General features: G+C 38.6%; 1 long non-coding RNA gene across 12 annotated transcripts; it reads left to right on the plus strand.

Annotated features, from left to right (window-relative positions):
* Positions 1-22721: 22721 nt before the first annotated feature.
* On the plus strand, positions 22722-55390 carry LOC143672717 (uncharacterized). 12 transcript variants are annotated; one of them, XR_013169962.1, is made up of 7 exons: positions 22722-24268; positions 25447-25500; positions 33132-33237; positions 41506-41977; positions 42919-43023; positions 43842-43931; positions 52422-55390. It is a non-coding gene; the product is annotated as an uncharacterized LOC143672717 (long non-coding RNA). The 12 variants fall into 12 exon arrangements; XR_013169966.1 differs by lacking the exons at positions 22722-24268; positions 25447-25500 and adding exons at positions 30441-30995; positions 31384-31511; XR_013169961.1 differs by lacking the exons at positions 22722-24268; positions 25447-25500 and adding an exon at positions 30444-30995 and having other exon boundaries at positions 41506-41556; positions 41667-41977.
* Positions 55391-55598: the final 208 nt, after the last annotated feature.

Consider the following 55598-nt stretch of genomic DNA (forward strand, 5'->3'; position numbering starts at 1 on the left):
TCTATTCCTTGTTGATCTTCTGTCTGGTTGTTCTACCAGTGGAGGAGAGTGGTGTATTGAACGTCTCCTGCTATTATTGTTGAAGCGTCTTTCGCTCCCTTCAGTTTTGTCAGTGTCTGTCTCATGTACTTTGGAGGTCCTTGATTGGGAGCCTAGACATTTATGATTGTCATATCTTCTTGGTGAATTGACCCTTTATTTAGTATATAGAGTCCTTCTTTGTCTCTTTTCTGATGTCTTTACATTTAGAGTCTATTTTGTCTGATATTACAGTTTCTGTGGAACATCTTTTTTCATCCTTTCACCTTCAGTTTATTTGTGTCCTTGTGTCTAAGATGTGTCTCTTGTAAGCAGCATATAGCTGGATTATATTTCTTAACCCCTTCTCCCAACCTGTATCTTTTAATTGCTAATTTTAGTCCATTAACATTCAAATTATTACTGAAAAGGCATTTCTAGAATCCACCATATCCTTGAATTTTATTTGTCAGATCTGTGTATTTTTTTCCCTCTTTCTGTTTTGATCCGTTAGGTTACCCTTACTGGTACTCTCCATTTCTTTGCCCTCCTCCTCCCTCTCCTTTTTTTTTCCTCACGGGCAGAGCTCCCTTTCATGTTTCTTGCAGAGCCAGTCTCTTGTTGACAGATTCTCTCAGCCTTTGTTTGTCTGTGAAAATTTTAATCTGTCCCTCCGTTTTGAAGGATATTTTGTCTGGGTACAGTATTCTCGGTTGGACATCTTTTTCTTTCAGTACCTTGAATGTATCATACCGCTGCCTTCTCACCTCGTAGTGCCATTGGAGTAGTCTGAACTCAGTCTTATGTGGTTCTCCGTGGGTATAGTAGATTGTTTTTCTCTTGCTGCTTTCAAGATTTTCTTCTCTTCAACATTTGACAGACTGATTAGTATGTATCTTGGCCTGGGCCTATTTGGATTTATTCTTTTTGGAGTTGTTTGGGCTTCTTTTTTTTTTTTTTTTTTTTTTTTTTTCTAAAGGAAAGACAGAGAGAAGGAAGGAAGGATAGAAGGAAGGAAGGAAGGAAGAAAGGGAAACATCTTTAAACATTTTCTTGTTTTTATTGTATTCTGTTTCTCCGTTTTTGTTACATGGGCTGGGGCCGGGAATCGAACCGAGGTCCTCCGGCATAGCAGGCAAGCACTTTGCCCGCTGAGCCACCGCGGCCCGCCCCTTGTTTGGGCTTCTTTGATTTGTATATTTATGTCTTTTATAAAGGTTGGGAAGTTTTCCCTTATTATATCCTCCACTAATCTTCCTAGCCCTTTACTCTTTCTTGTCCTTCTGGGACACTGATGATTCTTAAATTTTTACACTTTGTTTTGTCCATCATTTCCCTGAGATATGATTGAAATTATTTCCATCCTTTTTGTCCTTTGCTCTTTTGTATGTTCATAATCGATTGTCCTGTCTGCGAGTTTGCTTATCTTTCTACTGCCTCTTCCAATCTGCTGTTGTGTCTCTGTAGTATATTTTTTATTTGATCTACAGGACCTTTAATCTCTGTGACACCTGCTGTTTTTCTGTTTATTCTTTCAGATTCCTCTCTGTACTGTTCTACTGTCTTCTTGATGTCCTTTATGTCATTAGCCATCCCAGTGATTTTATTTAGGAGAGGTACACGAACGTCTTTGATTAGTTATTCCAAAGTCTCTGTCTCCTTCAGTGTTTTAATAGGGTCATTAGACTGGGCTGTATCTATCTTCATCTTCATAGATTAGTGATCTTCTGTTGTCTTCACCGCATTTAAATATCTTGATAGGGTTAGTTTAGAAGTTGATTTCCTTTAGTAATGTAAAGCTGTGTATCTGCGGATGGGTATGGAGCAAGATGCAAGGCGTGAGGAGAGGCACACAGCGCAGTGAGGGGTAGCGGTGCAGGTATAGGCATGAGTCAGGGCCTCTATGCTGTTGGCTGTGAGCGTGGGGTGTGGATTGTGGAGTTGTAGAGGTGCGAGGTTCAGGCTGGGCAGGAGGTGCAAGTCAGGCAGGCCTTGAAGCACAGGAGCAGGGCGCAGCATGAGGGACACAGAGGTAGGGCGCAGCAGGAGGGACACAGGAGCAGGGCGCAGCGGGAGGGACTCAGAGGCAGGGCGCAGCGGGAGGGACACAGAGGCGGGGCCCAGTGAAAGGGACTCAGAGGCGGGGCGCAGCGGGGGGGGGGGGGGGGACACAGAGGCGGGGCGCAGCAGGAGGGACTCAGAGGCGGGGCACAGCTGGAGGGACTCAGGCTGGGCGCAGCGGGAGGGACACAGAGACGGGGCCCAGTGAAAGGGACTCAGAGGCGGGGCGCAGCGGGGGGTGGTGGGGGACACAGAGGCGGGGCTCAGCGGAAGGGACTCAGAGGGGGGGCGCAGCTGGGGGGGGACAAAGAGGCGGGGCACAGCTGGAGGGACACAGAGGCGGGGCACAGCGGGAGGGACTCAGAGGTGGGGCTCAGCGAAAGGGACTCAGAGGCGGGGGGTGGGGGACACAGATGCGGGGCGCAACTGGAGGGACTCAGGCAGGGTGCAGCGGGAGGGACACAGAGGCGGGGCATAGTGGGAGGCGGATGCCGGAGCTGAGCAGATGCCCTGGGGCAGGTACATGGGCGGGATGCAGGGGGGCACATGAAGTGCGTGGGTCATGGGTATCAGGGCATGGGGTACAGGGCACCAAAGTCGGAGCACAGGGATATTGGGGCTCCAGTGTGTCTTTGCACAGGGGTGTGGGGCCCAGGGAGTCTGGGATGCAGATGTGCGCGCGTATAGGGGTGAGGCAAGGTTGCGGAAGTTGTGGGACATATGTCAGGGGTGAGTGATAAGGGATGTGCCAGGCCGTGGCACGAGTTCTCAAGTGTAGAGGTCCTGTGGGGTAGGTGTGCCCACGTAGGATGGGGGCTGTATGACACAGCTGTCCATGATAGCACCTGCCAGTTGTAGGAGAAGGGCGCTTTTGCTGTGGGGTGGGGCAAGGGTGTACACATGTGCAGGGCACGGGGTGGGGTGCCTGGTAGGGAGATTGAGGGACTGGGTGATAGGGCCCTGGTGTGCACGTGTCCAGAGCTCAGGGGCAGTGGGGTGGGATTGTATCTGCATGGGCTGGGGGTAAATGTGGTGCGGATTCACAGGCCAGCTCTTTGGCGGAGCTGAGGGGCCTGGCGTGAATGGGTGCGTGCATGTGCGTGCGTCTGAGGGAGGTGGGTGCTGATGTGCACCAGCACAGAGCTCGGGGGGTGCCAGGTGGGGTTAAGCGACTGCATGGGCTGGGTGCAGGTGTGGCCGGATTGTAAAGGTCAGCGCCCGCAGCCCAGATGCACAGGTGACTGCCTGCAGGAGGCAGGGAGGGGTGGGAGGCGTCGAGGGGCTGCACGCTGGTATGCTGTCTTAGGAGGGGCCAGACGAGTCTTGTGCCCTTGCACGGGAGAGGTAGCTGGGCTGATACAGGGTTGCTCACATACGCGGGGCGGAGGTGTGTGGCGGGGATGCGCGGGGAAGGGTTTGGGGCAGGAGTGCGTGAAGCGGGGTGGGGAGGCAGGTGATGGGGTTCAGGTGCGTGAGGTGGGGGGGTGGGCATCACAGGTCGCGGGGTGGACGTGGCATGCAAGGAACACTGCTTGGCTTCCTTCCTCGTCCCCATCTCCCTGTCCTGCATTCCTGATGCCTCCGGGCCTCCATTTGGAAGTGGATGTGCTGGGCTGTTTGCACTTGCTAGACGGTCTCTAGTTCTGTGCATCTCAGTCCTTCTGCTTTTCAACCAGGGCCTCCCTGCGTGCTGTGGCAGACTCGCGTAGGTCACTTACACCCGGAGTCGCTCTCCCGGTCGTTTTTCTATCACTTCTCTAGCAGTTCTTCGGAGCAGGGGTGAACGCGACCTATATTTCTATTCCACCATCTTCCTGGGACTCTGTTCTGTTTTTTGGGGCACTTAATATATATACCTACTTTCTAAATTGAAGCTGCATTTCAAGATGTGTTCAGAGAAGACTTGCTTTCCTTCCTCATTCCTGATCCCTTCCTAAACCATAAAATAGTGTTATTTTAGTTTCCATATATCATTTTTTTACTCATGATTTTCCTGTTTATTTATGTATTCCATTAATCACTACTATACATATACATGTTAACCATATAAAATAGCTATAGCGCATCATTTTGTGTTGTACACCTTTCAGTTACATTCAGTGTTACTCTCTGATTCACCCCAGTAATTATAATTTCATATAGTGTTGAATAAAATGAAAGAATTGGACCATGTAATAGAACTTTCACCAGCAACTTTTACTTCACATGCATTTACATGTACTAATCTATTTGGGAAAAAGTTTAATATTCTTTCCTGCTTGTTGTTATAAAATTCTGCATTTAACATTGCCATATCTTCTCACAATCCTACATTATGCCCTATACTGAATTTTGCGATTGAATTGTGTGGGAAAGAATTGTTGTTATAGGTTTATTCCCCATCTGGTACTTCTGGTGTGAACATTAACTGAGTATTTTTCACTTGATTTTTGCACTAGCATTTTTTCAGTAGGAGAGCCTTCATGCTGATGAAGGAATTTGGAATCACTAAAGATTTTCCTCATTCATTACACTGAGATTTAATAAAGAATTTTCATGTTCATTTCATTAAATATTTTCTCCAGATGCCTCCTCCAGCATTAACTCTTTGTTGTTCTGCTATTATCTCTTCCTTCTGTTAAATATTTTCTTGTCTTATTTTCATTTTTAGGAGTTACTAGTACTGTACATTTTCACTGTACACGGAGGCTGAGGCTCAGCTGGACTGACCTCCAGGTCATTACCACTGTAGAGTCCCTCCTAGTCAGTCCACTTCCGTTTTTTAAGTTTAAATGACAAATAAAGGCATTATCACATTGATTACCATGACATAGAATTATGCTCCCATGTAGGTTCTCTCCTGTATAACAGTGACATGAAATGCCACTTATTTCTCCTTTGTATTAGGGTATGTAACTTAGATGAACTTTTGTAAAAACTTTGCCACCCAGAAATTTTGTAGTTTCCTCTCTGTTTTATTGTTTTGTAACATGGGTCACAAATTAATTGTAGTGATTTTCAGGTTATCTGTAAGTCATAATTAAAAATTCAACCTTCATGAACACATCCAGATATAAGTAGAATTTTTACCTATCTAGATACAACTGAGTTTTTGTTTATATGTGAAGTTAAAGAAAAATAAGTAGTTGTAAAGATTCATAAGGTATATCACCTACTGGCCGATCTAAAAAAAATCTCACAAACTAGAAAAAGTAAATCTAAGAAAACAGGGATGTAAGAAACAATGGTGAATAACATAACTAGTAAAAACTACAGATGATTAAAAATAGTGTCTGATAATGTGGGTGCAAAGTTTAATGTAATTCTTTTGAAAATTTATGTAACAGAACAGACATATGTGTTTTAAAAAAATCTAAAAAACAACAGAACAATACTTGCTGATTTCAACAAAACATTCTATACTGATAGCATCCTAACCTACTTTTACTTCCAGTAAATCACTTATCCCACTCACCCATATCTCTGGTTACAATTCCATGGCCTTCTAGCAGTTTCTTCAGCTATTCTTCCTATAATTTTTTTTAATTCATTAGACCCTCTCCTTTACTGGTCCCTACCTTCTCCCTGTCCATCAGCTCGTTCCTGTCTTTACCACCTTCTCTACCCAGTTAGATTTTATAATAACATCACTTCACTAACCTGCACTTGACTCATGCGGCTTTCTCTTTGTTGCCTTTTTATCCAGACCCCAGACCATGATGAACTCACATGTCTGCTTTCTCGGTAACCTGCTCCTGAGCATTTGCATATTGCTGAAGCAAATGCTGAGACTGGTCAGATTGGAGTCACAATAAATCCGTGTTCACCAACCTCAGCTAGACTGTCAGCGCGGCCCAACAGCCCTACCAGGCTTCCTTAGCAAATTCATTTTCCTTTTCTTACAGAGACAATTTCAAATCTTTTCCAGTCTCATTAAACCTCTAAGGTGTCTCCTTACTCTTATCAGGTGACTTTACACAGATAAAATGAGAACCATCAGATGGGAACTCCCTCCACTTCCTCCTTTTAAAGATAAGCATTTCCTGCATCTAGATCTAATTTGTCTTCCTCTCTACTTGTAGAAGAGATATCTTTCTTCTTGCCTAAGATCTCCATCTGTGCTCTGAATCCTCTCACTTTTTAACCTTCCCAGGGACTGTACCATTTCTCTCCTGTTCTCTCTTTCTCTTTCTCTCTCTCTCTCTCTCCTTCAAATGCAAACTTCTAAGCGGCATTGTCTGTCCTCGCTACTTCCACTTTGTCATTTTCCATTTATTTCTCAGCCCACTGCACCTTGACTTTTATCCTTTTAAATTAAAAATTACCCACTAATAGAACTTCGCAAGTTCTCCATCCTGTTTGAGAGGAGGAAAAACAGAAGGAGAAAAAAACAAAACAAAAAAAATTCAATGCATCTAGCAAAGACAAAAAAGAAAACACATAAAGTAAAACAAAATAAATCTCAGAAATAAGTCCAAATATGTCAGTAGTTGCAATGAATGCAGCAAGTTAAACTCAGTTTGAAAGAGACCATCTCTCTAATCTCTGTCACTGAAACCCAGGTGTGTAGTCTTTATCATGGTGCAAACAAGACAAAATGTAAAAGAAAGATTGGAAGTAATGAAGAGGGAAAGATATACCAGGAAAATAAAAATCATGAATAGCAATGGTGACATCAGGGTAGAATTCAAGGTATAATATAAACATCACACTGGACAGAAGGGGATTGCTCCCACAGATTAGTGGTGCCGTCTTACAAGATTTATGAACAGAGAATCACTAGGACACAACTATGTGCTTTATTTCATGACCTGGTATACAAATTTGAATATGTCGTGGAAACAAAAGTCAGGAAGGATAAAATTGATCCTTATTGTGTATGATGGTTTATGATATTCTGTTTCATTCTGTGTCCCGAGTCCTCCTAGTTCAGTGACTCACTAGAAGGACTCACAGGACTCAGTATTTGTAATCATAGCTGAGATTTATTATAGTAAAGGGGAGAATCAGCAAAGGACAGTGCTTTTGTGATGAAGCCCAGTGGAAACCAGGCATAGGCTTCCAGGAGTCCTCTTATGTGGTCATACAGGGTGTGCTTAATTCCTCCATCAGTGAGTTGTAAAAACGTTTGAAGTGCTGCCTTTGGGGAGCTCATTAGAGTCGGTGCAGGTTTTTATTGGGAACTGGTCATGTAGGTACCTTCTACCTAGCATGTACCAAAATTCCAGAATCTCTAAAGAAGCGCAGGTGTGCAGCATAAATCACATTGTTTTCATGATGAATTTAGGCACAATTCCACTCTTACCATTTGGAAAGATTTGTATCTGTGTTGGGAACTGTGTATGAGTCAAGTTCCTACATGCTAGCCAAGCGTAAAACTTAAAAACAGGATTTTCTAAGGATAGCAGTCTCAAGCCTGCTATGTTCACTCTTTTCTACACAGATTCAATTATACGTGTAATAATGACCAGCTAAACAGACCTCGCACTTTAGTGGGTAATGAAGAGTGTGAAAAACACATGGTATATCCAAATGATAAAAAAATCCCTCTGCTGACACCAAGTTTTCTTGAAGCTTCTGACTTTTTAATCTTTCCTCCTTCACTTGAAAATTTCTGAGTGAGTATTCAATATTTTGTCTTTACACTCTCACTTCCAGTGTTTAATATTTTTGAGAAATTTCTTAAAATATAGACAAGTACAAAGAATAATGAAAGACCCATATTTCTGCCGCCCAGTACTGGTAGCTATATTTGTTTCCAGATTTCCTTTTATTATTTTTTTCTGTTTTAAGAAATAAAATAGTACAAATGCTTAGTCTTCTTTAACCAGCCCTCTTCTTATTTCCTCATTTCTTCTCCTGATGGCATCCACTGTCATTGATGGGTTTCCTTCAAGTCCACTTTTTATTTTTGTGTGCAAGTGTGTCCACGACAAGTACATAGTTGACTTATATTCTGTGTCATGCTTTCTCTCTCTCTCTCTCTCTCTCTCTCTCCACACACACACACACACACACACACATATTTTTTTTCTGCATGGGCAGGCACTGGGAATCGAACCTGGGTCTCCTCCGGGGCAGGCGAGAACCCTGCCTGCTGAGTGACCATCGTACCTCCCTCACTCAAAATTTTTGAGGCCTATTTATACAAATAAAAATAAGATTTATAAAGCTCAGATGAAATGCTGCATGATATTCTGTCTTATGAATGCATCACATTTTATTTTTCCACTCACCTTTTGAGGTTGTTTCCAAAGTTAGCCCTTTCATGTAGTATTGCAGTGAATATCCCTGTACATGTTAACATATATATGGGACAAAAGTAATGTATCCATGTATGTGAATGAGTATCTCCATATGGAAAATCCCTGAGTCTTACAGGACGTACATTTTCAGTTTTACTGTATAATCATGTCACAAAGTGGCTATGTGGATTTAACTCCCACTACCGTACTCCGAAAATTTGCACTAAAATATTTAAAATTGTTACATATATATTTTAATTTTTTGTCTTTCTGTTGGAACAAAGTATCCATTTACATTTGCATTCCCTGATTAAAATTTACCTTCTCTGAGGTTCAATATGTTGAAGTGTTTATTGTCCATTTGTAGTCATCACTGAAATGCCTATAGTGTTGTCTGTTTTTTACTATTAAGGAGGTTTCTTTTCTCTTGTAACTTCATTGAACTTAAATTAGTACTACCAACAAATATTACTTGCATTTTCTTGGTATATACATTAATGCCAGCTGCAGAAATATGATACAAATAAAACTTTTCCCTGTATATATTTTTCTTCTTAGAAAACATTGCTGATACTTTATTATCATGCTGAATGAGAGGGTTTGACAGAATATTCTTATTTTATTTCTGTTGTTATGGTTTATTACTCAGTACTACTTTACATTTTTCTTATATAGAGTTAACCTTGTGTCCTGATTATGTACCTAGTTGAGTGTAGTCATTATTCTTTCATAAGTCATTGAGTGGTATTGACTAAGATTTTCCTTAAGTTCCTTGGATCACTATTAGGAAAATGTTGGTTATTTTTCTTCATTAGTATCTTACTTTTTAGGTTTTAAAAATTAAACACTGCTGGAGATGCAGGTTCGATTCCCAGAGTCTACATATGCACCCCCCCCCCCAATTAAACCCATTTTTGGCTCTTGAAAATAAGTCAGATCCAAAAGACTACTTCTATTATGAAAGTCTGGAAAATTATGCAGGTATTCATCAGGGAGAGGCAGGACCACGGCTTTATCCGTCTACTCCTCTGGGTTTATATAGAACATGGCATGGTAACTGTGGGAAGATTTTGGTGGCAGTTTAATGACTTTTACTGTAATTGTACTTTATTTTTTGTGCCTTGTGCTTTTGAAAATAGATGACAGTCTTATCAAATGTATTGGCATCCCATTAAAATAAGCTGTAATATATAAATATATATATAAGCTATTTTTTCTACTTGTGATTCATTTACAATTTGTTGGCAGTTATCATTTTTGTTGAATTTAGAGAACCAAATAAAATTATTAGCCATTTTCTAAAAGCATCTGGGTGGGGAACTTATAATAAAAATACATATTTAGTGGATCCCTTCATGTAACTACCACTATATTGAGTGTTAGGATGTAGTGCTTGATAATTAAAAGTTGTCGCAGATTAGTAGGAGATGGTAAAAAAGGCAGTTGCATTGTGAGATAAGTGTTATATAAAAAAATGAACTGAGTGCTGTAAAAGCACAGAGGAGGAAGCACAGGCCTGCCATTTCAATAAGCATTCTTTTTCTGATATTTAAATTTTCTGAGACGTCTAAAACTAATTTTGCTGAAGCCGTCCAGCATTGTACCATTTAGAATGAAAATGTGCCTTGGAACACTGAATCAGAGGAAAGAAGAGGACACCATGGTGCAATGCCATAATATAATAAAAAGAAGCATACCAGTTACCAATCCCTCCTTCTGTTAAAATCAGAATATTCACTGCTTGGCTCCTTTTGAAATAGGCATTAATCACTGTGAACAGTGAGATGCAGCTGTTCTTTAAGTTGTCCTCTGATAAAACACCAGGGTTGTCATATTCTAAAGAGTACTAAGATAATGTGTGTGTGTGGGTTTCTAGTAAGATCACTTGATGTGTAGAGCTTGAAAGATCTGTAGAAGAGTCCTTGACTCGGGTTCTATGAACTGTGTGCCGAGAAACCTGTAAACTCCCCTAAGTTAGTCTGGTGTTGTTCAGATACTCTGTGTCCTTACTGTTACTTTTTGGCATACAGTGGTTTCAGGTATAGACAGATTGATGTTAAAGTCTCCAATCATGTTGTAAATTTGTCAGTTTTTCCCTTTTATCCTATCAGTTCTTAATTTCTTTAACATGATTATTCGGCCCAAACATATTTAGGATTGTTACGTCTTTCTGATGAATTGGCCCTTGTATCATGAAATGTCTCTCTTTACCGCTAGTAGTTCTCATTATTTTGCAGTCTGTTTTGCAGGGTATTATTGTAGCTACTACAGCTCTCTCTCTCATGCTTACTGTTTGCAAAGTGTCTCTTTTTCCATCATTTTTCTTCCAGGCTCTCTGTATCTTCATGTTTAGAGTAATCTCTTAGAGCCTACGTGTAGTTGTTTTATTTTTAAATTTTTTTTAGCAATCTCTCTTAATTGGATTATCTCATCTAGCTACGTTAACTGTGATGACAGATGTGTTTGGATGTACGTCTGCGTGGTGGTAAATTCAGATGGGAAGTTGGCTAGGTTGTGGTGTCCGTTGTTGGTGAAGCAAGCACTGGCCTGATTGTTATTGTGAGGACCTTTCATGGATTTTAATCAGGTCACTTGGTTGCATCTGTGGCTGTTTACATCTCCAGTCAGCAAAGGAGAACTCCTTCAGCCATGAGAGAAATCTCTTCCAATCAGTTGAAATTCTGAAAGGGAGAACTGATGATTTCATCAAGCAGAATTCCTGTTTCTCCCTCAGCCAGACAGTTTCTCCCTGGAAATTCATCGAAAACTTCATCCAAGTTCCCAGCTTGTGGCCTGCTGCCCCATGGAATTCGGACGTGCCGATCTCCACAGTCTCACAAGCCAGTTCCTAGAATAACTCTGACAATATTTACACACTCAGTTACTTACATACGTGTGTGTTTCCTGTTGGTCCTTTCCCCCGGAGAGCCCCGACTAATACAGATTATAATTTTGCTCTTCAGTTTTTCTTTGTTCCATCTCTTTTGGTTGTTGTTCCTGTCTTCTTCCTTTTTAGCTACTTTTGTGTTAATTAGATATTTATTATTCCATTTTAGTTCCTCTGTTGGATTTTTAACTGCACATTTTTCACTTTTTCAGAGGTTATTCTCGAGATTATAGTTTGCATCCATATCTTATTACAGTCAGTGTAGAGTTAATAATTGCACCAGTTCTGGTAAAATAGATAAGAATCTTGCATGATTCTTTAAAATACACGTCCTTTGTGCCTTTGTCTTAACACATATTTACATCTGCTTACATTACAGTGTTATAATTTTTGCTTTAAAGAGTCATATCCTTTTTTAAAAAATTGGAGAGATTTAAAAATTATTTACTCACATATTTGCTATTTCCAGAACTCCTTATTCCATTGTATAGATTAAGATAATCATCTGGGGTCATTTCACATCAGCTTAAGCTTTTTCTTTAGCAATTGTATACCTCATAAACACTATCTGTGCTAGTAGCAAATTCCTTGAGTGTTTGTTTATCTTAAAAGTCTCTATTTTCACCTTCTGTTTTGAGGAATATTTTCACTGGATAAAGAATTTTGGGTTATATTTGTTTTTCTGCAGCATTTTAAACTATTGCTCCATTGTCTTCTGACTTTTTAGTTTCTGATGAGAAGTTAGGTGTCATCTGTAGTGCTACTCTTGTTTATGTAGTGTGTGATTTTTCTCTTAAGGTTTTTTCTTTATACTTGGTTTTCAGCAGTTTATGATGTACCTATTTTTTATTTTCTTTATATTTATCTTGCTTGGAATTCACTGTTTGGAAGAATTTTAGGTCCATTATTACTTTTTCTGTCCAGTTTCCTTTTTTATTTTTTCCCTAGGGTTCCATTTCCAAATATGTTAGCCTGTGGGATATTGACCACAGTTCACAAGGAGTCTGTTCATTTTTGTTTAACCTTCCTTTCTCTTAGTTCTTCAGATTGGCTAATTTTTATTCATTTATCTTAAAATTAATTGAGCCTTTCTTCCATTTATGATCTACTTTAAGCCCATATATTGAATGTTTATTTTTGAATATTGTGCTTTTCAGACTAGAATTTGTATTTGTCCCTTTTATGGGTTCCATGTTTCTTCTATTCCTCACCTGTTCATTCTTTCTGACCATATTTTCTTTTAGTTTTTAAAACATTTATAATAACTGCTTTAACGTTCTTGTCAGCTAATTCCAACATCTGGTTTAGTTTGGGCTTTGTCTCTGTTGACTGCTTTTCTCTTGACAGTGGGTCACATTTGCCTTTTCCTTCATGTAATTTGTAAGTTTTGATGAATGCTGGATATTGAAAGGTTTAGGAGGCGAAAGGGTGAGAAAGAAGAAAGGTAGACCAGGAAATTTTAAATGGGCGAGTTCATTTCTGCGCTCCCGGGTAGAGCTCACCTAACCCAAGATGGAGAGAGGTTGAGTCCATGCGCGGGCTTTGGCGCGGGCAGCTTTTAAGGATAGAGGTCAGGTGACGTTCGGAAGGGGCGGGTCATCAGTTCCGGAAGTCAGGTGACGTCCAGAAGGGGCGGGTCATCAGTTCCGGAAGTCATGTTGGGAGGGGCGACACAGCCTCCGCAACTCCAGTTGCCGTGCCATTCCCTATTCCCCGGACCTAAGAGATATCACTGGTAATTTAACTCTATGGAGACTGTGGAGTATGCTCTCCTGCTCTTGAAAAGAGTTGATTTTTGCTTTAGTAGTCAGTTAATGTGGTTTGAGTTAAATTGCAAATTACTGTCCCCTGTCAGGATAGGAGCCCAAATCTCTGCTTATTTTCCTGTCCTTCCTGTGGCCTTCTTCTGATGTGTTCCCTGGAGTTTCCCTTTTTCATACTTGGTTCAGGGCTCAGCAGAGCATCTGTTTTTTATATGCAGATTTCATGTTTCTTTTCTCTGTTACTTCATTTCTCGCTTCTTATTTTTCAGCCATTCTCTTAGTCCCCAGTTCCATCCCCTGCTCCTTTAGCCACTAACATTTCACTCCTTCTACTTGAATTTCAGGAGCTAGGTGGACCAGGATTTGCTCCCAGGTGGAAATTTGTACAAATGCAAATTTCATCCTGTTATGGTTCCCTTTTTCCAAAGATCAACTCCTCTCCAGTTTTTGCCTGTTTTTAGTGTCTTTTTGGGACTTTCCAACAGTTGTTTTTAATATTTTGTCTAGAGATTATTATTTTTTAATCCCCTGGTAGGTTTAGTCTGCTACAAGCTATTGATACATTACCGAAGCAGAACTTCCTTATAGTTTCTAAATTTTTATGGCTTGTTTTGGTGCTGATATCAGCAGACCAAAAATTGGTTGTGATGTGTAAAAGTAGCAGATTCTAGAGTCCTAGGAAGAGTGCTATGGCAGCCTCACCTTTGGATTTAACACAGAATCTGCCTTCTCAGGAGCATTTGTATCTTTTGTCATGAAATAAATTCTGTAGTTGTCGTAAGTGATCATGATTTATTTATCTCTTTATTTATGTAATACTTTTTATTTTGAAATCGTTTCAAACTTATAGGAAAGTTGAAAATATAATGCAGAAAATTCGAATATATCCCCTACTCAGTCACCCAGATTTACCAACTTTTAACATTTTGCCACATTTGTTATGTATTCTTTTATCTCTGCGTGTTTTCTAAACATTGCAGAGGAGGTCACATACATCATGCTCCATTAACACTTCATACTCGCATGTCTATTTCTTAAAGATCATGATATATTTTTGACATTAGAGTAATTTTAATAACTTGATATTGTTTCACATAAATGACATCATAGTACTAACCATTGCTGAGAATGATGAGCCACATCTATTAATTGTTGGGTAATTTGAAGAGCGTTTTTCTTTCTTTTTAGTGTTTGTTTTAACCCGTACCTATTACCTTTCAAATTTGGCCTGAGGACACTCACAAAAAAATCCAAATCTTAATTGTAGTTAACAAGTCATTCTTGTTCTGTGGTGCATGCCTGGTCCTTCTTCATAGTTAAATAATAGGTATCCTCAGTTTGAAAGTGTGTTAAGAGAGAACAAGATCATAGGTTCTTGATGTGTGGATGTGTATAATGTGCATCTGGAAGGAGATAGTAAATAAATGTAATTTTATTTTTACAGTTTAATATATTTAAAGGGAAAAGGTGAATATGAAGCACGTATTTTAGCAAGGAATTATTTACATTTAAATATTAAATATTCAAAAAGATCTTTCACAACATTAATTCCCCCCCTCATTTTGGATCATTTTGAATATACAAACATACTGCTATTTCTCCCATCTTAAATACAAAACTCTAGACCACTCTACTTTGAATCAGTGAATATCTAATTTTCCCCTCTTCTTACTGTTTTTAATTTTTTCCCCTTTTGTTATTTCTTGAATACAATCCAAGCAAGAATTTACCCCCATCATTACACTGAAGTTGTTCTTACGAAGATCATTCCTAAAGGCAGTGCTTGTTTGTTCGTCATCATCTTATTTGACCTTATTTTACGTTCTCCTTGAAACACTTTCTTTACCTCACTTCTAAGGCACATGTTTTAGTTTATAAAAGCTGCTAGAAAGCAGAATACCAGAAATGGAACAGCTTCTAAAAAGGAAATTTAATAAGTTACAGTTTTGCAGTTCTAAGCCTATGAAAATGCCCAAACTAAGGCACTGAGGGAAAGATAACCTTAATTCAAGAAAGGCTTATGCCTATGGAACACCTCTATCAGCTGGGAAGTCATACCGATCCCTTTCTCCTGGGCTCCGTTGCTTTCAACCTCTGTTCCTTTGGGGGTTCCTCACTTTGCTTCTCCTGGGCTGGCTTTCATCTCTTGGCTTCCCTTGGTTCTCTCCAGGTTCTGGCTTGCTTAACACCTCATGGCAACATCTGGGCTTCAAGCATCTCCAGACATTGTCTCTGTTCTCCAGCTGTTGGCATCTGTGTCAGCTCTGCTCTGAAGTTTCTACCAGTTCTGTCATTTTCTGAGATTTCTCCAAAATGTTTCCCCTTTTTGAAGACTCTAGTAAACTTACCAAGATCCACTTGGAATGGGTGGAGCCACATTTCCATCAAATCAAAAAGCTCCACCCACAATTGGGTTGTCACATCTCTGTGGAGATGATCTAATCAAAAGTTTCCAGCCTACAGTATTGAATCAGGATTAAAAGAAGCAGCTGTCCCCCCCACAAGATTGGATCAGGGTTGAAACATGGCTGTTCTGGGGTTCCTAATAGCATAGACACTTTCTGTCCTAAACATTTTTCCTACCTATCTGATCATTCCATCTTCGTTTCCTCTTATTCCTCCTCCTACCTCCTCCCCTGCATGTGGTGGTGCGTGGAATTCAGTTTTTGAACCTCTTCTTTGGACACTCACTTCCTAAGCAAGCTCCAGCCCATCTTTCTCCCCTGCTCCTTAGCCTCCTGATTTGAACTCCTTCATTTCGTTCAGATCTGTTCTCAAATGTCACTTAATCACGTCCTTGACAACTCCAGACCTCACTCTGCCTGATTTTTTTCTTTTCGCACCATGAACCACCAATTGACATTTTATAGATGTACTGGTTTACATATTTATCATCCTCTACCCCCCTGCTGCTTCCCTCCACTAAAATGTACTCTTCTTGAGAACCGGGATTTTTTCTGTTTAGTTTTCTCTCGTTTCTCTAGCCTGTAGAATAGTGCTTTTCCCACTGTAGGTCAAAGTACATTTTTGTGATTGAATTAGTAAATGAATCACTGAATGGTGAGATGGGAGATGGAGTTCTACAAATAAGATGAAACAAGATGCTTTAGAATTAGTTTGGTGACTTTCTGCTAACCCAGGATTCCTTAATTCCATTCTCAGTGCAGTGTGGAAGAAGTTTTCCTGCTCAGCTGTTTCTGATCCTGTGTATGGGAGAAGATTCAGTGCTTGTCTTTTTAAATATCTGATTTGACAGCAGTTGATTAGTAACAGAAGTAATACAAATAATAAATAAATACATGCATATGCACACACACACAAAAGCACATACATACGTACATCTTAGCCAAGTTAAGTGGAAGATCTTCCTTGCCTAGGAGAAAACAAAACCAAACACTGAACCTGGTATATCCTTGTGGGAAGATCTGAGTTTAGTAATTAAAGTTGGGGCCTAATGGAACCTTAGATCCAGATTGACTTCTAAGATGCCTGTTTCTTTGATTTTAAAATGACCTTCATCAGTTGCCCTAAACTTTATAGTTCTCAGGCTACTTTCCAACTTTTGACACTAAAGTAAGGAATTCTCCCATATAGTTTAGTCCTTTAAAAAGCTCCAGCCAAAGTAAAGCACCCAGTGAAGTTCATCTGTTATTGGAACTGAGAGTGTAGTCCATCCATTTTTTAAAATAGGGCAACCATTTCTATTTCCACAAAACTGCAGCCCTATGGCCAACTCTACTTCCAAAATAGTTTTAACTAAAATGATTGCCGTGTATTTGATATGTTACTTGTGTCGCTTTCTCAGGACCATATTATATATTACACTATTGATGTTGGGAACAACATAAAATATTGTTGTTTGTGTGGGATATTTTCACATTCAGAGGACAAGACATGAGGCATAAACTCCATAGAGTCCAGCTCACCTCAGCGTGCTTATACACTTTATAGTGTTTCTATAAAATCTGGCATTAACACCAGAGAATCAGAGCCACTTGGTGCATATCTGAGCCATACTTTCCTCGTAGGAAGTGGGTTACCATAGTACACTCTTGGTAGAGTTGTTCAGAAGATGAAAAGGGGTGGTACATGTAAAGCATTCGATAGAGCTCCTAGCACATAAGGCTTTACTAAATGATAGCTTTCATTTTCATTTTTCCTCCTGGATACTTAAGACGTTGCTGTGTGATTTTTAGTTCTCAGAGTAGAAAACGTTATAAAAGCCGGAATCCTAATCAGCCGGATTTTGTCTTGATTTAAAATGTTGTTTGAGGGGAAGGAGAACTACTTAGAATGTTTGTGTGAGACAGACATGTGCTTTATCTTTAATAGTTTTTTTTCTTTAACACTTATTCGTTCATTCATACATTTGTTTCTTCATTCATATCCTATTTGTTAGCCACACTACACCTTTCCTTGCTGTTTAAATCTGGGTTAATATGGTCAAATGTGCAGGGATTTATATCAATAGCTTAAACCACTTGAATGTCAATAGTAAGAATGTGATTTAGCTGTAATTTTTTCTTTTGGACTATGAAATTTCCACTATGTAGGCCTTTGAAGGAGGTGTGCAGTTTGATTTACTATTTTCTTATGTATATCTCTTCTAGGAACTCACAAAACATGTTCTTACCTTGGGACTTTTCTATTTGTTCATTTCCCTGCCTGGAATGTTCTTTCCTGACATGTGGCCTCACCATTTGGGTCTAGTTCAGATGTCACCTGTTAACTGTTCTGTCCACTGTAGCATGTGCCCCACCTCTACCCCAGTCACTCTGTCACATCTCCTTGACACAGCCATTCTATGTCTTCTTTACCTGAAATGTCATATTCATCCTTCAGGAACTTTTCAGCTACCTGTTAACGTCAGTAAAATTCTTTTCTGCTTGAGTTAACCTGAGTTGGTTTCTGTTGCTTGCAGATAAGAAGCCTGACTGATACAGAAATTGATATCAGAAGTGGTTGTAGACAAACGCACACTCGGGGAAACGGTGGAAATTTAGGATTGGTTATTTGGCCTAGGAGATGGCTTATTTTTGCCTCTTTATGTGGTTTTAATGAACACTTACAATGCTTGTCATTTACTGTTTTCAGCACCTTTACATAAATCACAACAGCACCATGAGGTAGACATTATAATTAGGTCTGTTTTACAGATAAGGAAATAGGCACAGAAAGGAATTAAATAACTTGGCCAAGTATGCAAAATTAGAAAGTAGATTTCAGTTAGTATTAAAAGCGGGAAAAATTCTGTTACTATTCAGGAATTGGAATCTGGTGAACTGTGACATCTGAAATTGAAGAGCTGATAAATCTGTTACCTCTGGTGACTTTGAGTATGGTATACATGCAAGGTAAAGTTTAGGGTTATGTTACCACTGCAGCAGAGAGAATGAAGGAAATCAAGGTCTGCTGGAATGGGTGGCCTCTAAGTTCCCAGGCTGCTATGACAAATACCACCCAATAGGTTGGCTTAACAACAGGAATTTATTTTCATGGTTTCCAAGGCCGGAGGGCTTGTTTCTTCCTGGGTCAGTAGCAGTCTGGTGGGCTGGCAATCCTTGTGGTTTCTTTGATTTCCTGGCCCATGGTGATGTCCTCTCCTTTCTCTTTCTGGTTCCCACTGACCATTGACTTCTAGCTCCTCCCCATGGTTTTCTCTTCATAAAGTCCCCAGTAATAGGGTTAAGAGCCGTTCAGATTCAGTTAAACACCTTACCTTAAACTAGCATCTTCAAAAGGTCCTTTTACAATGGGTTCACACTCACAGGAATTAGATTAAATTCAGAATACGGTTTTTTTCCCCTTGGGGTACATAATTCAACCTACCACAAGTGGACAATTTAAAGAAAGAATGACAAGATGTAAATTTTTATTTTTCATCTGAAGGCTGGAACTAAAACCTGCAGACATTCTGATTGAACATACATTTTTATGTCTAATAGCCTTAAGGTTGAGATAGCTCTAAAATAAGCTTTTTAATCCAGCATGATCTGAATTCTTTTTCTTGCCTGGTTTCTTATTTGAGAGGTAAGCCTATTCATCAAGAAAGATTTATATCAGCTATCCCAGCCTAATGTTCAGAGAGTCCCTTCAAGAAAAGGTGTTGTGGCAATCCTAGACAAAGATGTAGCCTTTTTGAAATGTTCGGTTGGGTGGGACTTTATAATGAGACATGTGTACTATAAAGTATGTGTTATATAGTCCGTTTTAATCTGTTATATTATTATTATTTTGGGGGGGTGCATGGTCCAGGAATTGAACGCGGTTCCCCATGGAAAACGCACATTCTACCACTGAATCACCCATGCACCCTTTAGTTTATTATTGAAGACTCATAAAGGTAGTCTGTATAAGTTGGATGGCTCATAAAATAATCATACTTAATATTGAAAGTTAGGAAATCTTTAAAAAGGAAAACATTTTGGAGAATATACCACCCTTCCCAATTTGGGTGGAAAGAGTGGAAGGAATAGTATTTTTAGAAGTGCTCTCTGTCCTCTCCTCTGCTTTCTGAGTACAGACCGCGTTGGTTATACGCCTGCTCTTCCTAGAACCTTCTAATGAGTATGTAGGATCAGTCAGAAATAAAATTTAATCCTGCCTCCCCAAAAGTTACATCTTAAAGCAGAGGTAGAAAGCCCTTGGTCCAAATCCAGACATGTGATCTCTTTTTTGTATGACCTGAACTAGGAATGTTTTTTACATATCAAAGGGCTGTTTGTAAAAAGGGGGCGGAAGGTAATGGGGGGACAGTATGTGACAGAAACGCTATGTGGCTTCACAGTCTAAAATATTTACCATTTAGAGTTTTGCAGAAAAAGTTTGCCAACCCCATTGTTATACCAGCAGCTAGAAGGAAAAACCTAAAATTGTGGAACTGTAACCCATACCAAACTCTGAAATCTGCTCTATAACTAATTGTTGTGGTGCCTTTGAAATTAATTGCTTTTTTTGTATATGTGTCATTCTTCACAATAAAAAATAAAAAAAAACTGTAACCCATACCAAACTCTGAAATCTGCTCTATAACTAATTGTGGTGGTGTACTTTGAAATTCATTGCTTTTTTTTGTATATGTGTCATTCTTCACAGTAAAAAATAAATAAAAAATAATTTAACAAATGCCCACAATAGTACTATCACACCATCTTCTAAGTATTAGTCCATTGTCTATTTTCACTATTTGGACTAAAGCCCCTAAAGCCCCATAGCTTAATAAAGTGTTAAACACAAAGTAAATGCTCAATACATATGAACTAAATTGAAGGAATTTAGGTTACTCATGCTCCCAATTCCCATTTAGAATGACTTCTGTGCCGGAGCTGCGAAATAGATACGGGAAGCATATAAGCAAGTATTTCTGTTTAGGGTTTTCATTACATAGCTCTCTTTTTTCTTTGTAGACTTTACTGGCATTTCACTATGTCTGATAGCAATCCCCTAGTTGCTTATAAATGTTTACCTATCTTTCTCCTGTGTTTTCCTCTTAATATAATAGTAGTGACAGCTTCATGAATCAGCAAACATTGCCTTGTAACAAATCATCCCAACAAACCGTGGCTTAAAACAACCATTGCTTATTTTTTATGAGTCAGAAAGTCAGTTGGCAGTCAGTTGAATTAATCTGGGCTTAGCTGGGAGTGGCTCTGTTCCGTGTATTTCTCATCCCCTTCCCGGGATCAGCCTGATCCTTCTCATGGTGATGGCAGAAGTTTAAGACAGCAAATTGAAACACACAAAAGCCTCTTGAAGACTAAGATGAACTTGCAAACCGTGGTTTCCAACTCATTCTGTTGGTCAAAGCAAACTACAAGACTGAACCCAGAGAGTGGGGAAGTATGCCTCACCCTCATTGGGAGGGCACTGGAAGGTTACGTGGCAAAGGTTATAGAAGACAGGATGTACTCTGCAACCCCATCATTGGAAATTGGGTTATAAGTCAAGTATTTTAATTCATGCTGCTATTATGGACATCCAAAATCTGGAGAGCAAAGAGGCATTCCACAGAAGTCATTCTAAATGGTTATCAGGAACATGAGTAACCTAAATTCCTTAATTTAGTTCATATGTATTGAGTATTTACTTTGTGTTTAACACTTTATTAAGCTATGGGATTTTAGGAGCTTTAGTCCAAATAGTGAAAATAGACTGTGGACTAATACTTAGAAGATGGTGTGATAGTACTATTGTGGGCATTTTAAAATTATTTTTTATTTATTTTTTACTGTGAAGAATGACACAAATACAAAAAAAGCAATGAATTTCAAAGTACACCACAACAATTAGTTATAGAGCAAATTTCAGAGTTTGATATGGGTTACAGTTCCACAATTTTAAGTTTTCCCTTCTGGCTGGTCCAAGACACTAGAGACTAAAAGAAATATCAATATAATGATTCAGGAATCATACTCTTTTGTTAAACCCTACCTTCTCTCTTCTAGCTCCACCTTCTCCTTTGATCCTTTTTTAAAAAATTATTTAATTTTTTAATTGATATATATTCACATACCATGTAATCATCTAAAGTGTACAATCAGTGGTTCACAGTATCGTCATATAGCTGTGCATTTATCACAATCGACTTTTCTTTTTTGTGAAAAATAACATATATAAAGAAAAGCAGTCAATTTCAAAGCACATTGCAGCAATTAGTTGTAGAACAGATTTCAGAGTTTGGTATGGGTTGCAATTCCACAATTTTAGGTTTTTACTTTTAGCAGCTCTAAGATCCTGGAGACACAAAGAAGTATTAATATAGTGGTTCAGCAATCATACTCACTTGTTAAACCCTGCCTTCTTTGTATAACTCCACCATCACCTTTGATCTTTCTCCCACTCTTTGGGGGTATTTGGGATATGTCCATTCTAACCTTTTCATGTTGGAAGGGGCTGTCGGTAATATGGGATGCAGCCAGTTGGTGTTGTGGAGAGGCTGGTTCCTCTGCGTTCAGGACTTCTCTGGTCTGGGGATCATTGTGGACGTTTTTAAAACTGTATATAAATGTAGCAACAGAAGAGAAGGGTAATCAACTTTGCCTCATGAAAAGACATTGAAACCTCTGTTGAGATACTCAGATTAAATCTTGAAAGTTGAGCAAGTCAACATTGTGTGCATTATAAGTTCAGGATAGGGAAGTAGTATTTGTGGCAGATGTTATAGCAATTTGTTAACAATTAGAAATTGAGTATAATTAAAGTCTTATTTGCCCAGATACTAGAAAAGTCACCAAGAGCTAATGAATAACTTTGTATTTACCTCCTTCTTAAATTATTTATTGCAGTAATAATCAAACTTGGTTATACATCAGAATATCTTAGAGGGCTATTAAAACACAGATTGCTAGACCCTACCCCAGAGTTTCTGATATAGTAGGTTTGAAATGGACCAGAGTATTTACATTTCTAACAAGTTCCTAGCTGATGCTGATGGTGCCAGTCCAAGAACCATTGAGTCATGTAGCCTTCCTGTGTGTCTGGCACTCTGAAATATAGTGAGTATATTAAAATGAAAAGAAGTCCCCCTGCCCTCAAATTGCTTATGATAGGGTTGTGGGGACAGACAAGTAAATACACAATGCGAAGGATACAGTGATATGTGGAAGTAAAGGTTGTTATGAGAATACATCGAAGGGTGTCTAACTTAGAATGAGGCCAGAGACTGCAAGTGTAGAGGATTCTCTATCAGGGATTTAATCCTGAGTCAAGTTAAAAAAATACTGCAAAAATTCAGAAAGTAGGAACAAATAGAAAAATAAGCTGAAATCAGTAACACTGGTAGATGGAGTCTTCGGTGTTGTCATTAAGAAATTTTTGATCAAATTTTTTAAAACAAGCTTTTGCTTATAGAGATAGGACAGTGTACATCTGATTAGTTACATTGCAGATATAAAATATTCCCTTCCTTTGCTAGTTTTTTTCTACTCATCTTCAGCTGTTTCTAAGATGGCAATTAGAGAAAAATGTTTATCATATGTGATTTTATTTTTTTGCAAAAACTGCTAGAAATTTCATATATGTCAGAATGCAGGCAAGACTGGACAAGAGTCAGAAGAGTCAGATCTGGTGAGAGAAGCACTGGGTTAGGCGTGTACCGAGCACGCCCGTGAGCAGGACCAGCTGTTTCACTGCACCTGTGGGCTAGGTGGAGACTCTGAGACAGAGGAGGAGGAGGGGGAGGCTGTGGACCTGGGCAGGGGTGGACATACTCTCCCTTGAGAGTGAGGAGCTAGGGCAAGAGTTGATTAGGAGTATATTTGAAGTTGGTTTGTGACCTGGATGAGTCTTTTTGCCCAGCAAATGGAAGAATGAATATGATGAGTGCTGCACTATTTTAGAGAAAACTCAGAATTGCACTCATGAAGTTGTGTGTTGGTGACCTGTTAATGAGGCCTCCTGGCCTACGTGGTGACCTCAGCGTAACAGGTGGACACCTTAAAGGATTAAGGACTGTTGGCCGCAGCTATGACCCTAAGGAATGTTAAAGTAAAACGAGAGAGAGACTGGGATCAGGGGATCCGGAGACATCAGTCTTCAGACAAGTTTATTTTCAGCCAAGTACAAAATTATATACTAGCAAGAAAGGTGATCAAGGTTGTTTGCATGCAAAAGCTAAACAATGCAAAAACAAGTTCAAGGAGGTAAATACTTTTAATGCTAGGATGTTGATTTCCCTTAAGCAAGTCTCTTCCACACCTCATTGTGCTTTATCTGCATAACTCAGCTTCTACTGAAGTTCCAGATCCTGAAAGCTCAAGTCTGCATTTCCTCACAGACTTGTGTTTTCAAGCTTTAGGTTAAACAATAACCTTTTTAACTCCTACAAAGGACCTGACTTCTAGGGCTCCTAGTCCATCCAGTTCTATTTTTGTAATGAAAAGAACATGTCTATATCAATGTAGAATGTTTCAGTTTAAATAGCTATATTCCCTCCAACAAAGAGAGCAGAAATCAAGTAGAAATTGTAAGTAGAATGCTCACACTTTAAAAATATGTAGTGCAGTGTGTTTTCACTGAAGATGAGTTGTTAATGGAAATTATTCATAATATTTTTAATTGTCTTGTCTATAATGTACTTAATTAACAATGAAATCTTGTAATCTTTTTCTTAGAATACATCTGTGGATGGATACACTGAACCACACATCCAACCTACTAAATCAAGTAGCAGACAAAACATCCCTCGGTATAGAAACTCCATTGCATCAGCCACAGACGAACAGCCTCACATTGGAAATTACCGCTTACAGAAAACAATAGGGAAGGGAAATTTTGCCAAAGTGAAATTGGCAAGACATGTTCTAACTGGTAGAGAGGTAAGTTTTCATGATGCCTTTTACTGTTTCCTTAGATCTCTCCAGAGCCTTGTTAAAAAGCTTTCTTATATGTTGGAGAATCAGTGACAGTTGCAGGATGTTAAACACTGGCATATGTGCAAGTGGTACATATCTCATGGCATAAAAGCTGACCTCTTAACGTCTAGGAAAGAATCATCCTTCTATATTAGGATCTCTTAGAAATTAGTTGTGCTGCATAAGAGCCTTCCTTAGGCTTCTACCTTTCATGTGGTTTCTGAAGAACATTTCTGATTACCATTGCTAATGAACCCTAGCAACAGGGCTAGGAGAAGTTCTTAATAATTATTGCTCAAGATAAATTAGGTGTAAATATGCAGAGTCATCTACTAGTTTATATTTGTTTAGAGACCATGCTGATCAAATGTTGTTATAGAGGTGTTTTTCTTAGCTAATAAGAGAATTTGACTTCTAAAATCCCATGTTTTAAATTATGTGCATTTATATAATAAAATTTTTTATTTGCGTATATGTGTGTTATGTATACATCTCTGTGCTGGGGTCAAAGGCTTTATTTAAATAGATGTTTAACATTCTAAATTATGTAATGCTTACTGGATCTACGACATTATTTTTCAAACCTCAATAATAAAATGTTTTTAAAATAAGTCTTCTCTTTGCTGTATACCAAATATTGCCATATCCCTCCCTTTTCATTCTGACCCTGGAGTGTTCAGATACCGGCTACACTAGGCAGAAACTGAAGAAGACATTGAAATCTGTTTTGTCGGTCTGCTGTAAGTGAGCTTGGGTGGCTGATCTCTCTACTCATGGAACCATTTTATTCATATAATGATTACCTTACTGCAAGTTTATAAGCCACACCCCCCCGTTAATTGTTGCTTGTCAGATTTATAACTAAAATATTGAGATTCAAGGTGATTTTTGCTTAAAAATGAGAAATTTGGAAGAAATTACAAAGGCTTAGTATTATTGATTTAGGATCAAATAGGTTAAAGATTTTGGTCAGTAGAGTATATTTCAAGGCTGCCAGATTAGCAAATTTACCATCCAATTGTTTGAATACCAAATATGTCTAAATTATATCTAGTTGGAATGAAACAACAAATATTTTCTTCGTGTGTTTTAATTCCCTAAAATATATATTCTTAAATATAGTTTGATTCTCTTTTTTTTAGGTTGCTGTCAAAATAATAGACAAAAGTCAGCTCAATCCTACCAGTCTACAAAAGGTATTTAACTGTTTTAATAGTAATAAATAGTTAGAATATGAGTTTATTATTAATATATGATATTCTGTAATCTCAGTTATCCTAGTTTTCCTATTGGGTACAGTACTACATTTCACCAATCATATAAAGAAAATAAATATAAAACATAATTTTATCAAGTAGTTGTTTGAAAAATATCTACTACTCAAATGCATGCACCATGTGAAAGAAATTTGTCACAATTGAGTAGAATAAAATTGTTTTTTTATTAATTAAAAAAAATTAACTAACACAACATTTAGAAATCATTCCATTCTACATATGCAATCAGTAATTCTTAATATCATCACATAGATGTATGATCATCATTTCTTAGTACATTTGCATCGATTCAGAAAAAGAAATAGCAAGACAACAGACAGAAATAAAATGATAATATAGAGAAAAAAATAAAAATACAAATACAAAAAATATATATAAAAACAAACAAACAAAAAAAACTAGCTCAGATGCAGCTTCATTCAGTGTTTTAACATAATTACATTACAATTAGGTAATACAGTTTCTTAAAAAGGTCGCACAAATTTACCATATGACCCACTCCTTAGTATCTGCCCAAAATAAATGAAAATATATATCCTCATTTACATGAACTTACATGAACATTCATAGGGAACATTACTGAAAATAACCAAAAAGCACAAACTCAAATGCAACAAACTAGTGAAGAAATATACAAAACATGGTATATCCACACAGTGTAACACTGTTCAGTAAGAAAAGGAACAAAGTACTGATACATGCTATGACAGGGATGAACCTCAAAAAGATTAAGCCAAATTAAACAAGGCAGCCACAAAAGATCACATATTTTATGATTCCATTTACACGAAATGCCCAGAAAAGACGCATCTATAAAAAAAAAGTATGGGACTAGTAGTGGAAATATAGAGGAATTGCAAATGGGCACAAGGGATCTTTGGGATAATGGAAATGTTCCAAAATAAAGAAACTTTTAAAAACCTAGGCAATGGATACACCCTAGAATGTATTAAGCACATAATCAAAAAGTACAGGCAAAGTCTCTTGAGAGATGGGAGAAAAAATATGGAACTATTTAAACTTTACCACCGGGGAAACCCCTGATACTGTGTCAAACGTTAGAGACACCCAAATCAACAGGCCAAGCCCTTGATCTTGAGGTTTACTCTTGTGAAGCTTCTGTATGTAGCAGAGAAGCTTAGCCTACCTCTAGCTATGCCAAAGAGTTACTTCTGGAGGACCTCTGTTGTTGCTCAGATGTAGACTCTCTCTCTCTAGGCCCAACTCTGCAAGTGAAATTATTGCCCTCACTGCTACATGGGACGTTGACATCCCCGCTACATGCAAGGAAAGTCTCCCTGGCAGCATGGCAGACGACTTCCAGTTATTAGTCTGGCCCTGACACTGTGGGATCAACAATGTCATTCTCAACTAAAGGGGGAAAAGAAGTGTAACTAATAAAGTATCAGTGGCTGAGAGAGTACTAATAGAGTCGAGAGGCTACTCTGAAGGACGCTCTTTGCCAAGCGTCAGTTAGACATTGCTTTCTATCATAACTTGCTAAAACCATTCCAGGCAATCCTAAAGAATACCTAAGGCAATATATAAGATTCTACGAAGGTTCCATGCACTAGGGTAACTCCAGAAACCTACAACTTCCAGATGGGTCCCTGGACCAGGTAAGTCTTGAGACCTAGAAGGCCCAGCCTCTCCAGCGCATCAGCTAGTTCCATCTCCTGACCCCTTATTATTGACAGACCCTTCCAACATGAAAGTTAGAACAGCCATAGTCCAAATACCCATAAAGAGTGGGACTGAAGGATCAAATGTGATGGTGACTATACAGAGAAGGCAGGGTTTAGCAAATGAATATGATTGCTGAATCATTATACTGATATCTCTTTTAGTCTCCAGTATCTTAGAGCAACTAGAAGTAAAAACTTAAAATTGTGGAACTGTAACCCATAACCAAATTTTGAAATCTGTTCTACAACTAATTGTTGTGCTGTGAGATGAAATTTTTTGCTTCTTTTGTATATATGTTATTTTTTACAAAAGAAGAAAAAAATCGATTGTGATGATAAAAAAATATTTATGCCTTCTAGCCTCCTATGTTCTGGAGCAGCTAGAAGGAAAACTCTGAGATGATTGTATGATAGTTCATGACAAATGCTGGGATCTGTCCTGTAACTAATTGTTCAAGAGTGCTTTGAAAACTTGCTTGTTTCTTTCTTAGCTTTGTATATATGTTACATTATACAACAAAAAGTTTTTTTAAAGAAATTAATTTTCAAGTCCACAAAATACTCCTCCATTCTAAGAGAAAGAGAGACATGATTTTATCCACTTAGGAAAACTGCTTATTCTTTGGGTATCAGGTTAGTAGGTGGCATTTCTATTAGTAAAGGTGAGAAGCCTGTCAAATAGACTTCTTTAAAGACTCATCATGAATGGCAAATCTTGCAAGGGTGCCTACAGATAGGACAGGACTCTTCTCAAGGTGCAGTTTTCAACAGACTCTAAACACATAAACTAGTGGCTGGCTGAACCCCCACAGCATTCCATGACACAGAATAGGCTTCTCAAACTATCTGTAGTGAAGCACAAGTTTTTTTAACCCCAACGGTCCCAGATTGATACTTTTAAAAATTCTACTGAAATATCATGAAAAATGTAACAAACAAAAAATATCATGATGATTCATACTGTTGTTTCTAAATGCTTTCTCACAATTTCTGAATTTATCAGTTGCAGACCATTAATAGTTTCCCTCAATTTATGGCTCACACTTTGACTAGCACTGATTTAAGCATGGTAAAGATAACTAAAGCAGGGATTATTCAGTCTTAAAACTCATCCACTCATTTAATAAATATTTAGTAAGCAGTCCTGTGCTAGATAAATACTTCAGGAGTGATCCTGTGAAACGTCTGATTTTCAGTACCATTTCTGCAAGACTATGCCGTTACTTGAAGGGTCATGTTTCTGCAGGCAGCTTGCTAAATGGAGTTATCTTTAACCGTGTATGTTTTACTTCAGTGGCCCCCAACTGGCCTCCTTTATCCAAACAGACAATTCTCAGCAAAAGGCCAATTTTCCTGTATTTCTGGATATATTAGATCATTTTAAACTCCTGACTTCATTTTATATGTAGTGTGTAAGTTTACAAAATTAAAGACACATTACAAATTTCCATTCAAATTTGACATTGGCAGTTTTCATTAGTTTGCAGACTACTCCAAATCATGAAGTTCAAAGATTAGTACTGCAGTCCAGTGACGGATTTGGTTCCTGAGTTTCTGTCACCACCATTCAGATGTTTTTGAGAAATTCCAACTAAACAGCTTTCATGTTCAATTTTCCTTTGTAACATCAGTTGGATATCCTCATCTTCACTTTCCATGGCAAGGGCTACTGGACCAACAGGTGCTACACTGGCACACCACCCGCCCCCACAAGTGAGGCAGCTTAATATTTCAGGGCATGCAATTTTAGGTGACATACTGATGACTGATGATACACAGGTGTTCACTGTGTAACTGTCCAATTCACTTAAAGAACTACCCCTCAAGCCCTGTGCGGCAGAGAAGTCAGGATTTGGAGTTTAAAAACCCCAGATTTCAATGGTGCAGTTTTGTGACCCCAATCACCTGTTTAACTCCAGCTTCACTTTCCTCATTTTGTAAAATGAAAATAGTAATATTCTCACCGGGTACCTGCAAGGGCAAATAAAATCATGTGAAGGTGCAAAACAACTGTAGTTGTTACACATTGTAAAAAGGTTCAGAGCCTGGTTGTTTTCAGGGATATCTGAAATCACAGGCACTTCAAATTCAGTAGGATTGGGTAAAGAACATTCACACATTTAAATTATCTTCAGGGTCAGATTAAAAAAAAAAATTGTGGGGACCGGATAAAAATTTAGAAAGTCTAAGGACCAGTACTGTATTCTTTCTAGAAGACAATAAGAAAAAAAGGATTTTACTCACATGGTTTCATACTCGGTAAAACCTCAAAACAATAACTTGCTTTAACCCAAGAAGTAGTTCGCAAACAACAGCATTTTGGTAGGCCGTGTTTATTCTCAGTAAAATGCATAGGGGAAGCAAGATATTATATACACGCGTCTAGACTTCCAGCTTTAAAACCGAGATCGGACCTGGGCTGCCGGAGGGAGCCGGTCCTCACAGGCACCCGCGAGTACACGGTGCACTCGGGGCAGGCGCAGGCCCCAGGAGGAGTGGTGGCTGTGGCACGTGCCATCCTGCTCAAACCCTGTCCTCCGGCTCACACACTGCCCTCTCCTGCTCACACCCTGCCCTCATGCTCACACCCTCCTCTCTCTGGCTCACACCCTGCCTTCTCCTGCTCAAACCCTGCCCTCTGGCTCACACCCTGCACGGGCTCCACCCAAAGCCACTGGGCGCAGGGGGTGGGGCCGGGCCCATAGCCTTGCGTAGGGCAGTCCCAGAAACGGCAGCGGAATCAGGTGGGTCGTGAAAGCGGCTCACGGGGAGCACGACTGGAGGGCCCTCCTCTTGGCAGGAGACTCATCTTCGGCCTCGCCGCCTCCTGAGGGCACCAATCCCCTCAACAGCCTCGCCCACACACGCGCGCACACACACGCACGGCGAGACGGCGCGAGCGCACGCACTGGTCCGCGAACGTGGACGGAGCACACAGCTACTCCGCACAGCCTGCGGGAAAGCGAGAGGCGGCGCCCCGAGGGGCGGAGGAGAGCAGCCCGGCGGCACGACCACGGACCCACGAGGCTGGGAAGCGCGAAGGGGTGGCCTGTGGGCCAACGCGAGCAGAAGGCAAGGCCGCCTGCTGACGGGACGCGGCGGCGACGCCCGGGCGGCCCCGCAGTGTCTGGAGCGGCTCCTCCCGGGCCGGGGGGCGCGCGGCCGGCGGCCTGCAGGGCCCCACCCCGAGAAGCCCGGGCTGCCGCTCGGTGGCGAGGCCCCGTGAGAGAGGGCGGACCCGAGCCGCTGTGGCCGCGCCCGCGGGTGGTCACTCACATCTGATACTCGTCTATCGCCTCCACCAGCTGGCCCCAAGAGTCGAAGTAGCGCCTCTCCTAAGACTGGCGCCCCAGCGCTGCAGCAGAGTCCTGGTGACTTCCGACATGGCCGGTCCCCAGCCTGTGCCCTCCCGCCCCTTCCCCAGCAGGGCCGGGCTCTGGGGCGCCATCCTCCCCGGGTTTGGCCCTGACACTAACAGGACCATGAGGATCCGCTACGGTCCCAACCGCCACCCAGTGAGGAGCCGCCCAAGCCTATTTGCAGCCGCAGCCGAACTTGGCGGCTCCAAAGCGGTCGACCCGCGCAAAGCCCGCCCCCGAGGACCCGCCCCGGGTTTGGTTGAGGCCGCCCCAGTCCTCCGCGGTAGCCATTGCTGTCGGGGTATTGACCTCGGCCCAGTGGGAGGCCCGGCCAATTCCTTTTCTCTCTGAGCATACCGCGGCAAAAGAGGTAAGTCCCTGGAGGGGAAGGAAGGAAAGGCTGAGGAATGGAGTATTCTCAGGGGGCTGCTACACAGCGGACACCCTCCGCCCCTAAGCAGCAGCTTCCGCCTCGGTACCTGTCATGGCTGCCCCAGCCACTTGACCCTGCTGGGCTCTGGCTGGCTTTCCGGCAGTTTTTTTCCGACTCCCTCTTTTTCTTACTTGGGGGCTTGCACATTTCCTTTCTTGCCTGAGGAGACTGCTGTGCAAACTCGGAGGAATCCGTCTGTATGTCGTGAGGAAGGGCGCCACCCAGTAAGACCCCACCCCGGCCGTTTCCCCAGAGGCCCAAACAACAGGATCTTCCCCTTTTACGGGAGTCACCGTAGACCAGTGTCCCCTCCACCTTCCCATAGGGGTCCAACAGTCTCCTGGTGCGTTGAATCAAAGGAAAGAAGGAAGATCCATAGTGACCCGATTCAGCGGTATTCACGGCTCAATTTGCCGAAGGTTCTTGCCCAGGCAATGCCGCCAGCATTGTGAGGTGTGTAAGCTAACTGGGCACGTTTCCGGCTGTTTGCCCGCGTTCCCGGGTTGATAGTATCGGCATTCCACAGACAGGGCTGTTCGGAGCGTGGGCGCGGGGCTGGGCCGCCGCCCCCGACGGCACCCGCGGGAAGCGCGACCGGAAGTGGGTAGGAAGTGGGCGCTCGCGGCGCTGGCGGCCTGGCCCCAGGTAGATAGGAGCGGGGTCCCGTGTCCGGAATCGTTTCCCTCCGTGGACAGCTCACCCGCCGAGTTCCTGAACGCTGAGGTGAAAAGATGAGACGGGAGAGCACCCCTCTCGCTCCTGAAGTGATGACAGACCAAACCTCAGGCGGTTGCCGCCGGGCGCCGGGAGGCCGCCCTTCCCGGAGGAACTTGACCTTCACGGCGTCAGGTGCGCGCGGACCCGTCTCCAGGCGGCGTGAGGCAGGTGCGCGTAGACCCGTGTAGGTGCCGAGGCTGTAAAGGAGCGCTCCGTGGAGGACGTTCAGGTGATACTTTAAAAAGGTGTAAGCATTCAATTTTCAGTAGGTGCTTGGGGCGTTTTCTGATTAAATATCGGATGCGCCTCCGAGCCGTTTTTGTCACAGTACGTAAATTTAAGAGAAGTGCTTGAAGTAGTTATTTCGTATTTTTCTAATAATAACAAAAGTCAGTTGACAACCTCGTATGATGCATTCAAATTAAGTGCACCTTATCAGAATTTCATCTTCATTGCTTCCTAACAAAGAATCTGATTCCCATATTTAAGTCTTAGGCGAGGTCTTCGTGTGTTATGTGCGTTATCTACCCAGGGACTTTTAGGCAAGGAACAGATTGCGTTTCTCAAACCTCAGAGGTGTGGGGTTTAATTTTCTTTTTAGTTGACATTTCAATTTAGTTATTTTTTAAATGTTTTCGGTTTTAGAATAGAAATAATTGAAGTAAACGTGTTACTTTTTATTATGCAAACATTGATGCTTATAAGCTATTTTATGGAAAATACGTTGATTATAGAACAGACGCTATAATTCTATTGCCGGCAGCAATATAATGTAAGAAATGTAATAAATATAAAACCCGTTTGTTTGTAAGTAGCCTTCCTAAATGAGGGTCATCCTGTGAACCTTTTTGGAAATTACGTTCATCTGGTCCTGTGCCCTTCTATTTGCATCTGTCCAACCCAAGTCTAATACTTTGCTACTCAAAAGTGGGGTCAGGAGAACAGCTGCATGAGCCTCTTGTGGGAGCTTGTTAGAAAGGCAGATTCTTCAACCCCGCACCAGACTGTTGAATTAGAATCTTCATTTTAACAAAATTTCCTCCACCCCATCCCCCCACCCAGGTGTTTTCTTAGGCACACTGAAGTTTGAAAATCACTGCTCTATTTGTACTTAATGGGGCAAATTTCCAAATACTGTTCTTTTTATGGGTCTGATCTAAACTACCATGAATAGGCAGTCAATTAGTATAAGATTTACTTATAGCATTAAATTATTTATATATATATTTCTTTCATATGTAAGATATATACCCACATATATACTACAGTAAACTTTTCTTTTAAAAATATTTAATATACTATTTACCGGTTTATTAAGTGTTACTGTCTTTATTTTATATTTACTTTTTTCTGTAGACAACATCTATGGAAAATTATCCATTGGCTTCATATTAAAAACCAGAGCTCCTGTCTCTTTTAACTACAATTTGGTTGCTGGTCCTGCTGTTCCAAGAGTGTGAAAGTAAGTTTTAATCAATCTGAACAAATATTGATTGAACCATCCTTGGATACAAGGAACTTTTGAGGGGACCCATGTTCAGTACAGAAATATATAATGCAGACTCCTTATAAACTCGTAAATGACATATGAAGTATTAGCTCATAGATTCTTTTTTTTTTAACTGAGAAATCTTCACATACATACATTTTATACATGTTGTACAGTTAGTGGTTCACAATGTCATCACATACTTGTATATTCATTACCATGATCATTTCTCAGAACATTTGCATCACTCCAGAAAAAGAAATAAAAAGAAAAAATTCATACATACTATACATCTTACTTTTCCTCATAGATTCTTTTAACTTTTTTAGCCAACCAGGCCACGGTCCTTATTTTTAGATACGTAAACTGAGTCCCAGAGAGTCTCAAACAATCACAGAAAAAGAGTTCAACAGTATATTATAACAGTACAAAAGATAACATGAAGTAGTACATTGCTACTGTACCTTGACCAGATAATAAATTCATTGAGTTCAGATCAGGCAGAGATCCCTGTGACCATATTAGGAAAAGGACATGACCATGTTTTAAAACTTCAATTTCTGTGTGAGACTAAAGAGAGAGATGTTTATTGGCTGCAAAATTTTTATTTTGTATAGTGCATTTCCTAATTTAACTTGTATGATCAATTTAGTTGAACACGATAAGTACATGAAATCTTAAATAGGGCATGAGATTTTGTTGGTTTGTCCAGGTTAGTGTGATGCCCCTATAAATCCCAGAGTAGTTTGGGCAGTAAATAAGTATTTGCAAAGTCCCCTTGGGGGAACAGGGGGAAAGGAGGAAATATCCATCTTCCCAATTTGAGAGTGTCTGATGTTCTCAGGATTGGTTGGCACAAACAATTCATAGGCTGAGCCCTATGAAACTTACTCCTACAAAGGATAGGCTAAGCCTACTTAAAATTAGGCCTAAGACATGCAACTAGGTGAATGAACCTTAACAGCTGTATGTTGAATGAAGTATCAAGAAGAAAAAGACAAATATGCCTCAAACATATGGACTAACTATAATTTAAAAATTCAGTGAACTAAAGTGAGAGCATGGGTTATCAGATTGGGGCCTGTTGTAATGGGTCCTAGATTTTAAGCTCTTAAAGCAGTCACATATGTTCAGGAGATGTAACTGTTAATTCTAAATTCTGAGATACTGAACTGTTTGTATTTGACATGGTCTTTCCCAGAAACTTTGAGTATTTATGTGACACCTGAGACTCAGTCAAGAGCTCTGAAGCTGTGAAAGTCAGTAGTACCCCCATACAGGAACTATTTAAAAAGTTGAAAAAGCGATCATACATTGAGTAGAGATAGGAATGAAGCTGATCTGGATAGAACTAAGTTATACCAGAAGTCTGGGTAAAGGATGATATCATCCATATTTTAAAACTTCGACTTCTGTGTGAGACTAAAGGGAGAGATGTTTATTTGGTACAAAATTTATATTTTGGGTGGCGTTACCTAATTTGATTTGTGTGGTCAGTTTAGTTGAACACCATAATTACATGGAATCTTGCATATGGCGTGAGATTTTGTTGGTTTGTCCAGGTTAGTGTGATACCCCGATAAATCCCAGAGTGATTTGGGCAGTGAATAAAGAAGTATTTGCAAAGTCCCCTTGGAGGAAGGGGGACTAAGGAGGAAATAATCCACTTCCTTAATTGAAGAATTTCTGATATTCTATCAAGCAGTGGGGGCAATCAATAGGCCGAGCCCTCATTCTTGGGGTTTGCCTCTATGAAATGCCTACCCTGCTAAGCCTACTTAAAATTAAGCCTAAGAGTCACCCCCAGAGATCCTCTATTGTTGTTCAGATGGGGCCTCCCTCTATAAGCCAATATGGCAAGTAAACTCACTGCCCTCCCCCTCTAAGTGGGACATGACTCCTAGGAGTGTAAATCTCCCTGGCAAGGTGAGACAGAAATCCTGGGATGAGGTGGGACCCAGCATCAAGGAACTGAGAAAACCTTGACCAAAAGAGGAAAGAGAAATGAGGAAAAATAAAGCACCAGTGGCTGAGAGATTTCAAACAGTCGAGAGGTCATACTGGATGCTATTCTTATGCGTTATATAGTTATCTCTTTTTAGTTTATGGTGTATTGGAGTGGCTTGAGGGAAGTAGCTGAGACTGTAGAGTTGTGTTCCAGTAGCCTTGTTTCTTGAAGATGATTGTATGATACAGCTTTTACAATGTGACTGTTTAGCTTGTGAAAACCTTGTGTCTGATGCTACTTTTATCTAGGATATGGACAGCTGAGTAAAAGATATGGATAAAAAATTAATAGATAATGGGGGGACAAAGGTTAAATTGGTAGATAGAAACACTAGTGGTCAATGAGAGGGAGGGGTAAGATGTATGGTATGTAAGAGTTTTTTCTTTTTCCTTCTTATTTCTTTTTCTGGAGTGATGCAGATGTTCTAAAAAACGATCGTGGTGATGAACACAACTATGTGATGATATCATGAGCCACTGTACACCATGTATAGAATGTATGTGTGTGAAGATTTCTCAATAAAAAAAAAAATCAGCAGTTCTTGGAAAAAAAAAAATTAGGCCTAAGAGTCTCCCCCCGAAACCCACTGGTTGCGCAGATGTGGCCTCTTTCACTAAGCCAATTCAACAGGTGAAGTCACTGCCCTCCTTCTATGTCGGACATGACTCCTAGGGCTGTAAATCTCCCTGGCAATGTGGGACATAAGTCCCGGGATGAACCGGGACCCTGCATCAAGGGATTAAGAAAGCCTTCTTGACCAAAAGGGGGAAGAGAGAAATGAGACAAAATAAAGTGTCATTTAGTTTGAGTGATTTCAAATGGAGTTGAGAGGTTATCTTGCAGGCTATTCTTATGCATTATAAAGTTATCTCTTTTTCTTTTATGGTGTATTGGAGTGGCTGGAGGGAAGTAGCTGAAACTGTAGAGTTGTGTTCCAGTAGTCTTGATTCTTGAAGACGATTGATTGTATAAAATAACGTTTACAGTGTGACTGTGCGATTGTGAAACCTTGTGACTGATGCTCCTTTTATCTGGGGTATGGACAGATGATATGGATAAAAAAATGAATAATAAGGGAAACAAGGGTAAAGTAAATTGGGTAGATGGTAATACTAGTGGTCAATGAGAGGGAGGTATAAGGATGGTATGATTTTTTTCTTTATTAATTTCTTTTTCTGGAGTGATGCAAATGTTCTAAAAAATGATCATGATGATGAAAACACAATTATGTGATGATATTGTGAACCATTGCTTGTACACCATGTATAGAATGTATGTGTGTGAAAATTTCTCAATAAAAATGTTTAAGAAGAGAAAATAAAAGGACGTGAGCTGAAGTTTAAATAAAATTGTATGGCTTAGCTCTTGGGGTGGCAAGCTATGGCCCACATATTTGACCCACTGCTTGTTTTTGTGGAAGTTTTATTGTAACACAGTCACCCATTCATTTACATATTGCCTGTGGCTGCCTCTGGCTGTTTTCCACAACAACAACACAGTTGAATAGGCTCAAAAGAGATCTTTTGGTGGGAAAAGCTTAAAATATTTATACTATTTGCCCTTTTATAGAATTTTTTTTAAGTGTGCTAATCCCTGATTTAGATAGTTATATGGGAAAAGAGGAAGTCATTTCTGTCAGGAAAACCTTTGTTACAGGGCTTGTAAGTAGAATAGATAGTTGGAGAAAAAGAAATAGCTACAAGCGATATTTCAAAGGAGAAGTCAACCAGCCTGATGGAGTGATTTGCTCTGGGAGTTTGTCAAGGATTCAGTTTATTTAAGATATGGAACCTGGATGATCAATAAATTAATGGTACCGGTAAAAGGAAAGCAGGAGAGGTGTTGCCTTTTGTGGAAAGAAATGATTGGTGCAAAGGTCTTGCTAATCTAGATCAGGGATTGGCAAACTTTTTGTGTAAAGGGCTAGATAGTAGATATTTCAGGCCTTGTGGGCTACATATAGTTTGTGTTGCGTATTTTCCTTATTTTTATAACGCTTAAAAATGTAAAAAAAATTCTTAATTCTATACAAAATCAGCTGTGGGCCAGACAAAAGCAAGCTAGACTCCTAAAAGCAGATGAGTTGTTTATCTGTGGCATTGGGCAAATCCCTTAATTTCTTTGGACCTAATTATTCATTAGGTCCAATTCTAATCAGATTGTTCTATAAAATGAACAATCTGATTAGATATTTCTAAGGTACATTTTTCGCAAATTGTATAATATTAAGATGAACATAACTTTATACAAGTTGGGCTGCAGGTATTGTTTGAGCATCTATGTGGAAATACCAGATTATTTGAGTCTAGGCCTTCAGGATTCAAATTTGCTTGTAGTCCTGGAATCAGTCTTTCTCAGCTTCTGGTTAAATGTGTCAAACAATGACTAATTCATAAGGTAGCACATGCCATTTTCAGTCAGCTGTATGTAATTATTGGTATGTATGTTCCTTGAAGAAGTCTTCTTTGAGTTAATGCCAATGTGTAAGTACTACATCTAAACCATTCAAGATAAAGTCAGTTGAGTACGTATTTTGCCTTAGACACCTAATAGGGTCTGGGTGTACAGTCCTTTCTCTCTTGGTGCTTACAATTTAAATTTATTATTTCCTTTACACATTGGGTTTGTTTTTTGTTTTTGCATGGGCCGGCACCGGGAATCAAACCCAGGTCTCTAGCATGGCAGGTAAGAACTCTGCCACTGAGCCACCGTGGCCCACTCCATACACCATTTTATTTATACCCATTTGAGGTGCCTTCAGTCATTGTAAATGTAATATGATTTCTGGAGAGCCTTACTAAGCTAATTGTCTTCAGGAATTGGATATGAAACTGAAACAGGAGGACTTAGTTCAAAGCTGAAGATGTAGATCTGGGAATGGACGTAGTTGAAATTGTCAGAAGAGATGAGATCTTAAGAAAGAAAACCAGAAAGTCAAAGACTAAACTTTTTGGAATTTGGGAATAAGGGGGCATAGAAAATATAGAAGAAATTTTTAGAGGTAAGAGGAGGACCTTGAAAGTTTAATATTATTGGAATCAAGGGAGAAAAGAATTTCAAAAAGAAAAAGGTTACTCTGTACCATTTACTGCTGCAGAGAAGTAAAGGAAAATGGAGACGAGGAAGTACTTATAAACATGCTTTTACACTTTCTTGATAATGCAGTTTCATATTTCCTAAAATAAAGTTTTCTACTTAATAAAATATATTTTGCTATTTTATATGTAATTTCACATTTCAAAAATATTAAGAAGGGTAGTGCAACGGTGGTTCAGTGGCAGAATTCTCGCCTGCCGTGTTGGAGACCTGGGTTTGACTCCCAGAGCCTGCCCATGCCAGAAAATATATATATATTACGGAGATGCTAAAATCATACACAATCATATTAAGTTTGCACCTTTCAAAGCCTTTCATTGTGAACTAGTCACTTTAACTTACTCATTTTCATTTCCCTCAACTTGTAAATGCATGCATTTGTTAAATTTTTTAATTAAAAATTGCTGTAGATTTTTATTGCATAATGGTATCCATAATTTTCCCCTATAATTGAACTGAATTTTGAACAACTTTTAAAGCAGTTTTTAGAAGTGTCCTTTATCTTTAGTGTTAGTCATAATTAAAAAATAGATATGCGGGAGGAAGTGTTATGTTTTAAATCTCTTACATTGAAACCTTTAAGCTGCTTTTGTACAGTTCCTCCTAATATAGGTTACTTAACTTTAATGTTTTTTTCTCACATAAGTGATTTGAGAACATCCAGGGCATCATTGTTTTAGCTGTTCACTGATTTGAGCTGTAATCCAGAAATAATGACGAATGCAGCAGATTCATATTTTTTAATTTTACTAGGTTAGTTATTTTGTATAAACTTTTGAGGTTTTTTTTTAAACAACTATGCAAAAGTTCACATTTAATTCTTAGACTTTCCAAATTTGAACAGTTTAGTCATCCAGGCTGTATACTTTGAGATGCTTTAGTTTCAGAAATTTGAGAGCACGGGGTTGATATGTGGTCTTTTTAACATTTTCAGAATTAAACGTGCACGTATTATGTTAGCTCAGGACAAGTTGTGGAATAGAGAGGGTGGGCGAGGGGTTAAGAGTTTCATATAGGTATCTGCAAAAGTCATGATCTGAAAATTTTTCTAAACAGAACACTTCAGGTTTCTTCTAAAATTCAAATGTTTTGTACCTTTTTTTTTCTTTTGGGTTCATAAATTCATTGGGTGAATCTACCCAAGAAAGCAAATTATGATATATTCAAAATTTTAAGTGGGCTGATACGTTACTAGGACAGATTCCAAGGTGAGCAATGCGAAGGAAGTACTAAATGGAAGCTGGTTTTTGTGACTTTATAACCAGTAGCTAACTCATAGCCTCTGTATTTGAAGAGACAAAAATAAGGGTCTGATCACATTTTAAAAAATATCTTTATCGACAAGTGTTCACACATATACAGTCCTTAAGTAGTATATAATCAGTGGCTCACAATATCATCATATAGTTTTGCATTCATCAGAGTGAAATGAGACAAAATAAAGTGTCAATGGCTGAGGGACTCCAAACAGAGTCAAGAGGTTATCCTGGAGGTTATTCTTACACATTAAGTAGATGGCACCTTGTTATTCAAGATGTAATGGAGAGGCTAGAGGGAAGTGCCTGAAAATGTAGAGCTGTGTTCCAATAGCCATGTTTCTTGTAGATGATTGTATAGTGGTATAGCTTTCACAGTGTGACTGTGTGATTGTGAAAACCTTGTGTCTGATGCTCCTTTGGTCTACCTTGTCAACAGAGGAGTAGAATATATGGAATAAAAATAAATAATAGGGGGAACAAATATTAAAATAAATTTAGTTTGAAATGCTAGTGATCAATAGCATTGATCACTATTGAAAGGGAGGGGTAAGGGCTATAGTATGTATAAATTTTTTTCTGTTTTCTTTTTAAAAAAAGAATCCTAGGTACTTGCTAAAAATGTAGATACTGCGCCTCATTTCAGACTGACTCTTGGGTGAATCTCAGAAATCTCTATTTTTAAAGCTGCTCTATATACAATGAAATTTGAAAGCCACTATTCTCATATTTACTTTATGAAACACATACTGGGCCTTTATTTATATCTCCTTATTATTTATTAATTACCAGTATATGTGTGTGTATCTTATCTTCCCATCTCTATTAAAAGTAGGTAGTGTGTTTTCTTCATACATATTTACCAGTAGCTGGGATACTATTAGTTAGCATATGGTGCTTTATAATTTTGATTGGATGTATAATAGGCTTCATGTCTAGTACTGACAGAGTTTAATAACATGTTTAGTTCTACTTCCCAGCAGAATGCTATTTTTTAATTAGTTTCCATGGGATTTAATGTTTTTTCTTAATAGTATACCAGATATGCTTTAAGACTTGCCAGAAAAGAAAAGTAAGTTCATATTGAGGGGTTATATGCGTATGTGTTATTTTTCACATATGTGGAGCATCAGTATTAAAAAGTCTAGGCTACTATTGATTTACACTGTGTATGCACAGTGTATATGTGAAGATTTGTCAATAAAAATATTTTTATTAAAAAGTTAAGGTTACTGATAAAAGGTACTATTTTGGATAAGTGGAAGGTTACCTCATAATGACAGTATTTTCCATATCAAAATTACGGAGTCTGGTGTTAAAAGGGAAATGTTTTTTTTTATCTTTCATGGGGAAGGTCTTTCTAAATAAGACCCCAAACTAAGGAACTATAAAGAAGAAGTTTGCATATCATAAACAGAGGTACAAAACAAACAACAGGCTAGTCGAAAAAAATGCAGTTCCTATGACAAATTGTTTTTCTAATGTGTAAACTCTTACAAATCAATAAGGAAAAGACCAACAAACTAGTTGAATATAAGCAAAGGGCATCAGCAGGCAGTTAAAAGAGAGAAATACAAAAGATTTATTAGTATGTGCAAGATGCTTTCAAGAACTGAAGAATGGCGAAATAGAATGAGATACAATTTTTGGATTAGCAAAAGGGGATACTAGCAATAGGAAATTGGCGAATTATGGTGCATCGGTATGTGGGAATAATATGCAAACATTTTAAAAATGAAACTGAATTTTATGTACTGATGTAAAATTATCCCTAAAGAATGTTAGCTAGAGTGGTGAGTATAGCTACCATTGTTTATGCATATGGTTTCTAAATATGTGGCTGCGTTAAATGTATAATTTGTTATGCTGGTACATGAACAGAAGACATCTAGAAGGAACAGCAGGAAACTTCTGTCCAGAGTTTACCTTTAGGTAGGTTTTTTTTTTTCTCCATTTATAGTATCTTTTCTTTGGCTGTTGTTTTATGTATTTGTTGCTTTTTAATTAATTAATTTATTTATTTATTTATTTTTGCAGGGCAGGCACCAGGAATCGAAGCCAGGTCTCTTGCATGCATGGCAGGCGAGAATTCTGCCTGCTGAGCCACGTGGCCCTGTATTTGTTACTTTTTTAAATGCCATAATAGAATTTTCAAAAGAAATAAAGCCAGGAGTAAGAAACAGAAATGACTGAATTGTATTTATGAGAATTTATCAATTGTGTGGTTTTAGTGCCAGAAACTGTATTTATTCTCTGACTAATCTAACCACTGTCTTTAAGCGCAACAGAAGGTGAAGCAAAAGAAGTCCATCAAAGCTTAAAAATTACAGCTGGGATTTTTAAACATTTAAAGGTAAAAAATGATGTATATTCTCAATGCTTTAATTTTTGAATTTTTTTTTTTTTTGGAAGTGGGAAGAACTTTTTTCATTAGGTAAAAAGAACTAGTATGTATTCTGTTTTCATTTTGTTAACTAGCTTGTTGATGAGAGCTGTCAATCACAGAATTTTAAATGTACGAATTTTAGTCTTAAAATCAGTGAATTTTAAAATTAGAAAATCCACATTATAATATACTGCTTATTTTTTCTGTCTCTTTCCAAAAGGTAGGAGAGAGCAGTCAGGAAAATTGATAGTCCTTACCATTTCTCATTTCTCCTTCCAGGAGCTGCCAAGAGCAGGCATGATTTTTTAAAACTGAACTTCTGGTTGTATTCTCTGTTTCTTAATGAAAAGATTAGAGGAGCAGAATACCCACTAGTTATATTAAACTGCCTGGAGACGTGATGGGAATTAGGAGAAAGAATAATGTATTTTTGCAATTTGAATCCTCCCCCCAACCCTACCCCCGCTTCATTCTAATTAAACCACTACTTATCGAAGGCCTACTGGAGGCCAATGTTGGGTTCTCTCGTGATGAAATAAGACTCTTTTATAATGATTTAACAGCTGTAATCCTTAGTGAACTGTAGATTTGTGAGTAGTAATTATTCTTTATATCCTCAATTATTAATGTGGATAACATTTCAGGCTGCCATGCAAAGGGGAATTTGGCTTACTATTCATTTAAAGATCTAAACAATCTATTAATGATCCAAATTTTGATCATGTGTTTCTTGTTCTTATAAAAGCTGGGTTGTATGCTACACGGGAGTTTTTAGTCTCTTTTTTCTGCAGTTTTCGTTTGTCTTTGAGTTTCTGATATATTCCCAAATTGAGTGTCTCGTAACTTCCATTTTCTTCAACTCTAACAACTGGATTAAAATACAATTTGTCCTTTTTCTTCTCTTGCAGGAAAATCATATCTGAAAACATGTTACACCTGCAGAAAAGGAAGGGGTTTAGAGGCATGGATCATAGAAACTTATATTATCCATTGTCAGGCTGAAACTCAAGAAGGTATAAAATTATAAAATTTATTGAAGAAAATCTATATTGGCATTCAATTATTCTTTTTTCAATCACGATTAACTGGAATTGAGTTTCAGCTTTTGAGAAATTTGTGGTGAGAAATAATTTTTGGTTCTTGCCTTCATGCTTCACTAGCAGGAAAAGGCATTATGGCCTATGGCTCTTTTTAAGAGATTTTCATTTCATGCCATTTCTGACAGCATAAAATTAATTCTCTAACTTATCTTTTTCCTCTCTTCCTTGCTGGTCGTTCCTTTTCCTCCCCTTCCCATGGCTTAGTGTGGTCCTCAGGCAGCATTGGTAATGGAGGCGTGCACCAGGCAGAATTCTGGTTTGGTGTTTATCTATCTTAGCCAAATTCCTGCTCTTAGACTCAGAGATCTGTGCTAAGAAATTGATTCATGGCTGCTACCATTTGGCTTCCCTTGTAACCTTGCCTTTCAGTGGCAGGAAATAAAATGAGGATTAAGTTGAAAACTTGATTTTGTTTTTCTTTATTTCAAACCTCTGGTGCCTTGGAAATATTTAGGTTTCCAGTACATCATGCTGTAGTAGTAACTTTCTGTGATTAGCTAGTGATTAGGTAGTGATTTATTTAAGCAAATGGTGTCAGAATCAAGAAGCTCATTGTTGTCTGTTTGTGTTTGCGTATTCTGCAATTTATTTTGCATATTAAAATAGTTCTAACAATCTGTACTAAAATTCCAATTTTAAAACCATAAGACTGTCTTTTGATATTGTTGTTGAACTTAGGGTGGATGCACGTGACTTTCATCATAGATTCACTTTGTTCGTTTTGATTACAGTAACAGTTGCTTGAACAATTGAACTAAAACAAGCTTCTGGACTAATTGCTGCTCTGGCATATGAAACAGCCAGTTTCTGTCAAAAAGCTGGTAAGGTTATAATTTTACAGTTACGGACTTTTAGTCTTTAAGGTTTCTGATTTATCTACTGTTGGCTTAATAGGGAACTGAGAAAACAAGAAAATTCTCAGAATGCTTCATCATTTCCAAAATTGGCATAATCTGCATTATTTTATTGGTCTTAAGAAAAATATGAGAAATAATTAGAGCTGTTCACTGTTAATAAGCTACGTAAGGAGAACCTAAAATTTTTAATCAATTATAGCTAATTATGTCTATACTTAGTTATATCTAAGACATTATTATAGTAGTAAAGTAAGAGCCTAAATCAACTGAGCATGGTAGAGAAGGCTTTCTAGAGAAAGTTAGTGTTTTGGCCTTCTTTTGAAATATAAACACAAGTTTAAAGCTCGGTAGTATCTTTGGAGTATGGGAAAAGTAGGACATTCTGTAATATGTACGGAGATAAGAAAAAGCCAAGCACATTCACAACCGTCGACCTTTTGACGGTTTTTGTTAGCTGAAGCACAGGATGAGTCTAAGAGAAAAGGTGGAAAGGTATATATTTGTGAGGTTAGGAATTGGTTACTAAATCTATCGAAGGATCTATAGATATTTGATACCCATTAAGATATTACTTATCTGACTTGATTAGATAAGTCAGATAAGTCTGACTTGATTAGATTTGAATTTACAGAAATGTTCCTGTAGTTGTGGTGTGGAAGATGAAATTGCTGGGCAATTTCTTATGTAGAAATTGCTAAAGTCTATAGAGGAAATGATAAAACTTTGACAAAGACAGCAAAGTAGGAAATGGGGGGAGGGGGGAAACAGGTTGGAGACATGTTTGGTAAAAGGATATATGAATGTATGTGTGTGCCTGTGTTGGATTTATACAAGTTTCAATGATGGACAGAGTTAATGAGTATTAGCAAAGTATAATCTATGTCTCTGACATTGGTGGGCTAGGCTTCTCTTTGCATTGTTATATTAAGGAAAAATTTTAGACTAGATAATGAAATAATCAGTATTTACTTTGAAGTTCTTAGTCACATCTGTTATCATTATCTTAAACAACAAATCAAAGAAACGCCGTCATCTTTTAACCAATCCCATTATGTAGCTTAAAACTTAGTTATAAGAAAATCCTGATATTTAGAGAAGAATGAAGCTGATCAGGTTGGGGTTAAAGTAATTCAGAACACAGGGGTAAGGAAGACATTCTCTATATTTTAGAATCACACATACTCTTTGAGATCAAAGGAAGAAAGGTTTATTTGATTTGGAACTGAAATTATCTGTAGCACATAATCTAACTCACCTATCTGTATAGCTTATTTGAACAATTGAAACACAGGGAGCCCAGAATAAGAAAGACGTCCTTCAATCCTGTATAGCCTAATGTAATGCCTGGATACATCCTAGAATATATTAAGCAGATAATCAAAAAGTGTTGGCAAAGTCCCTTCAGGGTTGGGAGAAAAACTATGGAACTATTAAACTTTACCATCAGAGAATCCCCAGATACTGTGTCAAACATTGGGGATACTGTGTCAAACCCAAATCAGTAGGCCAAGTCTTTGATCTTGAGGCTAACTCTTGTGAAGCTTATGTTGGTAGTGGAGAAGCTTAGCCTGCCTATAGTTATGCCTAAGAGTTACTTCTGGAGGACCTCTTTTGTTGCTCAGATGTGACCTCACTCTCTCTAAGCCCAACTCTGCAAGTGAAATCATTGCCCTCCCCGCTACTTGGGACATGACAGCTAGGGGGAAAAGTCCCTTGGCAATGTGGGAGACGACTCCCGGGGATGAGTCTGGCCCTGGCACCGTGGGGTCAACATATTCCATCCTGACCAAAATGGGGAAAAGAAGTGAAACTAATTGAGTATCAGTGGCAGAGAGAGTTCACATAGAGTCGAAAGGCCTCTCTGGAGATTGGTCTTACTCAAGCTTCAGTTAGGCATTACTACCTATCATAATTTGCAAAACCCCAACCAGGACCTTTCCACCCAATCCTCAAGAACACCCACAGTATTATATAAGATTCCACAAGGGTTCCATGCACTAGTGTAACTGTCCAGAAACCTACAACCTCCAGATGGGTCCCTGGACCAGGTAGGTCCTGAAACCTAGAGGCCCATTCTCTCCAGAACATCAGCTAGTTCCATTTCCTGACCCCTTATTATTGACAGACCCTTCCAACATGAAAAAGTTAGAATGGCCATAGTCCAAACACCCCTAAAGAGAGGGATAGAAAGAGCAAAGGTGATGGTGGAGTTATACAGAGAAGATAGGATTTAACAAATGCATATGATGGCTGAATCATTAAATTGATGACTCTTTTGAGATATCAATTTTGGTCTCCAGTATGTTAGAGTAGCTAGAAGTAAAAACCTAAAATTGTGGAATTGTAACCCATGTCAAACTCTGAAATATGTTCTGCAACTAATTGTGGTGCTGTGCTTTGAAACTTATTGCTTTTTTGTGTATATGTTATTTTTCACAAAAAGAAAAAAAAAGTAGACTGTGATGATAAAAAATATTTATGCCTTCTAGCTTCCTGTATTGTGGAGCAGCTAAAAGGAAAAATCTGAGAGGATCGTATGGTAGCCCATGACAAACTCTGGGATCTGTCCTGAAACTACTTGTTGAGGGGTGCTTTGGGAACTATTGCTTTCTTATTTCTTTGCTTTGTATATACAATATATTATATAATAAAAAAGTTATATATATAAAAAAAACTTGGTTATAAGAAAATAACTTACTTCATATAAAGGAGGTTTTTAAGATGTGTGTAAATGCTTGAGGTTTAGACTTGAATGACATTCTGATTTTAGTATCAGAACACATGAACTAAAAGTCTTCTAATACTTTTTAAAATGTAACTTTAGATCACTTTATCCAGTTTGGAGCCTGTATACTCTGTGAAATGGAGAAAATATCTTCATATGAAAATGTGTTTCTACATAGTTCATGCAAATATATGTAACCCTAAAAGCAGTGTTAACTACTGCCTTTTCAACCCTTTAATGCCAGATCTCTCATCTCCCCAAACTCATCATTAGCATTTTACAATTAATAGGCAGCTTTCTGTAATGTTCACTGGCAGTCAGTGCCATTGTGAACTAAAGTAGGTCGAAAAAGATGATCTACGATTTTAGAACCAAATTATAGCGATGGAATTACTTAAAAATTTTTTTTTAATTTTTATGATGTAACATATATACAAACAAAGAAAGGAAAAAGCAATAGTTTTCAGAGCACTCCTCAACAAGCAGTTACAGGACAGATCCCAGAGTTTGTCTTGGACTACCATACCATCCACTCGGACTTTTCCTTCTAGCTGCTCCAGAATATAGGAAGCTAGAAGGAATAATACTTTTTTTTTTTTAACCTGGGCAAAAATGATTTTATAGTGCATGGCAAAACTCTCTGCCTCCTGCTCTGACTATACTGTCCACTAGGGTGATACAAGCCCACGTGCATCCTGCAGCCACAGGACTATGACATTGTTCTCACTCTATCGAGAGGACCTACACTGTGCTGGCACAGAGGCTTCACACAGATAACTGAGGAGGAAACAAACCTTACCACCACCATTGCCCCCTACTCTCCTCATCTTCTGGCTAAAAAAAAGCAGGGTGACATACTGGCTCCGACCATTGTTTTTAATTTATGAAGTCAAGCTGAACACAAAAGAAGAATGTTAACACTGGAATACAGAAATAAGCTTCTGAGTGGAATTCTTATTTCAAAACAATACAAACCTGCATGAGGTCTTTTCCACTATGGGGCAGGGGTGAGGTGAAGTGGGAGAAGTTGGGGTGGAAAGGTAATTTTTATAACAGGGGTTGGTAAAGGAATGAAATGAACAAATGGGAACAAAGTTTTTTACATACAAGCAAAGAACACAGCAGACCCCATTGTGCTGTTACCAACACACCTTCACATGGGGCAGTTAATCTGCACTTGTACTTGGCTGTGGCTGTTCCTGTTTTTGCTGCTGCTGCTGCTGCTCTCTTGGCTGCTGCTGCTTCTTCTGTTTGGAGATGCAGCTCAAAGCAAACTCACCATTTCTTTGGACAGACATTACCACAGGTAGCTTGCCAGACTGAGTTGGATATTTGGTTTTCAGGTCATCTTTAAACAATGGTTGGGAAAGTAAATGGCGCAGCTCCTTCTTCAAGACCTTCATCTGCTTTTGTCTCCGATGCTCTTCTTGCTGGTCAGCTTTTCCTCCCTTATACATGTCTTCCTCCAGTTCAATCTCAAGGGCAGCTGCTGCTTGCTCAATCCAAGAATTGTGCAGAAGGAATAAATACTTTTTATCTATACAGTCCATTTTTTCTTTTTTGTGTGAAAATTTATATATATATAAAAAATAAATTTCAAAGCACAGCACAACAATTAGTTGTAGAACAGATTTCCGAGTTTGACATGGTTACGATTCCACAATTGTAGGTTTTTTACTTCTAGTTGCTCTAAAATACTGAAAACTAAAAGGAATACCAATTTAATGATTCAACAGTTATATTCATTTGTTAAACCCTACCTTCTCTGTATAATTCCACCATCACCTTTGATCTTTCCCACTCTTTAGGAGTATTTGGGCTATGGCCATTTGAACTTTTTCATGTTGGAAGGGTCTGTCAATAATAAGGGGTAGGGAGATGGAACTAGCTGATGTTCTGGAGAGGCTGGCCCCTCTTGGTTTCAGGGCTTATCTGTCCAGGAACCCATCTGTAGGTATATGGAAATTTACCCTAGTACATAAAACCTTTGAAGAATCTTATGTATAGCCTTAGGTGTTCTTTAGGATTGGCTGGAATGGTTTTGGTTGGGGTTTGGCAAGCTATAATATAATGTCTAACTGAAGCTCGCATAAGAGTGACCTCCAGAATATCCTCTTGACTTTATTTGAACTCTCTCAGCCACTGATTCTTCATTAGTTACACTTCTTTTTCCCCTTTTGGTCAGGATGGAATTGTTGAATCCACAGTGCCAGAGCTGGATTCATTCCTAGGGTCATCTCCCATGTTGCCAGAGACCTTCAACCCTGGATGTCATGTCCCATGTTGGGGGGAGGACAGTGATTTCACTTGCAGACCTGGGCTTAGAGTGACGCCACATCTGAGCGACAAAAGAGGTCCTCCAGAAGTAACTCTTAGGTATGCCTATAGGTAGGCTAAGCTTCTCCACTACTTACATAAGCTTCACAAGAGTAAGCCTCAAGATTCAGGGCTTGGCCTTTTGATTTGGGTTTGACACAGTATCCCCGATGTTTGACACAGTATCAGGGGATTCCCTGATGGTAAAGTTAATAGTTCCGTATTTTTTTCTCCCATCCCTCAAGGGACTTTGCCAATACATTTTGATTACCTGCTTGCTATATTCTAGGATGTATCCAGACATTACATTAAACCATACAGAATTAAAGGCTCTCATTCTTATTATGGGCTCCCTCTTTTTCAGTTGTTCCAAATGAACTATATAAATAGGTTGAATTAGAGTATGTACCACAGAAAATTAGGTTCCAGATAAAATAAACCCTTCTTCCTTTGGTCTCAAAGAGTAGGTGCGGTTCTAAAATATAGACAACATCTTCCTTAACCTCTGTGTTCTGAATTACCTTAATCCCAACCTTATCAGCTTCGTTCTTATATCTAAATACAAGATTATACATATATAAGACAGCCTTGGGCGGTGCAGTGGTGGCTCAATGGCAGTGTTGTCGCCTGCCATGCCAGAGCCCCGGGTTTGCTTCCCAGGGCCTGCCCATGCAAAGAAAAGAAAACACCAACCAAAAAAGCAGCCTCTCCAAATCCAGAAATAATAATTACCACTCTGGTCTAAATGTTTCTGCCACAAGAGCTTACAATCTAGGCCCCTGTTTTCTTATAAGCATTTTCTAAAGGAGGCCATCAATAATTGTTTTTTATTTCTGGCTTATGGTGCAATTACTTTTTTATTCAAAAATTACTGAGCTCCTTTCACTTACTCGCTCATGCCTAGGGTACAGCTTTCATCATTTGGAAATCATCCCTGAAACCTCACATCTGGTTTAATTGCCCCGCTTCTGTGTTCTCAAGGCGCTGCATGTATCCATCGTTGCTTTGGTTACAATGCATTGTAACTCATGGTGTGTCTTGTCTGTCTTACCTATTCAGTTGTACATACATGAAGCAGGGAAAGCTTCTCTATTTTACCCATCATTACATTGTCTTCTCCCCAAGGCCTTGAACATGTAAGGAACTCAAATAGTTACTGAATAGATAAATGAATTGCTACTTAATTGCTTTTGGCAATTACTTTTTAAAAAATTCCACTGGGAGCCCCACACTGGAACTCAAAGCAAATTATGGTCTTGTAGAGCCTGTACCTTTTGAATTTTCTCCTATAAGTGCACCCTGGATGCTGGAAGCACTGGCTGCATTTGATGTGACCAAGAGACACAAGGATGACTGTATGGGATGGGTTTTTATCCTTCCAATCATAAGTGTTTAAAAAGAAAATACAGAGTTTACATTTTGTTATTTTTCTCTATTTTAGTTAGATATATATGTTTGTCTAAATGACAAATTCATCAATTACTCTGCCTCATGTAATCTGTTGTAGAACTCTCTGAGCTAAGGTCTCGAGGCTTTGTCTTTTTTTTCTGAACTATTTTTATTGACATATCTTCACATGCAGACTATACATGGTGCACAATCAGTGGCTCACAGTATCATCACATAGTTGTGTATTAATCATGGTGATCATTTTTAGAAATTTTTTTAATTACAAAAAATTTTTTTTAAACATAACAACATACAGAGACAAACATTCTTACCATATGATCATTCCCTTCCTGGTACATAATCAGTAGCTCACAATATCATCACATAGTTGTATATTCATCACCATGATCATTTCTTAGAACATTTGCATCAATTCAGAAAAAGAAATAAAAAGAAAAAAGAAAAAATCTCATACATACCATACCCCTAACCCCTCCCTCTCTTTGACTGCTAGTATTTCCATCTACCCAATATCTTTTAGCCTTTGTTTCCCCTATTTTTCTATACCCCTTACCACTCCCTTTCATTGATCACTAGCATTTCAATCTACTGTATTTATTTTAACATTTATTCCCCCTATTATTTATTATTTTTAATCCGTATGTTTTACTCATCTGTCCATACCGTAGATAAAAGGAGCATCAGACACCAGGTTTTCACAATCACACGATCATATTGTGAAAGCTATACCATTATACTGTCATCTTCAAGAAACATGGCTACAGGAACATAGCTCTACATTTTCAGGCACTTCCCTCCAGCCTCTCCAGTATACTTTAAATGAAAAGGTGGTATCTGTATAATGTGCAAGAATAACCTCCAGGATATCCTCTCAACTCTGTTTGAAGTCTCTCAGCCATTGATACTTTATTTTGTCTCATTTTTCTCTTCCCCTTTTGGTCAAAAAGGTTTCCTCAATCTCTTGATGATGAGTCCCAGCTCATTCTAGGATTTCTGTTCCACATTGCCAGGGAGGTTTACACCCCTGGGAGTCATGTAGAGAGGGGAAGGGCAGTGAGTTTGCTTGTGGTGTTGGCTGAGAGAGAGAGGCCACATCTGAGCAACAAAAGAGGTTCTCTGGGGGTGACTCTTAGGCCTAATTTTAAGTAGGCTTAGCCTAGCCTTTGTGAGATAAGTTTCATATGAACAAACCCCAAGTGTGAGGGCTTGGTCTAGGCCTTTTCTTAACTTTCTATGTAGTTGACTACCACTGTTTTCAAGACATTATCTTGCCTTTTTACAACTTGCCAGTGCACTCCTAAGAAGAGTACAGGGGAAAGGCTCTAAAAAGGATGGGTCATCCGTGTTTAATATACTGTAGCAATGCTGTCTTTTTACTTTAGCAGGGTGCAGGGATTTTGATTATGTGACTCAATTTCAATATTCCATAAAATCATCTAGGGTAAAATAAGGCTGCTTTTATTTATTCATATCTAAGTGCATCTTTGTGTACTAAATCAGTGGTAGGTAAGTGGAAAATTTTGGATTGAACTACCGGAATACTAGGAGTCTGTGACAAAAGGCATGGGAATGATTTTGCAGCCATTGCTCCTTGAAGTTCTGTGTGTGTGCATTCACCTTCCCAAACTAAAACCATTATTCTGTAAAGTAACCATCTTTGGATCCTATTGACCCTCTACAATAATGTCCTAAGAGACAGACTGTTACTTTATAAGTTATTTTCATAGATTAATCACTCACCTTCTCTCTCCTCAGAAAGAATGTGGAGTAGGAATATCATCATGTTGAGTTTTTTTTCTACAAATGTAGGTTTTCATCTTACCTAAAATGCTCCTTTCCAATTAGATCTTGAATTGATGTGTAGCTTCTGAAACAGCTTTGTTAGTCTCAATGTTGTATGGTAATTTAAAATTGTGTCTTTAGAAAGTCTGAAGTCGAAAAGTTCTACTCTGTTTTCCAAATCTTGGTTGAGGTACTTATACTGCATTTTTCTTTCTCTATAGACCAAGTCAAAACCAGAAGAAGTAAAACCTGTGAAAGAACCAGATATCAAACCTCAGAAGGACACTGGATGGTATGTCTCCTAAAATACATTGATAAAATGTGCCCTTTGAATTTCTGTACTACTAGATAAGGTAAAGCATGAGACTTCAGGCTTCTTAAAAGGATTTCTCTGAAAACAATAAAATAATTTATTATATGCAGAGGGAATCCACTTTCAGTTTATCTGTTTTGATTTTTAATATAGTAAAGATGTGTCATGTTTTGTTTCCAGGCCTCCTTTCTGATCAGGACAGCATTCTAAAGATTTTATTATGCCTCTAAATGCTGTATTTGGGGGTTGGGTCTTTTTGAACTCTGGGTAGTTTCAGGTAAATATATTAAATTATAGGTCAGAATCATGTGGTTTCAGGTACGTTTTTCTGTCTTCACAAAAAATGTTTATTTTCCTTCTGCTTCTTTTATACCAGAAGAATGACAGGAATCGTTTTTTAACAGAGACAGTTATTTCACCTCATCATTATATTAATTGTAGCACAGACTTGTTATGTTTTGAGTCATTTATCCTTTCTGTTGGAGAAAAAGTCATTTGTGATTAAAGTTCAGAAAATCACATGTACCAAATCATTACATAAAAATAGGATATATAATTTACTGGAAAATCAGTATTTATGGATATTTTGAGACTCTCTATATACTTATTCCTGTTCTCATAGCTCTGTGCTTCATTTTAGTCTCAATAAACCTGCGGTGGTTTTTACAAGTACCTTTATTTTAATGGGGTTTTTACTTAGAGGACAGAACTTCGTAACAGATTTAGTGTTTCTAAATGAGAGAAGACAGGATAAAAATGTGTTTTGAAGATGTCAGAAACTGTGTGATAGAAAGACAAACTTTAAACTTCATTGAGTTATGTTGTCCTGAATATGCTGATAGCTCTGTACTTTTCTTTTTTTTATTAACAAATGTTCACACACATACATAGTGTACAGTGGCCCAGAGTATTATCACATAGTTGTATATTCATTACCATGATCATTTTTAGAATATTTTCATCACCCGAGAAAAAGAAATAAAAAGAAAAATCTCATATATCCCATACCCCTTACTCCTCCCTTTCATTGACCACTAGTATTTAAATCTACCCAATTTATTTTACCCCTCATCCCACCTATTATTTATTTTTAGCCATACTTTCTTACTCATCTGTCCATACCATGGATAAAGGGAGCATCAGACACAAGGTTCTCATAATCACAGAAGTTACAGTAAATTGCTTTTGTTACCTAATTTCAGCATACATTGTTTTTATATGGATATATATATATACATCCTGTCAGAATTGTATTGCTTTAGGCCAAAGACTGGAGCAAATACTTAGGAAACAAACGTAGAGAGAATATCATATTTAAAATAGATTGTAATGTTTAAAGCAGAATTAATTTAGTATATACCCAAACATAAGAAATAGTAGATGTTTAATATTTTAAGAAAAGTCACTCGTCTGTAGATATATCTTCTTTTGATCTCAGGGCTTTAGCCAGTTTTCTTGTTATAAATGAGACATGCTCACTTAATAAAAAAAAATTAAAATATCTATTGAGAGCTTACTATGTACGAGGCATTGTACTGAGCCTAGAATCCACACAGCAACTCTGAGAAATACTATTATCTTGAAGAAAATCTGCATGAACTGTTGATATCAGAATATGTATTTCATTATAAAGAATAGATTAATTGTGCCTATCTGAATCAATATTGTTTTCAAATAGTCACTGAAACCACATAACATACTTTACATTCCTTAGACTCTATAGAATCAGTGAGGTTTCATTTTAATATAAGGAATGCTAATTATTCCTTAAAGTGTCACATTTTAAATCTCAGACTGCCTTTTCCAGAATAAATGGAGTAATTACTAAACAGATAGTTAATTTTGACTATCCATAGAAAAACACATCTTACGTAATTTCACTGTATTTGTGTAGTCCTTATTTCATAAAATCATTGCTCTGTTTATGGTAAGCCGTTTACTGACAAAACTTTAAGTAATATTTGATGCCTGCTTATTGTCCTGCCTATAGAACATACTTATTTTATGTTAGGCACTAGTTCTTATTAACCTGGTTACTAAGTTGTCACAATTGACATTTTTGTGAATTGTAGTCCCATATATGAAAGGGAATGTTCAATACTTCTATAAAATTCAGTAAATAGTGGTATTGCTTGGAACCAGTGATTGGCAGCACTGACATGGGCAGAGAATAAATACCCTGTGTCCTGGTTTGAAAGTATTATGTACCCCAGAAAAGCCACATTTTAATCCCGATTCACTCTTGGGGGTCAGCCATTTCTTTTACTCCTAATTCAGTATTATAGGACAGAAATTTTGATTATGTTATCTCCACAGAGTTGTGAGGCACCCAATTGTGGGTGTGACCTTTGATTAGAGGGAGATGTTACTCCACCCATTCCAGGTGGGTTTTGATTAGTTTTACTGGAATTTTTTAAGGGGGGGAAACATTTTGGAGGAACCTCAGAAACAACAGAACCAGCAGAAACTTCCGAGCAGTGCTTACACAGATGCTGACGTGGAGGTTTAGTGATGCTTGGAGCCCAGCAGAGGTCACCATGAGACGTTACACAAGTCAGAACCTGGACAGAGCCAAGGGAAGCCAAGAGATGAAATCCGTCCGAGGGGAGGCAAAGTGAGGAACCCCCAGAGGGACAGAGGCTGAAAGCAACACAGGCACAAGCAGGCACCAGCAGATGTCAGCACACGACTTCCCAGCTAACAGAGGTGTTCCAGACACATCGGCCTCTTGAATTAAGGTATCTTTCCCTGGATGCCTTAATTTGGACACTTTCATTTCGTTAGAACTATAAACTTGTAACTTATTAAGTTCCCTTTTTAAAAGCTGTTTGAAAAAAAAAAAAGCTGCTCCAATTCTGGTATACTGCATTCCAGCAGCTTACAAACTAATAACACCCTGTTAATTTGGCCAAGGAGACACTGTGACTAAAATATCCCATTTTATATAATACTGTTTGAAATATCATTGTAAATTTTGGAGATTTAATAAATGTAAAGATGCTTCCTGTTGCATACATTTAATAATGAGGTATCTTTTTATTTATGAAAATAAAAAATGATTTTACTTAAGACTTCATGAAATTTT

The sequence above is a fragment of the Tamandua tetradactyla genome (genome assembly GCF_023851605.1).
Source record: "Tamandua tetradactyla isolate mTamTet1 chromosome 4 unlocalized genomic scaffold, mTamTet1.pri SUPER_4_unloc_1, whole genome shotgun sequence".
In the NCBI taxonomy this organism is placed as follows: Eukaryota; Metazoa; Chordata; class Mammalia; order Pilosa; family Myrmecophagidae; genus Tamandua; species Tamandua tetradactyla.